Source organism: Gobio gobio (assembly GCF_949357685.1).
Source record: "Gobio gobio genome assembly, chromosome: 14".
In the NCBI taxonomy this organism is placed as follows: Eukaryota; Metazoa; Chordata; class Actinopteri; order Cypriniformes; family Gobionidae; genus Gobio; species Gobio gobio.
Window position 1 is genome coordinate 2,450,096 of NC_137107.1, and position 72,089 is coordinate 2,522,184.

A 72,089-nucleotide genomic window follows, 5' to 3' on the forward strand; every position below is an offset into this window, starting at 1 on the left:
CCCATTGATTGGGTTGTTTTAGCCCATTGATTGGGTTGTTTTAGACCATTGATTAGGTTGTTTTAGCCCAGTGATTGGGTTGTTTTAGCCCAGCGATTGGGTTGTTTTAGCCCAGCGATTGGGATGTTTTAGCCCAGCGATTGGGTTGTTTTAGCCCATTGATTGGGTTGTTTTAGCCCATTGATTGGGTTGTTCTAGCCCATTGATTGGGTTGTTTTAGCCCATTGATTAGGTTGTCTTAGCCCAGTGATTGGATTGTTTTAGCCCATTGATTGGGATGTTTTAGCCCAGCGATTGGGTTGTTTTAGCCCATTGATTGGGTTGTTTTAGCCCATTGATTGGGTTGTTTTAGCCCATTGATTAGGTTGTTTTAGCCCAGTGATTGGGTTGTTTTAGCCCAGTGATTGGGTTGTTTTAGCCCAGCGATTGGGATGTTTTAGCCCAGCGATTGGGTTGTTTTAGCCCATTGATTGGGTTGTTTTAGCCCATTGATTGGGTTGTTCTAGCCCATTGATTGGGTTGTTTTAGCCCATTGATTAGGTTGTCTTAGCCCAGTGATTGGATTGTTTTAGCCCATTGATTGGGATGTTTTAGCCCAGCGATTGGGTTGTTTTAGCCCATTGATTGGGTTGTTTTAGCCCATTGATTGGGTTGTTTTAGCCCATTGATTAGGTTGTTTTAGCCCAGTGATTGGGTTGTTTTAGCCCAGTGATTGGGTTGTTTTAGCCCAGTGATTGGGATGTTTTAGCCCATTGATTAGGTTGTATTAGCCCAGTGATTAGGTTGTTTTAGCCCATTGATTAGGTTGTTTTAGCCCATTGATTGGGTTGTTTTAGCCCAGTGATTGGGTTGTTTTAGCCCATTGATTAGGTTGTTTTAGCCCATTGATTAGGTTGTTTTAGCCCAGTGATTGGGCTGTTTTAGCCCATTGATTAGGTTGTTTTAGCCCATTGATTAGGTTGTTTTAGCCCAGTGATTGGGTTGTTTTAGCCCAGTGATTGGGTTGTTTTAGCCCATTGATTAGGTTGTTTTAGCCCATTGATTAGGTTGTTTTAGCCCATTGATTGGGTTGTTTTAGCCCATTGATTGGGTTGTTTTAGACCATTGATTAGGTTGTTTTAGCCCAGCGATTGGGTTGTTTTAGCCCAGCGATTGGGTTGTTTTAGCCCAGCGATTGGGATGTTTTAGCCCAGCGATTGGGTTGTTTTAGCCCATTGATTGGGTTGTTTTAGCCCATTGATTGGGTTGTTCTAGCCCATTGATTGGGTTGTTTTAGCCCATTGATTAGGTTGTCTTAGCCCAGTGATTGGATTGTTTTAGCCCATTGATTGAGATGTTTTAGCCCAGCGATTGGGTTGTTTTAGCCCATTGATTCGGTTGTTTTAGCCCATTGATTAGGTTGTTTTAGCCCATTGATTGGGTTGTTTTAGCCCATTGATTGGGTTGTTTTAGCCCATTGATTGGGATGTTTTAGCCCAGCGATTGGGTTGTTTTAGCCCAGTGATTGGGATGTTTTAGCCCATTGATTGGGTTGTTTTAGCCCAGTGATTGGGATGTTTTAGCCCATTGATTGGGTTGTTTTAGCCCAGCGATTGGGTTGTTTTAGCCCAGTGATTGGGATGTTTTAGCCCAGTGATTGGGTTGTTTTAGCCCATTGATTGGGTTGTTTTAGCCCATTGATTGGGATGTTTTAGCCCAGCGATTGGGTTGTTTTAGCCCATTGATTGGGTTGTTTTAGCCCATTGATTGGGTTGTTTTAGCCCATTGATTAGGTTGTTTTAGCCCATTGATTGGGTTGTTTTAGCCCATTGATTGGGTTGTTTTAGCCCATTGATTAGGTTGTTTTAGCCCATTGATTGGGTTGTTTTAGCCCATTGATTGGGTTGTTTTAGCCCATTGATTGGGTTGTTTTAGCCCATTGATTGGGTTGTTTTAGCCCATTGATTGGGTTGTTTTAGCCCATTGATTAGGTTGTTTTAGCCCAGTGATTGGGTTGTTTTAGCCCAGCGATTGGGTTGTTTTAACCCACAATTGGGTTGTTTTAGCCCATTGATTGGGATGTTTTAGCCCAGCGATTGGGTTGTTTTAGCCCATTGATTGGGTTGTTTTAGCCCAGTGATTGGGTTGTTTTAGCCCAGCGATTGGGTTGTTTTAACCCACAATTGGGTTGTTTTAGCCCACAATTGGGTTGTTTTAGCCCAGTGATTGGGTTGTTTTAGCCCATTGATTAGGTTGTTTTAGCCCAGTGATTGGGTTGTTTTAGCCCAGCGATTGGGTTGTTTTAACCCACAATTGGGTTGTTTTAGCCCAGTGATTGGGTTGTTTTAGCCCATTGATTGGGTTGTTTTAGCCCATTGATTGGGTTGTTTTAGCCCATTGATTGGGTTGTTTTAGCCCAGCGATTGGGTTGTTTTAACCCACAATTGGGTTGTTTTATCCCAGCGATTGGGTTGTTTTAGCCCATTGATTGGGTTGTTTTAGCCCATTGATTGGGTTGTTTTAGCCCATTGATTGGGTTGTTTTAGCCCATTGATTGGGTTGTTTTAGCCCATTGATTGGGTTGTTTTAACCCACAATTGGGTTGTTTTATCCCAGCGATTGGGTTGTTTTAGCCCATTGATTGGGTTGTTTTAGCCCATTGATTGGGTTGCTTTAGCCCATTGATTGGGTTGTTTTAGCCCAGTGATTGGGTTGTTTTAGCCCAGTGATTGGGTTGCTTTAGCCCATTGATTGGGTTGTTTTAGCCCAGTGATTGGGTTGTTTTAGCCCAGCGATTGGGTTATTTTAGCCCAGTGATTGGGTTGTTTTAGCCCATTGAATGGGTTGTTTTAGCCCAGTGATTGGGTTGTTTTAGCCCAGTGATTGGATTGTTTTAGCCCAGTGATTGGGTTGCTTTAGCCCATTGATTGGGTTGTTTTAGCCCAGTGATTGGGTTGTTTTAGCCCAGCGATTGGGTTATTTTAGCCCAGTGATTGGGTTGTTTTAGCCCAGTGATTGGGTTGTTTTAGCCCAGCGATTGGGTTGTTTTAGCCCATTGATTGGGTTGTTTTAGCTCATTGATTGCCCAGTGATTGGGTTGTTTTAGCCCATTGATTGGGTTGTTTTAGCCCATTGATTAGGTTGTTTTAGCCCATTGATTAGGTTGTTTTAGCCCATTGATTAGGTTGTTTTAGCCCAGTGATTGGGTTGTTTTAGCCCATTGATTAGGTTGTTTTAGCTCATTGATTAGGTTGTTTTAGCCCATTGATTGGGTTGTTTTAGCCCATTGATTGGGTTGTTTTAGCTCATTGATTAGGTTGTTTTAGCCCATTGATTAGGTTGTTTTAGCCCATTGATTAGGTTGTTTTAGCCCAGCGATTAGGTTGTTTTAGCCCAGTGATTGGGTTGTTTTAGCCCATTGATTAGGTTGTTTTAGCCCATCGATTAGGTTGTTTTAGCCCATTGATTAGGTTGTTTTAGCCCAGTGATTGGGTTGTTTTAGCTCATTGATTAGGTTGTTTTAGCCCATTGATTAGGTTGTTTTAGCCCATTGATTGGGTTGTTTTAGCTCATTGATTAGGTTGTTTTAGCCCATTGATTAGGTTGTTTTAGCCCAGTGATTGGGTTGTTTTAGCCCAGTGATTGGGATGTTTTAGCCCATTGATTAGGTTGTATTAGCCCAGTGATTGGGTTGTTTTAGCCCATTGATTAGGTTGTTTTAGCCCATTGATTAGGTTGTTTTAGCCCAGTGATTGGGTTGTTTTAGCCCAGTGATTGGGTTGTTTTAGCCCATTGATTGGGTTGTTTTAGCCCAGTGATTGGGATGTTTTAGCCCATTGATTAGGTTGTATTAGCCCAGTGATTGGGTTGTTTTAGCCCATTGATTAGGTTGTTTTAGCCCATTGATTAGGTTGTTTTAGCCCATTGATTGGGTTGTTTTAGCCCATTGATTGGGTTGTTTTAGACCATTGATTAGGTTGTTTTAGCCCAGTGATTGGGATGTTTTAGCCCATTGATTAGGTTGTATTAGCCCAGTGATTGGGTTGTTTTAGCCCATTGATTAGGTTGTTTTAGCCCATTGATTAGGTTGTTTTAGCCCATTGATTGGGTTGTTTTAGCCCATTGATTGGGTTGTTTTAGACCATTGATTAGGTTGTTTTAGCCCAGTGATTGGGTTGTTTTAGCCCAGCGATTGGGTTGTTTTAGCCCAGCGATTGGGATGTTTTAGCCCAGCGATTGGGTTGTTTTAGCCCATTGATTGGGTTGTTTTAGCCCATTGATTGGGTTGTTCTAGCCCATTGATTGGGATGTTTTAGCCCAGCGATTGGGTTGTTTTAGCCCATTGATTGGGTTGTTTTAGCCCATTGATTGGGTTGTTTTAGCCCATTGATTAGGTTGTTTTAGCCCATTGATTGGGTTGTTTTAGCCCATTGATTGGGTTGTTTTAGCCCATTGATTAGGTTGTTTTAGCCCATTGATTGGGTTGTTTTAGCCCATTGATTGGGTTGTTTTAGCCCATTGATTGGGTTGTTTTAGCCCATTGATTGGGTTGTTTTAGCCCATTGATTGGGTTGTTTTAGCCCATTGATTAGGTTGTTTTAGCCCAGTGATTGGGTTGTTTTAGCCCAGCGATTGGGTTGTTTTAACCCACAATTGGGTTGTTTTAGCCCATTGATTGGGATGTTTTAGCCCAGCGATTGGGTTGTTTTAGCCCATTGATTGGGTTGTTTTAGCCCAGTGATTGGGTTGTTTTAGCCCAGCGATTGGGTTGTTTTAACCCACAATTGGGTTGTTTTAGCCCACAATTGGGTTGTTTTAGCCCAGTGATTGGGTTGTTTTAGCCCATTGATTAGGTTGTTTTAGCCCAGTGATTGGGTTGTTTTAGCCCAGCGATTGGGTTGTTTTAACCCACAATTGGGTTGTTTTAGCCCAGTGATTGGGTTGTTTTAGCCCATTGATTGGGTTGTTTTAGCCCATTGATTGGGTTGTTTTAGCCCATTGATTGGGTTGTTTTAGCCCAGCGATTGGGTTGTTTTAACCCACAATTGGGTTGTTTTATCCCAGCGATTGGGTTGTTTTAGCCCATTGATTGGGTTGTTTTAGCCCATTGATTGGGTTGTTTTAGCCCATTGATTGGGTTGTTTTAGCCCATTGATTGGGTTGTTTTAGCCCATTGATTGGGTTGTTTTAACCCACAATTGGGTTGTTTTATCCCAGCGATTGGGTTGTTTTAGCCCATTGATTGGGTTGTTTTAGCCCATTGATTGGGTTGCTTTAGCCCATTGATTGGGTTGTTTTAGCCCAGTGATTGGGTTGTTTTAGCCCAGTGATTGGGTTGCTTTAGCCCATTGATTGGGTTGTTTTAGCCCAGTGATTGGGTTGTTTTAGCCCAGCGATTGGGTTATTTTAGCCCAGTGATTGGGTTGTTTTAGCCCATTGAATGGGTTGTTTTAGCCCAGTGATTGGGTTGTTTTAGCCCAGTGATTGGATTGTTTTAGCCCAGTGATTGGGTTGCTTTAGCCCATTGATTGGGTTGTTTTAGCCCAGTGATTGGGTTGTTTTAGCCCAGCGATTGGGTTATTTTAGCCCAGTGATTGGGTTGTTTTAGCCCAGTGATTGGGTTGTTTTAGCCCAGCGATTGGGTTGTTTTAGCCCATTGATTGGGTTGTTTTAGCTCATTGATTGCCCAGTGATTGGGTTGTTTTAGCCCATTGATTGGGTTGTTTTAGCCCATTGATTAGGTTGTTTTAGCCCATTGATTAGGTTGTTTTAGCCCATTGATTAGGTTGTTTTAGCCCAGTGATTGGGTTGTTTTAGCCCATTGATTAGGTTGTTTTAGCTCATTGATTAGGTTGTTTTAGCCCATTGATTGGGTTGTTTTAGCCCATTGATTGGGTTGTTTTAGCTCATTGATTAGGTTGTTTTAGCCCATTGATTAGGTTGTTTTAGCCCATTGATTAGGTTGTTTTAGCCCAGCGATTAGGTTGTTTTAGCCCAGTGATTGGGTTGTTTTAGCCCATTGATTAGGTTGTTTTAGCCCATCGATTAGGTTGTTTTAGCCCATTGATTAGGTTGTTTTAGCCCAGTGATTGGGTTGTTTTAGCTCATTGATTAGGTTGTTTTAGCCCATTGATTAGGTTGTTTTAGCCCATTGATTGGGTTGTTTTAGCTCATTGATTAGGTTGTTTTAGCCCATTGATTAGGTTGTTTTAGCCCAGTGATTGGGTTGTTTTAGCCCAGTGATTGGGATGTTTTAGCCCATTGATTAGGTTGTATTAGCCCAGTGATTGGGTTGTTTTAGCCCATTGATTAGGTTGTTTTAGCCCATTGATTAGGTTGTTTTAGCCCAGTGATTGGGTTGTTTTAGCCCAGTGATTGGGTTGTTTTAGCCCATTGATTGGGTTGTTTTAGCCCAGTGATTGGGATGTTTTAGCCCATTGATTAGGTTGTATTAGCCCAGTGATTGGGTTGTTTTAGCCCATTGATTAGGTTGTTTTAGCCCATTGATTAGGTTGTTTTAGCCCATTGATTGGGTTGTTTTAGCCCATTGATTGGGTTGTTTTAGACCATTGATTAGGTTGTTTTAGCCCAGTGATTGGGATGTTTTAGCCCATTGATTAGGTTGTATTAGCCCAGTGATTGGGTTGTTTTAGCCCATTGATTAGGTTGTTTTAGCCCATTGATTAGGTTGTTTTAGCCCATTGATTGGGTTGTTTTAGCCCATTGATTGGGTTGTTTTAGACCATTGATTAGGTTGTTTTAGCCCAGTGATTGGGTTGTTTTAGCCCAGCGATTGGGTTGTTTTAGCCCAGCGATTGGGATGTTTTAGCCCAGCGATTGGGTTGTTTTAGCCCATTGATTGGGTTGTTTTAGCCCATTGATTGGGTTGTTCTAGCCCATTGATTGGGTTGTTTTAGCCCATTGATTAGGTTGTCTTAACCCAGTGATTGGATTGTTTTAGCCAATTGATTGGGATGTTTTAGCCCAGCGATTGGGTTGTTTTAGCCCATTGATTGGGTTGTTTTAGCCCATTGATTGGGTTGTTTTAGCCCATTGATTGGGTTGTTTTAGCCCATTGATTAGGTTGTATTAGCCCAGTGATTAGGTTGTTTTAGCCCAGTGATTGGGTTGTTTTAGCCCAGTGATTGGGTTGTTTTAGCCCAGTGATTGGGTTGTTTAAGCCCATTGATTGGGTTGTTTTAGCCCATTGATTAGGTTGTTTTAGCCCATTGATTGGGTTGTTTTAGCCCATTGATTGGGTTGTTTTAGCCCATTGATTGGGTTGTTTTAGCCCATTGATTGGGTTGTTTTAGCCCAGTGATTGGGTTGTTTTAGCCCAGTGATTGGGTTGTTTTAGCCCAGTGATTGGGTTGTTTAAGCCCATTGATTGGGTTGTTTTAGCCCAGTGATTAGGTTGTTTTAGCCCAGTGATTGGGTTGTTTTAGCCCAGTGATTGGGTTGTTTTAGCCCAGTGATTGGGTTGTTTAAGCCCATTGATTGGGTTGTTTTAGCCCATTGATTAGGTTGTTTTAGCCCATTGATTGGGTTGTTTTAGCCCATTGATTGGGTTGTTTTAGCCCATTGATTGGGTTGTTTTAGCCCAGTGATTGGGTTGTTTTAGCCCAGTGATTGGGTTGTTTTAGCCCAGTGATTGGGTTGTTTAAGCCCATTGATTGGGTTGTTTTAGCCCATTGATTAGGTTGTTTTAGCCCATTGATTGGGTTGTTTTAGCCCATTGATTGGGTTGTTTTAGCCCATTGATTGGGTTGTTTTAGCCCATTGATTAGGTTGTTTTAGCCCATTGATTGGGTTGTTTTAGCCCATTGATTGGGTTGTTTTAGCCCATTGATTGGGTTGTTTTAGCCCATTGATTGGGATGTTTTAGCCCAGCGATTGGGTTGTTTTTGCCCATTGATTGGGTTGTTTTAGCCCAGTGATTGGGTTGTTTTAGCCCAGTGATTGGGATGTTTTAGCCCATTGATTAGGTTGTATTAGCCCAGCGATTAGGTTGTTTTAGCCCATTGATTAGGTTGTTTTAGCCCATTGATTGGGTTGTTTTAGCCCAGTGATTGGGTTGTTTTAGCCCATTGATTGGGTTGTTTTAGCCCATTGATTGGGTTGTTTTAGCCCATTGATTGGGTTATTTTAGCCCATTGATTAGGTTGTTTTAGCCCAGTGATTGGGTTGTTTTAGCCCAGCGATTGGGTTGTTTTAACCCACAATTGGGTTGTTTTAGCCCATTGATTGGGATGTTTTATCCCAGCGATTGGGTTGTTTTAGCCCATTGATTGGGTTGTTTTAGCCCATTGATTGGGATGTTTTAGCCCATTGATTGGGTTGTTTTAGCCCATTGATTAGGTTGTTTTAGCCCAGTGATTGGGTTGTTTTAGCCCAGCGATTGGGTTGTTTTAACCCACAATTGGGTTGTTTTAGCCCACAATTGGGTTGTTTTAGCCCAGTGATTGGGATGTTTTAGCCCATTGATTGGGATGTTTTAGCCCAGCGATTGGGTTGTTTTAGCCCATTGATTGGGTTGTTTTAGCCCATTGATTGGGATGTTTTAGCCCAGCGATTGGGTTGTTTTAGCCCAGCGATTGGGTTGTTTTAGCCCATTGATTAGGTTGTTTTAGCCCATTGATTGGGATGTTTTAGCCCAGCGATTGGGTTGTTTTAGCCCATTGATTGGGTTGTTTTAGCCCATTGATTGGGTTGTTTTAGCCCATTGATTAGGTTGTTTTAGCCCATTGATTGGGTTGTTTTAGCCCATTGATTGGGTTGTTTTAGCCCATTGATTAGGTTGTTTGAGCCCAGTGATTGGGTTGTTTTAGCCCAGCGATTGGGTTGTTTTAACCCACAATTGGGTTGTTTTAGCCCATTGATTGGGATGTTTTAGCCCAGCGATTGGGTTGTTTTAGCCCATTGATTAGGTTGTTTTAGCCCAGTGATTGGGTTGTTTTAGCCCAGCGATTGGGTTGTTTTAACCCACAATTGGGTTGTTTTAGCCCACAATTGGGTTGTTTTAGCCCAGTGATTGGGATGTTTTAGCCCATTGATTGGGATGTTTTAGCCCAGCGATTGGGTTGTTTTAGCCCATTGATTGGGTTGTTTTAGCCCATTGATTAGGTTGTTTTAGCCCATTGATTAGGTTGTTTTAGCCCAGCGATTGGGTTGTTTTAGCCCATTGATTAGGTTGTTTTAGCCCATTGATTAGGTTGTTTTAGCCCATTGATTGGGTTGTTTTAGCCCATTGATTAGGTTGTTTTAGCCCAGCGATTGGATTGTTTTGCCCAGCAATTGAGTTGCTTTAGCCCAGCATTTTTAGAGTGTATAGATGTATAAATTTATGTATGAATAAAGTGATCAAATAATTGAATAGAAATTGAAAAAAAAAATAGCAAAAGTTATCAAGCCGAGAGCATTGAGTGATTTTCAGGGAGTTTAAATTAATCTTTGTGTTATGTTTTCTTGCACCCTAGTAGATCGATGACTCATCGCTGTCTCATTATTATTCATGAGACTGCGTGTCTTTATCCAATGAGAAGATGCCTCGCTTAATTATTCATGACGGCAGGGGTTGATTTCCTCTGACAGTGAGATTGCGCACAGTAAGTGAGAGATGCAGTAATGGGTCAAATGAGTTTCTGTGTTCCATAAGTTCTCTTTAATAGATCCTGAGGCTTCAACACAAATGCGATTCATCCACACTGTGAGTGGAACCAGTTTCTAAATAGAGACCTCAACAGGAAGGCCGTTGTTTCTTTATTTTTGCTTTAATTAGTGGCCAACTGTCTGCAGAGTCAAGAGCTCCAGACCTCCTTCAGATGAGCTCAAGAACAGTGTGTAGAGCTTCATGGAATGGGTTTCCATGGCCGAGCAGCTCATCCAAGCCGCACATCACCAAGTGCAATGCAAAGTGTGGGATGCAGTGGGGTAAAGCGCGCCGCCGCTGGACTCTAGAGCAGTGGAGACGTGTTCTCTGAGTGACCAATCACGCTTCTCTATCTGACAATCCCATGGACGAGTCTGGGTTTGGCTGTTGCCAGGGGAACGGGACTTGCCTGACTGCATTGTGCCAAGTGTAAAGTTTGGTGGAGGGGGGTTATGGGGTGGGGGTTGTTTTTCAGGGGTTAGTTCCAGTGAAAGGAACTCTTAACGCAAGACATTTTGGACAATTTCACGCTCCCTTTTTTGTGGGCCCAGTTTGGGGACGGCCCCTTCCTGTCCCAGCATGCACCAGTGCTCAAAGCGTCTCCATAAAGACATGGATGAGGAGTTTGGTGGAGGAACTGGAGTCCTGACCTCAACCCGATAGAACAGCTTTGGGATGAATTAGAGCGGAGACTGAGAGCCAGGCCTTCTCTCCAACATCACAGATGAAGAATCCCCATAAACACACTCCTAAACCTGGAGGAAAGAAGAGCAGAAGAGCTGGAGCTGCTAGAGCGACTCCATATTAAACCCTACAGATTAACAATAGGATGGCATTAAAGCTCATGTGCATGTTCATATTGCAACACTTTTGTCAATATAGTGTATTTATATCAATGCTCCTCAGGAATCACGGCTGTCGGCCCGCAGGTCTCAATAAACCCTCACTGATTCAAAGAGATGTTGAGGTGATAATAAAGATGTGTTCAGCGAAATTCATAACTTATGTCTAACTTTTATGTGCTTCATAACTGTGCACACTTAACAACTTGACCTTGTAAATGTATAGTTTTAAAGGGAAACTAATAAATATGTTTCAGATACTTACTTATAAGTTCATATAAGTTCGTATAACTTCAGATAAGTTATTCATGCATTTATCAGTTTTTGTGTTGGCACATGTCTTTAACTAATGTGCTGTTGTGTCCTGATGACTGAAACTGCATGTGGTTTAGAGTTTAGGTGTGCGTTTGTTACCTACACAATTTCATTATTTTATCCAAGATTATTAACAGCACTAACAGATTTTAAGTCACCGTCCCGCTGGTGCTCGCCTTTTTTCGTATTATATATTTGAGTAATTATCATAAATTAGGAATCATTCGAAAGCTTACGAACTCAAAATTCATCCTGTGAAAACCGTTTTGAAATTGGACGTTGTGTTACCATGGAAACGGTACTCTAAATTCTTCTAGCGGGCTCCTCCCCCTCATGTTTTGTATTACAACATTTATTTTAACTACTTTATAATCAAAATCTTTTTTAATCTTGACAAACACAAACTCAAGGATCCATATTTGGGGACTGTTTTGTGATGGAAGTGACATTTGGACAGAAATTTACAGAAAAATGCCTCAAAAAGACAATCAATGGAATGTGAATGACACCCGGTGGCTGTTTTTGGTACAGCGCCCTAAACAACATCTCATGGGGACTTTAATTTTTGTGATATATTATATAACTTCACATTTGGAACACAACTTGGTTAGACATGTGGCGTTGATTTGATAGTAATTTTAGATTAAAATTTATTTTGTCAAATATATATTTTATATAAAATAAAAAATATGTAGTACAGTAATTTTTACTTACAGTCAATTTAAACTTCAATAACTTTTTCACACTTTCATATTTTCAATTGCTTTCACTTCAGGAGGGTGACAGTTAAAGGGTTAATAGTCAGCTTATTTTTGGATCATCAGTCATCAAAGCTCAGTAAACGTCATGATGGTCAGATGAAGATTAAGTCCTTTAAGTCATAGAGAACATGAGCAAACTCATAGCGTATCATTCAGCCTCTCCGGGGCGATTTGGGCCTGAGATAGTTGTGGTTGATGGTTCAGGCAGACTGTCCAGGAAAGACTCAACCTCTGTCGGCTGTTTGAAGAACTTTTCGCCGCCGTTCTGCTGTACTCGAAGAGTCGCAGGATATATCATAGCGAAGCGAAATCCTCGTTCATGGAGTCGTTTCTTCACATTTCCAAAGGCTTGTCTTTTTCTCACAATGCCACAGAAAAGTCTTCAAAGATGGAGATGTTATGGCGTTTGTAGATCAGCTGACTCGCGGCTCTCGCTGCTGGCAGAATGCGTACCTTGTCTTGAAAATTATGCAGTTTTAGCATCAACGCCCTCTGTCTTTCTCCTGATGCGGGAGGACGGGAAGGGATGCGATGCGCACGCTCTATCTTTACCTGGTGGTCCTTGAATCCGGTGTTGAGCAGATTAGGCAGCCAGGTCCTGAGGAACGAGACCGGGTTCGTCCCTTCTTCCCCTTCGGGTAGGCCAATAATTCGTGAATTGCATCGCCTGCTCCGATTTTCCAGGTCATCTATCTTTTCATTTCGTACAAGTCTGCGCTATCTCTTGAGACCATTTCTTCCACCGCCGATATACGCGTTTCAGCTTTGGTGACTCGGTTTTCCATCTGCTCGACATGTGTCACTACCGCAGACAATTTCTCAAGCACTGGATCAATCTTGTTATCCAGAGCCTTATCCCGCCAGGGCTTCTGCTGTTATTGTCTTCACAAGTGCGTCCATGTCGCTTGGATTCATTGGAGCATCCGCCATTTTCGCAGAGGAGCACGTGTTAAAGTTCGTTAATTCTCTGTTACGAAGTCTATGACTGGAATTAAGTTGTTTCTTTGGCATGTCTTGTCACTTCTACATTTAATTTCAGCCCCTCAAAGATGATATCAAGTTTAAGGAGGGAGATTTTCGAAGGCTTTGCCGGAGCTTGTCGTCAACACGGCTACTCCATTGAATGCGTCACGTGATCCCCCGAGTTGTTTACTTTTAAATCTTCCCATTAACTAGATCATATTATGGCCCCTTTATTGTGCTTCTGGCTCTACTAGAGCAGGTTTTTCTGCTGTAATGTTGATTATTCCTCATATTCTCCATTGTTGCGGCTCCTCTCTTCCCAGTCTGTCAGTAACGCTCTAGTAGTCTCTATGAAGCCCCTCCTCCTGAAAAGCACACTGTGCTCTGATTGGTCGGCTGGAGCGGTGTGTTGTGATTGGTGTTTGGGAAATGTCCCGCCCCTTACCATAACAGTTTCAACACACGACTAACTAACTCAACCAGACCCCACATCATTATGCTGCCCATTAATTATTATAATGAGGTTTTATTTTTCTATTTTGGATATTATCTGATCCAAGGAGGCACTTGAAGTTTTGTTAACCATAAATATTGTTATTGTATATTCTGTACATTGAAAAGAACATTGTCCCATTGGTTTGGTACCACATTTTTGATCTATAAAACTACATGCCACGGCGAAAGCCGCTTAAAGAGCTTTAAACACACCCCTGGTACGCCTCAAGACCACATTAATCCACGGAAACATTTCGACCCGCTACACCTCTTCAGACGAGCGCTGAGCATTGCTTTAACCCGTCCAGCTCCACTAAAGCTGTGATATGGCAGATCCAGCGGCGTCTTCATCCTCAGGTCTGAACTCCATTGTGCTGCTGAAAGACTCATCAGGTAAGGGAAATGATTCACGTGGAATGGGTTTATTAATGTCTTTCTGTAAAATCACTTTCCAGCCAAACAAAACCAATGTTGTATTATCCAGGAGATGGTGCAGGACCTTTTCAAACATATTAAAGTTCAAACTGTCCCGATAATATCTGATCAAGATCTAACTCTCTGTTCAGGGTGAGATCTGCATGAATTCACTTTTGTTTCAGAATCTGAAGTTTGGTCATATCTGTTGTTTATGATGCTCAATTGTGGTCTTTTTACGTTTGTGCATTTGCTCGTTTCTGACCTTTAAGTCGTCAACACATGACTCTCATTGGCTGATTTGTAAGCAGATTAATGTCTTTGACCCAATAGCAAATCAAGACAACTAGTTCACTGGTATAATGGTCAGGAAAGTAATAAACATAACAAATGGCATGTTATCAGAATTATCGATGTTTTTGCTGATCTAGCTTATGAAATATCTCATCAATGCTCTCATTGTCAGCTTATTGAGCTGTTTTATGCACTCCTTTGAGGCTCATAAGACTCCCTGAGTTTGCCTGGGCTTCTTAGCGTGCGGATTAAATCACATGTCAAGCATGAATGGCTGTTATGTTGAATCAAGTTGTCACACACAGTGCAGAAATGGCGGTTCTTGAAACACATACCCAGTTGGCAGCATTTATCAGTGCATCCGATATCACAAAACCGAGATCGGGACAAATTAATTTATCATCTGAAATGGTATTGAAGTTATTGATACACTTAATTTTTTTTGTGAATTGTGAAGTCTTCAAACCTGTAGGGCGTTTGTCATTTTAGGTTTCAGAATTGTGCAAAAAAAAAATCTTTCACACATGAACAAAGTGTAGACAGTCTTTCCCTGCTTTGTCTGTATTCTCAAACTTTTTATGCTTATTGTCCTTTGCTAACCAAAAATTTGCCCTAAGAAAACAGATATCAAGTAACATTACAAAAATAGAAAAGTTACAAAAATGAAAAAAACTTAGACGTTTGTAAAAAAAGAAACTATAGCCTTGCAATGGCCAATCAGAAGTGTTGAAGTTAGAATCCACTAACTTTTTTGTCCAGTGCCGAGTTCTGAACATGCGCTAATCCTCTCTAAGTGTAGACATACACACTCTGTTCAATTTCTCATTAATGCAATTATCTAATCAACCAATCACATGGCAGTTGCTTCAATGCATTTAGGGGTGTGGTCCTGGTCAAGACAATCTCCTGAACTCCACACTGAATGTCGGAATGGGAAAGAAAGGGGATTTAAGCAATTTTGAGCGTGGCATGGTTGTTGGTGCCAGACGGGCCGGTCTGAGTATTTCACAATCTGCTCAGTTACTGGGATTTTCACACACAACCATTTCTAGGGTTTACAAAGAATGGTGTGAAAAGGGAAAAACATCCAGTATGCGGCAGTCCTGTGGGAGAAAATGCCTTGTTGATGCTAGAGGTCAGAGGAGAATGGGCCGACTGATTCAAGCTGATAGAAGAGCAACTTTGACTGAAATAACCACTCGTTACAACCGAGGTCTGCAGCAAAGCATTTGTGAAGCCACAACACACACAACCTTGAGGCGGATGGGCTACAACAGCAGAAGACCCCACCGGGTACCACTCATCTCCACTACAAAGAGGAAAAAGAGGCGACAATTTGCACAAGCTCACCAAAATTGGACAGTTGAAGACTGGAAAAATGTTGCCTGGTCTGATGAGTCTGGATTTCTGTTGAGACATTCAGATGGTAGAGTCAGAATTTGGTGATAAACAGATGATTAACAGGAAAATCTAATCATGCAGCAGCTCTTCTGCCACTCAGTCCCGGCTAAGGGGGCGTGTTCTGGCGGGAAAGTGTCGGCGATGCATACCCTCTACTGTAAGCTAACATTTGTTTCTGGTAAGGAATCATTCGCATTACCTCAACTTTAAAAAACTTTCCCAAAAAGGCGAAGTAAAAGTCACCTCTTTGTCATTAGCTATGTTTCCATCCACCTATTTTTAAGCGCATTTTGGGATATCGCATCAAAAAATGCCGAATGGAAACGCCAAGATGCGTATAAATTCTTAAAATGCGCATTAAAAACGTATGCGCTCGTTTGAGTCGGATACATTTTCTATCCGATACGCATAAATCACGATGGAAACGCATTACCGAATAAATTCCTTGATGCGCATAAAGAAAATCATGTGACTTTCGCGCTGTAGCAGCATAACTGCACTAACCAGCGACAAATCTAGTTTGCACAGCATCTGAAATGTGTTTTGGTCTTTCAGAAGTCAAAGATGATCGGTATATTTCCCTCTTACACGACTGCGTTCCCAAACCGCACATCTGCCTCTGAAAGCATGACAACACGTTTATTGAGACGCACAAGTTTGACGCAAATCATGTATTATATACGAAAATTATTATATATGGAGGTTTCTCCTGTGTTTTAGTGATTTTTAGCAGTAGTTTATCAGGAAGTGACTATGATTATGTTCTCTTCGACTCACTGGATGGAAATGGTGCTTTATCCGCAAATGTTTTATGCGATATTGCATTTTCGCGCATAAATTACATTCGCAACTTTGGGTGGAAACATAGCTAGTGTCAAAAGTGCTTTTCAGCTTGCACATTAGGCCATGAGGCCATTTGGGACGGGGCGACAGGACCTCTCTGATTTATGGGAATTATTAGCAGATATGGCAGTTTTAAGCCCATATTTTGTAAATATATTTATAATTTTTCAAACACTGCACCGAAGACATTACAACATTTATTTAAATATTTATATTTTATATCAATATTAAAGCAATAAGCGCTATTGTGGATTTATATAAGTGGATTTATAACCGCTAAGGGGCATTGATAGGCACCACGAGGAGCGTTTCAATGCAACTTTCATGAAGTAAATCACTACAAGCCTACCCTGACGTCGCCATAATCAGATTCTGATCTGCTCCACTGGGCTGTGATTATGGGACGAAAATGCCTCTGCACTCAATTGGATAGACCTACGACCAATCGGAGCGAGGCGTAGTTGTCAACTGAACTCAACTGCACACACGCTGGAAGAAGTAGAAGAAGAAGATGAGTGTAAACAATCTTTGCCGGTGTTGTAAAATGTATTTAAGGATACACAGAGTACTTACCAACACCATCATCATTTCTGAGAGGAATAGTAAAGGTGAACGCATATACAAACAAGTTCAACCCAAGCGCTCTCTGGTGACGTTACTGTTGATCATCTGTCCGTCATCGTATAAAGCCCGTCCTGATGATCTGATTGGTCCGAACAGCTCTGGTTCCAGCATAGTTGCTCCACAACAGATCACAGACCGAACTTCCCCACCTCGAATGTTGTGGGCGGGGCTAAGTTCGGCTGGCACCCACATGAAAAAATACTATAGTATATTATAGTAAAATTACTGTAGTAAATACTATAGTGTTTTTAAACCATACTATAGTAAAGATACTACAGTAAATTGTAGTATATTATGGTAAAATTACTCTAGTAAATACTATAGTGTTTTTGAACCATACTATAGTAAAGATACTACAGTAAATTGTAGTATATTATAGTAAAATTACTGTAGTAAATACTATAGTGTTTTTGAACCATACTATAGTAAAGATACTACAGTAAATTGTAGAATATTATAGTAAAATTACTCTAGTAAATACTATAGTGTTTTTGAACCGTACTATAGTAAAGATACTACAGTAAATTGTAGTATATTATAGTACAATTACTGTAGTAAATACTATAGTGTTTTTGAACCATACTATAGTAAAGATACTACAGTAAATTGTAGAATATTATAGTAAAATTACTCTAGTAAATACTATAGTGTTTTTGAACCATACTATAGTAAAGATACTAAAGTAAATTGTAGTATATTATAGTAAAATTACTGTAGTAAATACTATAGTGTTTTTGAACCATACTATAGTAAAGATACTACAGTAAATTGTAGAATATTATAGTAAAATTACTCTAGTAAATACTATAGTGTTTTTGAACCGTACTATAGTAAAGATACTACAGTAAATTGTAGTATATTATAGTACAATTACTGTAGTAAATACTATAGTGTTTTTGAACCATACTATAGTAAAGATACTACAGTAAATTGTAGAATATTATAGTAAAATTACTGTAGTAAATACTATAGTGTTTTTGAACCATACTATAGTAAAGATACTACAGTAAATTGTAGTATATTATAGTAAAATTACTGTAGTAAATACTATAGTGTTTTTGAACCATCCTATAGTAAAGATACTACAGTAAATTGTAGTATATTATAGTAAAATTACTGTAGTAAATACTATAGTGTTTTTGAACCATTCTATAGTAAAGATACTACAGTAAATTGTAGTATATTATAGTACAATTACTGTAGTAAATACTATAGTGTTTTTGAACCATACTATAGTAAAGATACTACAGTAAATTGTAGTATATTAGAGTAAAATTACTCTAGTAAATACTATAGTGTTTTTGAACCATACTATAGTAAAGATACTACAGTAAATTGTAGTATATTATAGTAAAATTACTGTAGTAAATACTATAGTGTTTTTGAACCATACTATAGTAAAGATACTACAGTAAATTGTAGAATATTATAGTAAAATTACTCTAGTAAATACTATAGTGTTTTTGAACCATACTATAGTAAATATACTACAGTAAATTGTAGAATATTATAGTAAAATTACTCTAGTAAATACTATAGTGTGTTTGAACCATACTATAGTAAAGATACTACAGTAAATTGTAGTATATTATAGTAAAATTACTGTAGTAAATACTATAGTGTTTTTGAACCATACTATAGTAAAGATACTACAGTAAATTGTAGAATATTATAGTAAAATTACTCTAGTAAATACTATAGGGTTTTTGAACCATACTATAGTAAAGATACTACAGTAAATTGTAGTATATTATAGTAAAATTACTGTAGTAAATACTAGTGCTGTCAAACGATTAAAATATTTAATCGCGATTAATCGCATTAATGTCATAGTTAACTCACAATTAATCACAATTAATCGCACATTTTTATTTATTCTAAATGTCCCTTGATTTCTTTTTGTCCCATTATTTTTTCTTATTTTAATGCTCTTATCAACATAGAAAAGTGGATCTGTTGAAAACAACATTGGCATACTTTAGTGTTCGATTTCACACCAACATTCTCACTTGGAGCAAATAATCGCTCAGACAATGTAACACTGCCCATCAATAAAAGGGTGAAACAAATACTTTGTTGCACAAACAGCCCCTTCAACAGCCCTTTCTAAGGGATCAAAACAGGGTGATACAAAATAAAATTACAAAGTGCACATGCAAGGTAAACTAGGACTCCGCCTATAGTGCAGTTAAACCAGGGGTCGCCAACTAGCGGACTCCGGTCCGAATCCGGACCGCGAAGCCTTTTGACGTAATGAAACAGTTAACGTTGCAATGCTCAGTTACTAGTTCAGACCCAGACGCGCGGTCAAGCATGCAGTGAAGAAGAGACTGATGGTGCGTTCACACCGGACGCGAATGACGCGACATGCACGCCGCTTAATCCGCGCCGCAGAATGTCTATTTGCGTCTTTGCATTGACTTAAATCACTCGCGCAAAACGCTTCATTCGCGTCTGGTGTGAACGCACCATCAGAGCAGAAAGCAGCGCTCAAGACAAGCACTTTTAGTTGAAGACCCCTGAGTTAAACCATGGCTTAATACGTTTCTCATTTCGGCGTCTCACGCTTGCCATCCACGTCTACTCTTTTAATGGCCCAAACGAGTGCGGGCAGCCGCAGCGTGCCTGATGTTTTGTTTCCGGTCTAGCTACATCCGGAGTGGTGTTGTAGTTTTTCTAACGTTACTAGTTGTTGCAACAGCATGTGAAAAAACTACAAAGTTTGTTAGACCAAAAAGAACGTTAATCTCGCGATAAAAAAATTGACGCCGTTAAAATAGGTTTGCGTTAACGTCGTTAATAACGCGTTTAACTGACAGCACTAGTAAATACTATAGTGTTTTTGAACCATACTATAGTAAAGATACTACAGTAAATTGTAGTATATTATAGTAAAATTACTCTAGTAAATACTATAGTGTTTTTGAACCATACTATAGTAAAGATACTACAGTAAATTGTAGAATATTATAGTAAAATTACTCTAGTAAATACTATAGTGTTTTTGAACCATACTATAGTAAAGATACTACAGTAAATTGTAGAATATTATAGTAAAATTACTGTAGTAAATACTATAGTGTTTTTGAACCATACTATAGTAAAGATACTACAGCAAATTGTAGACTATTATAGTAAAATTACTGTAGTAAATACTATAGTGTTTTTGAACCATACTATAGTAAAGATACTACAGTAAATTGTAGAATATTATAGTAAAATTACTGTAGTAAATACTATAGTGTTTTTGAACCGTACTATAGTAAATATACTACAGTAAATTGTAGGATATTATAGTAAAATTACTGTAGTAAATACTATAGTGTTTTTGAACAGTACTATAGTAAATATACTACAGTAAATTGTAGTATATTATAGTAAAATTACTCTAGTAAATACTATAGTGTTTTTGAACCATTCTATAGTAAATATACTACAGTAAATTGTAGAATATTATAGTAAAATTACTCTAGTAAATACTATAGTGTTTTTGAACCGTACTATAGTAAATATACTACAGTAAATTGTAGAATATTATAGTAAAATTACTCTAGTAAATACTATAGTGTTTTTGAACCATACTATAGTAAATATACTACAGTAAATTGTAGAATATTATAGTAAAATTACTCTAGTAAATACTATAGTGTTTTTGAACCATACTATAGTAAATATACTACAGTAAATTGTAGTATATTATAGTATTTACTACACTTTGTTAATTTACTTTAGTATATTTACTATAGTACGGTTCAAAAACACTATAGTATTTACTAGAGTAATTTTACTATAATATACAATAGTATTTTTTCATGTGGGCATCCAGGATAGTCTAATGCCCCATTGTATGTACTGTAAGTATTCGTATGCTTGGCTTGACTTGTTTGAATGTAAATGGTTGTAGCAGGCATATATGTCGCAATAGATAGACAATAGATTTTTTTTGTTTTGGTGAACCAGCACCTACTCCACAAATGCTGAAAAAATCCTTTGTGCGCTCGTTCAGGCCGGTCCTGAAAAACACGCTCAGGGAGTAATCAGGGAAATTGGTGAGGCATGCCAGTTGTAAAAATTCCAAAGCCTCAAGGGATCATTGTATGGAGAATCATGTGCATGACTTATAAATCGAGGGAACGAATTAGTAAATCGTGTGGACGATTGACGAGCACAAACACTGGAGACACTGCAAGAACAGGCTTTATTAACTACACTTAAGACACTCTAAATACATCGCACAAACATTGAACAGAGGGAACGAAGGGCTTAAATACACAGAACTAGATCATTAACAAAACTAGAAACATGTGAATAATTAAATCAATAACCTTGGAAGCAGAAACTAAACAGATCAGGGAAACAGAATATCAAATTAAGAGTCCACAACACTGACCATGGTATCGAAGTTAACAGTTTTTGGGCAGAAAAAATGAATAATAACACTAGAAAATATTAACAAATATACAGATACAGTATATCACGGATATCTAGTTTACCTGTACTTTCCATCAAAAGGATTCAGAATAGGCCCTGGAATTTGTTTTTCTTCTGTTCAACAAATGGTCAGGGGGTAGGGGAGAGTGGGGTAAGATGACCCAGTGAGTAAGTTGACCCACCGCCTTTATCTTGGCAACTGTACACTTTTAATGTCATGTGACCATATATTTTGGGATTGAGATTCAATCAGATGGTGCAACTTACCCACTGACCCGGATCAATTTACCCCTAACCTTGGGTAAATTGAGCCACATGAACCCTTTTTTATAAGAAGCCATATTTTAAGAACCCTTTGTCATAGATCCATAGATTCTTATAATTTAAAATGATAGCAAACATCCTGAAATTACTTTCGTTGTACTTCTGTCTTATTTTCTCTTATCTCGAGGACCACATAAGTAAACAAATGGCTCATCTTACCCCACTCTCCCCTACTCTTTATTTTGTTTTCAATTTAAATGAGGTGTGAGGTATTTTACAACCCTTTTACATACATTTTGGACAGTTTTTAGCTATTTTATACAAATACAAATTAAATACAAAATGCAAATACAAATACAAATTAAAAAGCCATCCAAATCAAGTAAAAGCAAACACTGATATGGATCCAGTCAGTCTTGGATTAGAGGAAGTGGGCAACTGAGACTTAACCCTCTGGGCTTCTTCATTTATGGGTCACACTCAGGACCTTTGGGTCAAAAATGACCCGGAGGGCGGGATTAAGATTAAAAAAAAATATATATATATTATATAATAAATATATGTATAAAATATTTTTTCTTTTCTTTTTTGGTGTTTTGAGATAATTTTTTGATTTATAATTAATATTCTGTTAAAATAAAAACAGGAAAAAAAAGGGCACTGTAAGTCACTTTGGATAAAAGCGTCTGCCAAATGCATAAATATAAAATATATAATATAAATATATAAATAAATATAAATATAATATAAATATTTATGCAATAATTATGACCCATTTTTCCCCATTGAATATAATAAAAGATATAATATTTTTATTTTTATTAAAGCTGGATTTCATTTTAGAGTCAAGCCTAGGCCTCATGAAAGCAGTTTTTTAAATGAGATCAGTGCCATCCGGTGGACACACTGAGCATTTCTATCATGCAATAGCACATTTTTACCACTATAGTGGATCTAGCGTTTTACAATCTACAAATGAGCCAGGATGCAGAAAAAAAGGACATCAAGAGTGAAGATCTCTAAAACATCAAGAGTGCAAAACAGACAAAAAAACTCACACACACAAACTTATACACACAAAAACACAGGCACACACAAATTAATGCGTGTCATTCCAAAAGCTAATTGTGTTTTTGTGTGTGTGTGAGTGTGAGTGTGTGTGTGTGTGGGCATGTTTTCGTGAAATATCAGGACACAAATGTGTATAATGACATGGGTATTACAAAAAGAGGGAGAAATATAAGGACGTTCCCCATGTCCTCACTTTTCAAAATGCTTATAAATCACAGAATGAGGTTTTTTTCACAGAAAGTGAACTGCACAGTCTCCTGTGAGGGCTAGGTTTAGGGGCAGGGGCAGTGTGTGTGTGTGTGTGTGTGTGTGTGTGTGTGTGTGTGTGTGTGTGTGTGTGTGTGTGTGTGTGTGTGTGTGTGTGTGTGTGTGTGTGTGTGTGTGTGTGTGTGTGATGGGTAGGTTTAGGGGCAGTGTAAGGGGATAGAAAATACGGTTTGTACGGTATAAAAACCATTACGCCTATGGAATGTCCTCACATTTCACAAAAACAAACATGTGTGTGTGTGTGTGTGTGTGTGTGTGTGTGTGTGTGAGTTTTTTGGTCTGTTTTGCACTCTTGATGTTTTAGAGATCTTCACTGTTGAGTCTTTTTTTCTGCATTCTGGCTGATTTGCAGATTGTATGCACAAAAAAACTCTGTATTTTCATATTTTTGCCAATTTCCCATTCATTTCCTATGGGGATCATTTATGACCAGAAGGTCCTGAGTGTGACTATTTGTTTTTTTACGACCACTTAGACTTTTCAAATCCTGTCCCCAATTCGTTTGGGTGTTCATATACCAAGTACCAATAAAGTCACCAAGTTTCGGACCATTCCGATGAAGCTACGATTTTTTAATTTTTTAATTTTAAAAAATGTAGGTCAGAAATGACCGAAGAGCCCCAGAGGGTTAAGCTTAAATCCATGGATGAACTGTGGCTTGAAAGAGCCTGTACATCTATAGTAGAGAAGGAATTCAATATAAACACACTGAAATATTACAGTATTGCTTGATAGTGCTCGGAAACTCGACATCAAATGCAACTGGATATTTTTTGGAAGAGATTAAATTCTCACTTTTCCAAACTCTGTGTTTCTCAGTCCCGGATTGGAGCACTGAAAGGGCCCCTGGGCTCCTGCGGCCCCTCCGCCAGCCGTATCTCTGTGCCCTGCAGGGGCTGGTGTACTGGCAGGAGCCGCAGACGTCAGTGCTGGTGTTCGGTGGCTCGATGCTGGTGCTCGCGTCTCTAGCAACACTCAGTGTCATCAGCCTCATCTCCCACCTGCTCCTGGCCCTGCTGTGTGTCACCATCACCTTCAGAGTCTACAAGTCCGTCATGCAGGCGGTCCAGAAGTCGGACGAAGGACACCCTTTTAAGTATGTATGCCTTTAGTATTTAAAGGGTTAGTTCACCCAAAAATGTAAATAGTGTCATTAATGACTGAGCCTCATGTGGTTGGACACCCGTCAGACCTCCGTTCATCTTCAGACACAAATGAAGATATTTTAGTGTAAATCTGATGCTCTGAAAGGCCTCCATAGAGATCGCTAAGACATGTGACCAACTGGCACGGCAACGTCATCAGAATGCAAAGAATTATGGGTACGTTTGGCCCGTTTACATGGCCTGGCATAGCAGGCTAGTGTTCTGGCATGAAAATAATTAAACATTAGAGAGAAAAGCTGAATATAATCCTACAAAATGCAGCGGGCTAAAGAAAACATTGTCAGACCATATTGCCCAAAACTAAATCCTAATGCAAAGACGAGATCTGATGAGAAAAAGAGAATCAAATGACTGGATCCTTACGAGCTGAGCGACTGGTCAAGGGATGTCAAACTGTTGCCCAACTTCCAGCACCCATATATATACAAATACATGATATTAAGTGTTGTTAGTGCGTACACACACACACGCAAAGTTTTCAGAATTCAAGTCGCTGCAGTCTTTTTTACAGATGGATAGGTCTAGCACCTGGATATTGTAAAAGTGGGGTAGAAAACTGTCGCCCGTTCAAAGTTATGCTAAGTTTTAAGCACCACACTTCTCGCTCTCTCTCATCTATCTGCATGCAGTCAGAATTCAACAAACCTGCGTGCGTGTGTGTGTGTGTGTGTGAGAGTGAGGCCGGCTACACACTGCAAGCGCGGCGTGTCCGTTTTTATTTCGGCTCCCATGTTAACAGGTTAGAGCGTGCACACTGCCTGCGTGAGACGCGGAAAACGCGTGCATGCTAGAAATAGGTCAGACGCCTATCTTTCACGCGACACGCACGCGTGTTGGAAGCGTTTAACATGAAGTATAGGCCTTCCACTTCGTCACCTAGCAGCAGCATCGCCGCGTCAGACACGCTTCTGGTGTGCAAAGACACAGAAAACGCCACGCAGCTGACACACAACAGAAACACCACGCTCACAGTGTGTAGCCGGCCTGAGAGAGGGGGGAGCGGGCGCAATCCAACAGTGGACACATAAAAATATACTCCGTCATTTTGTTCATACAGGACATCATTCAAACTGCAAAGTGTTTACTTATATTTGTATATCCCTTTCTTAAGCTTTATGCCACTTCTATCGTGAGAACGACTATTGCAGTTTATTACACAGCAGGTAGACGGCAACACTGCGTTCTTCCCTCCATGCAAACTAAAGAAGTCTGGCGACCGGCGCCCGTTTGTGCCGCGGATTCCCAAAATGCTTTGCGTTTACCACTGGGAATACGTCATGATGACGACACATTAGCAATCTCTATTGGCTCAACTTTACACTCTCAAGACCCTTAAAAGACACTAAAGACTAAAGTTACAAAGTCCATCTCACTACAGCGGCTCTACAATAACTTTATGAAGACGAGAATAGTTTCTGTGTGCAAAAAACCCTAAATAACAACTTATATAGTGATGACGATTTCAAAACACGGCATCATGAAGCTTTGAAGCGTTATGAATCAGTGAGTCGATTCAGCAGTTTGGAGCGTTATGAATCAGTGAGTTGATTCAGCGGTTTGGAGCGTTATGAATCAGTGAGTCGATTCAGCGGTTTGGAGCGTTATGAATCAGTGAGTCGATTCAGCGGTTTGGAGCGTTATGAATCAGTGAGTCGATTCAGCGGTTCAGAGCGTTATGAATCAGTGAGTCGATTCAGCGGTTTGGAGCGTTATGAATCAGTGAGTCGATTCAGCGGTTTGGAGCGTTATGAATCAGTGAGTCGATTCAGCGGTTTGGAGCGTTATGAATCAGTGAGTCGATTCAGCGGTTTGGCGGTTTGACACGCGATCCAAATCATGATTCGACTCACTGATTCATAACGCTCTGAACCGCTATACATACATATAATGAAAAGGCCTATTGAGGCTATATCTCTGCAATATTGACACTATATTGACACCCTGCTTTGATATATTGACACCAATCTTTGCATGTGTCATTGTTCCCTTATTCTGACCACACCACATACATTTCGTAACTGTGCCACCTATTGGTTGAAAGTGATAAATCATTATTATTGACTGTATTTATCATTTTACAGCTATTTTGCCTTTAATCGCCTTAATGGCTCATTTTTGCAGTTGGTCTGACACTCCCAGCCAAGCTGGCATGTCTTGTCTTTTTCTTTTTGCTTGGCCCCGGTTTTTTTTATACTGTTGTCTGAGTTCTACTTGTGACGTTTGCGTGGTTTTTACATTCAAAAACATCATAATGAATAAGTAATAGGCTATTTTCTGCTCTGGTTTTGAGCCTCTCTCCTGGAACGCTCTGTTTTTATGGGCGTGCCGCACTGAAAACTTGGAAGTAAACGCCCACGGCTATGATTGGATAAGCTTTGCATATTTAATGAGCTTCCCCTATTAGTACGTGTACGTGTACGGCTCCCCTATTAGTACGTGTAAGGGAAATGGCAACCGGAATGATTCGTCCCTCAGGGCTCGCAAAATGTCTTCATCAAACAAACACAATGATTTATCTCTCATCCACCCGCGATTGATATGAATGTTATTTTATATTACTTGGCCCACCCGATCGGTGGATATACGCGCACGATAAGTACATTACAGACTGCATGATCAAAACTTCCGCGATTGTATTTTCCTTCAAACATCAAGTCAAGAGAGTGAACGCACATCAAGAAAGGAATGTTATTTCACTATTTAAGATGATATGTATTGGTAGCCCGTCTGGAAAACACACAGCCCCGGGACATTGGGCTGCCCTGTGACAGTGGTAAGTTATGTTTAGTTAGACACGTACACATAATCAATATGATCTGTAACAATGCAATACTATCACATATAAAAACTTTTTTTACTCACATAAGTGTGGTTAAAGGATTAGTTCACTTTTAAATAAAATTTGCTGATAGTTTCCTCACCCCCATGTCATCCAAGATGTCCATGTCTTTCTTTCTGCAGTCAAAAAGAAATGAAGGTTTTGGATGAAAACAGTCCAGGGTTTCCTCCATATAATGGACTTCAATGGGCTCCAAACGTTCAGGGTCCAACAGTTTCAGTGCAGCTTTAAACGACACCAGATGAGGAATAAGGGTCTGATCTAGACAAACCATCAGTTTCTGAGAGAAACCCAGCAGTATTTATGCTATTATTCTACCTCTTATCAGACGAGCGTGATCATCTCTGAGCTCAGACATAACTTCCGGCGAGTGAGGTCAAATTTGATCGTGGTCATAGATGTATACGTAGATGCCTCATTAGCGACTGCACGGATCAGTAGAATGAGGCATCTACTATCAATATGTCTATAACCATCATAAGTGACCGGACACCTAAAAATTAAACTTCCTCCACCCCAGTAAAACCAATGCAATTTATTTTTCTTCAATAAAATGATTTGATGGTATTTTTTAATATTTATGCAATAATTATGGTCTATTTTTGCCATTATACATTTTTTAATAATTTTTTTTTTTTTTTTTTTATTATTGCAGTATTTCAGGTTAAAATAGAGATTAGGCCTTCAAAATATTTTTTTTGAAGGCAGATTATCTCCCTCTTTTGGAATTATTTCAGAAATCCTGCAACCATGTGTGTGACCACTAGTGGTCTCTATGGAGAGGCTTGAGCATTCACTAGTTCTGTTTTGAACACATTTAATGATTTATTTATTTTTTGATGGATTTTAATATATATTTAAAAAATCTCAAAGACTATTTATTATAAAGTTTTAGATATTTTTTTGTTAGAAATATAGATTTTTTTCTGTGTATTTCTTTATGACCACTTAGCATGCCTGAATCATGCCCTCAATTTTGTGTGTGTTTACATACCTAATGCTACAAAAGTCACCAAGTTTTATATCATTCTGATGAAGCTGTGATTTTTAAAATTTCAAAACAGAAAATGTTCCAGTCAGAAATGACCGAAGAGCACCAGAGGGTTAAGTGGGTGAGAAATGAATTACCTCCCGATCCCCCATGGACGCCCTGTTTCTGCACTCCCATCTAGTTTCCTAGTTAGATTGGTTGACTGTTAGTGTCATCACACCTGTTTCTCTGTATAGTAGCTTATCCTGAAGTCTCTCTTTGCTTAGCGATCTCACAGAGCTTTCTGGTTTCTCGGTGTGACGCTGCTTTCCGCTCGACTGGATGAATGTTCTTGAGATTTTAAAAGAAGTAAAATGAGGTCTTTGTGCATCCACAGAGTTCTGATGGACAGAGACATCTGCATTTCACCGGACACAGCCCGCAGATACATGGACACATGTTTGGTGAAAATAAACACCGCTCTCATACAGACAAGAAGACTTGTGCTGGTAGAGGATGTGGTGGATTCACTGAAGGTATGTCCCTTCATCTACAGCCATTCATGAGTCCAGAATATCACAGAGACTTGAATATGCTTTAGTTTGGACTTGGATCAATAAGCTAAAAAATACTCTCAGCAACTTGGCAGTATTGAGCTGACACTTTTGCTTGGCAGGTACAAATGTTTTTTGATAATATTTGAAGGGCGAAGACAGATGAATATTCTGTCATCTGTGTAATTAATGTAGAAGCTTAAAGTATTAACCAAATTGTTCTACAGTAAAAAGTGACAGACGTGCTGTGTTTGTCTGCAGTTTGCCGTTGTGATGTGGTTCCTGACAGTTGTGGGTGCCGTCTTCAATGGGATCACAGTTTTAATACTCGGTAAGCCTGTCTTCATAATAATAATAATAGTCAAAATAATGATAAAATATAAATATAATGGTGGTTGAAGAAAATTCCCATAAAACACAGTCCAGAAGGCACTGTGCTCATACAATATGATGCATTAACAGACAAAATATATGCATTAAATATAATAGCTGATTTTTTTTATTTCATAACAAAATAAAGACTGTAAAATATTGTTATTTTCCTCGACAGCTGATATCATCTTGTTCTGCACACCTCTGCTGTATGAGAGGAACAAAGTAAGAATGAGTTTCATATTTATAAACTTCTATATTCTCGCTTTAGTGTATTTTCTAAGCTATGTTTGGTTTGTTGTAGACCCAGATTGACGGTTATTTGGTGCATTTGCAGTCCCAGCTTGAAGAGAAACTGGCAAAGTATGTATGATTGATTTTTATTCCTCTTATAAAGCACCTAATTCTAAGTCTAAACTCAAAGTCTAAGCAGATGTACAGTGTGTAACTCAACACAAGCACTAGACAAGGTGTAGAATATGTCACTAATCGAGTAAAACGAGGAACGCTGCACAACCCCAGGCCAGGGCCACAATTATATATAGGCATTCTAGGTATCTCACACGTCCAGAGGACAAATAATATGTTTTAAATAAAATTATTACTTCAGTCTAATGTTAAAATTCTGTAAGACAATTACTTTATGAACTAATGACATTTAAATATCGTCACTAATGGGCAGAAACCTCCATATTTCATCATAGGTTGGTCACGTCTGTCTGTGAAATATTTAACCAATGAAAAGTATTAAAACAAGCTTGTGATTTATGCCGCTATCGGAATTATCGTAAATACCAGTTTCCTAGGTAAAAATTGCACGTGAACGCCCTCTGATGTCGTGTTTACCACTGGGACGTTCGGAAACAATCCCCGAATTCCAGAGATGAGCGTGCCATAAACTTTAAACACAGAACTACTGCTGTGACAGGTATGATTTATCAATGTTTTCCCCAAAACAGCTAGACAATAATGTAGTGCATATTTACATATACATGTAATCATTTGAATAATTTTAAACAGCGAAAATAGCCTGTATTTGACCGGAATTACAGAATCGGCCATATTCCTGCAAAGCACTTGAATGCTCATAATTATAACTTCTGAAGTAGGAATTATGACATTTCTGATAGACTTGGTTTTTATGGGCGTGCCACACTGAAGACTTGGAAGTAAACGCCCACAGCTATGATTGGATAAGCTTTGCATATTTAATGAGCTTTGACTCCCCCATGAGTATGCGTGAGGGAAATGGCAGGGCTCGCAAAATGTCTTTATCAAACAAACACAATGATTTATCTCTCATCCACCCGCGATTGATATGAATGTTATTTTATATTACTTGGCCCGCCCGATCTGTGGATATACGTGCACGATAAGTACATTACAGACTGCAAGATTAAAACTTCAGTGATTGTATTTTCCTTCAAACATCAAGTCAAGAGAGTGAACAACGCACATCAAGAAAGGATGTTATTTCACTATTTAAGATGATACGTATTTGTAGCCCGTCTGAAAAACTCTCTTGTTTACAACCCCAAATCAGAAAAAGTTGGGAAAGTATGGAAAACGCAAAAAAAAAAAAAGAGAAGTTATTTCTAAATTTACTTTGACTTGTATTTCATTGCAGACAATATGAACACAAAATATTTCATGTTTTTTTCTGGTCAACTTCATGTCATTTGTAAATATGCATCCTTTCCTGTCATTCAGACCTGCAACACATTTACAACCTGAACAACCGTGATCTCCGATCCCTCAGGCGGCACTGCATCAAGAATCGTCATCATCTAGAAGCCATATCACCACATGGGCTCAGGACTACTTTGGCAAACCTTTGTCAAGTACCACAATACGTAGTTACATCCACAAATGCCAGTTAAAACTGTCCTGTGCCAAAAGGAAGCCCTATGTTAACAGTGTCCAGAAGCGCCGTCGACTTCTCTGGGCTCGAGGCATCTGGGATGGACCATCACACAGTGGAAACGTGTACTGTGGTCAGATGAAGCAGTATTTCAGGTATTTTTTTGGAGGAATGGACGCCGTGTGCTCCGGACCAAAGAAGAAAAGGATCATCCAGACTGTTACCAGCAACAAGTCCAGAAGCCAGGGTCTGTCATGGTATGGGGTTGTGTCAGTGCCAAAGGTAACTTGCACTTCTGTGAAGGCACCATTAATGCTGAAAAGTACAAAGAGATTTTGGAGCATAATATGCTGCCTTCAAGAAGACATCTTTTCCAGGGACGTCCATGCATATTTCAACAAGACAATGCAAAACCACATTCTGCACACATTACAAAGTCCTGGCTGCGGAGGAAGAGGGTTCGGGTACTTGACTGGCCTGCCTCAGTCCCGACCTGTCTCCAATAGAGAATGTGTGGCGCATTTTGAAGCGCAAAATGCGACAACGAAGACCCCGTACTGTTGCCCACCTTAAGACTTGTTTGCAGGAAGAATGGGACAAAATTACACCTGAAACACTTCATCACTTGGTGTCTTCAGTCCCTAAACGTCTTTTAAGTGTTGTGAAAAGGAATGGCAACATTACAAAGTGGTAAATGCTTTACTGTCCCAACTTTTTTTTGACAGGACAGGATGCATATTTACAAATGACATGAAGTTGACCAGACAAAACATGAAATATGTTGTGTTCATATTGTCTGCAATGAAATACAAGTCAAAGTAAATTTAGAAATCACTTCTTTTTTTTTATTTATTTGCGTTTTCCATACTGTCCCAACTTTTTCTGATTTGGGGTTGTACAAACGAATCCGGTGAAATGAACATATAAGTGCAATGTTTTCCTGTTGATATTCCTGTTCATTCCGGCAACAAAGCACTTGAATGCTCATAATCATAACTTCTGAAGTGGGAATTATGACATTTGCGATAGACTTGGTCGGCATTACTAGGAACGCCCACAAAACGTCATATCCGCCACATGGCGTGGGGGAATACAAGCCATTAAAATGAATGTAGACCTTGTTAGACGCTTTATATTTACTCCTTGTAATGATTACGATTTATTTTTGCTTGGTGCAGTCCCGAAAAGTTTCCCTGTGGCATTCTGCACCTCTAGTGAGTTAATAAACCCTGATCTGAAGTTTTATACTGCCAAATAAACGGACAAGCCATTCGTCAATTCCCAAAGCCTGTGCAATACGTCCATTACAATGAAACATGTGCACTACATGATGCTGGTATTATAGTAAAGATTAAAAAAAGTTAATTAATTAATTACAATGGCAAAACTTTGTTGAACAAAACGCCAATAAAGTCATATTTGTCACATACAGGACTCGTTAAAGCAGTTTTTCACGATGAGCGATTACATATCCACATAAAGCGTGAGGTTATTAATGTACAACACATTCAGAAGTCTTCTTTATTTCATGATGGGAAGGGCTGGGCTCATGCTTGTGCTTCATGTGACACTTGTACATATTCTCGTCAAAATGCAGTTCCTCCCACTAATAATACACGATATAATAGCGGCTACTTCATATATCAGTCTTTTGATGAAGACGGTAGCTATAAATAAGTCAATAAAAAAAACTTTGCTATTGTCAGTAATTCTAATAATATTGTTACACTGACAACATATTGTCAACTCCAAATATCAATTTCATAGCACATGATCATTTTAAAACGTTAAATGTATGTAATTGATACTTTTAATCCATTAAATTCAGGAACACTGAATGAACGTCTTCATGGAAAGACTGGGTGATTTATGAAGATACCTACACTCACCTAAAGGATTATTAGGAGCACCTGTTCAATTTCTCATTAATGCAATTATCTAATCAACCAATCACATGGCAGTGTCTTCAATGCATTTAGGGGTGTGGTCCTGGTCAAGACAATCTCCTGAACTCCACACTGAATGTCGGAATGGGAAAGAAAGGGGATTTAAGCAATTTTGAGCGTGGCATGGTTGTTGGTGCCAGACGGGCCGGTCTGAGTATTTCACAATCTGCTCAGTTACTGGGATTTTCACACACAACCATTTCTAGGGTTTACAAAGAATGGTGTGAAAAGGGAAAAGCATCCAGTATGCGGCAGTCCTGTGGGCGAAAATGCCTTGTTGATGCTAGAGGTCAGAGGAGAATGGGCCGACTGATTCAAGCTGATAGAAGAGCAACTTTGACTGAAATAACCACTCGTTACAACCGAGGTCTGCAGCAAAGCATTTGTGAAGCCACAACACACACAACCATGAGGCGGATGGGCTACAACAGCAGAAGACCCCACCGGGTACCACTCATCTCCACTACAAATAGGAAAAAGAGGCTACAATTTGCACAAGCTCACCAAAATTGGACAGTTGAAGACTGGAAAAATGTTGCCTGGTCTGATGAGTCTGGATTTCTGTTGAGACATTCAGATGGTACAGTCAGAATTTGGCGTAAACAGAATGAGAACATGGATCCATCATGCCTTGTTCCCACTGTGCAGGCTGGTGGTGGTGGTGTAATGGTGTGGAGTAGAGCCCTGCGCGGGACTGTTTTCTTCATCCCGCTCCCGCCCGCACCCGCCGAATTTCTGACCATTACCGCCCGCTCCCGCAACGTATGTGTTACACTCCCGCCCGCTCCCGCAATATGTATGTCCACTCCCGCCCGCACCCGCAAAACTCCGAGAATTTATTCCCGCACAATAATAGAGATGCATTGATTTTGTGTCTTCTCCCGTCCCGCAGGGGGAAAAAAACACGTATTTGTATTGATTTTATTAAAGAGATTCATGGGGTTGTTTGTTTCGTTTCCCTGGCCTGCATGTAAAAAAAAAAAAAAAGACAAATACATTCAAATATAATTTCGTTTTTATCAAAAACTTTGCACATAAAAATAGACTGCTTTGCAAAACAGAAAACAGAAAACCAGATTGAGAAACAAAAAACGATACTCGGTTACTTAACGTAACCTCGGTTCTCTCTAGAAGAGGGAACGAGTATTGCGTAAGTTCCTTACGCTACGGGAAAGTATTCTTTCTTCGAGATTTCTGAAAAACCCAAAATTATCCTTAATTTTGTAACATTGTCAACGCAGTGCGGCAGCCTGGCAGACCATAGCAGGCTATTCCAGCGTGCTATTGGCTGCTCTGCTGGCAACTGCAGCAGCCTATCGGTGAGCCCGCGTGACGTGGCGACCAATGAGGGCGCTTCGCGCCCACCTGGCTTCATTTGCCTACAGGTGGGGCGTGGCCACGTGTATATAAGCAGGGCTCACGGGCTGCATATTCGGTTTTCGTAGTTCTGAAGCGTAAAAGCCCGCGGGGCGCACAGCAAGGAACGCAATACTCGTTCCCTCTTCTAGAGAGAACCGAGGTTACGTTAAGTAACCGAGTATCGTTCTCTTACGAGAGGTTCTCTCGTATTGCGTAAGTTCCTTACGCTACGGGAACATATTGTCAACGCCGTGCGCGCCTCGCATACAGCATATGTATCCCAGGGAACCGGGGAAAAAACACTGCTCGGGCAGGGTGGCCGGTAAAGGAAACGGGCCACCACATATACAGACACTTCATTTGAACTGACGGGTGGTTACAACAGGTGGTTACAACACCCTGTCCCATGAATGAGGGAACGGCACCTGCCGGTCGCCTTCAAATTCACCACACCTTGTCGCATGAATGAGGGAACGGCAACGCCAGTCGCCTTCAAATTCACAATATCTTGTTATATGAGTGAGGTAACGGCACCGCCGGTCACCTTCAAACTCACAACAGCTCGTCTCGTAAATGAGGGAACGGCACCGCCGGTCTCCTTCAAATTCACATGAGCCTAGTACCGAACTTACTACCAGTATGTGAGCTATGTCTGCGCAGAATCACTGGGCAGAACCAACGGCCCTATTGAACTGATAACACTTTCGCCTGTAAGGCAGGAACTTCCAGATTGTAAAATCTCACGAATGTAGACGGGGAGGCCCAGCCTGCCGCCATACAGATATCGTGGATGGAAATCCCTCTGGCCCAAGCCCACGAAGAGGCCATGCCTCTGGTGGAGTGTGCTCTGACACCTAGTGGGCACTGCAGGTGTTTGGAAGCGTATGCAGTTGCAATCGCGTCCACTATCCACCTGGACAGGGTCTGTTTCGAGGAGGCGAGACCTTTAGTGCGCCCACCAAACGAAACAAATAGCTGCTCAGAACGCCTGAAGGCGGCGGAGCGTGTGACATAAACCCTCAATGCCCTGACAGGGCAGAGGAAATTGCCACCATCCCCCTCATCGGATGCTGGCAGAGCCGAGAGGGAGATAATCTGCGCCCTGAAGGGAGTGCCGATCGCTTTGGGGACATAACCATGCCTCGGTCTGAGAATGACCTTAGAGTCATTAGGACCGAACTCCATACACGTCGGGCTCACTGAGAGCGCGTGTAGATCCCCCACGCGTTTCACTGAAGCCAGAGCTATCAGAAACGCGGTTTTTAGCGAAAGGAACCTTGGTTCCACAGTCTCGAGCGGTTCAAAGGGATGAGCCTTCAGGGCCTCTAGGACCAAGGCCAGATCCCATATAGGAACCGACTGGGGCCGCGGGGGATTCATCCGTCTGGCTCCTCTGAGGAAACGGACGATGAGCTCGTTCCTTCCTAGCGTGCTACCTAGCGTCGTCTGAGCGAACGCTGCTATAGCCGCCACATACACTTTGAGCGTGGAAGAGGACCTGCCCAATTCCAAAAGCTCTTGGAGGAAGGAGAGCACCCGCTGGACTCCACATTGCTGTGGGTCCAATCCCTTGGAAACACACCACTCAGTGATCACCGACCACTTAGAACTATATAACCGCCTCGTCGAGGGGGCTCTAGAGTGTGAAATCGTGTTCATAACCCCTTCGGGCAGGTCAACGGGTATCCGTTGGTCACCCATACATGCAGAGACCATCGCTCTGGATGGGGATGCCAAACTGACCCTCCTGCTTGAGAGAGAAGGTCTGCTCTCAGCGGAACTGGCCAGGGGGGTGAGTGCGACAGCTTCACCAGCTCTGGGTACCAAATCTGGTTCTCCCAGCGCGGTGCTATAAGGAGCACCGGACGGCGCGTTTCCCTGATTTTCGCTATGACCTGAGGCAATAGGGAGATCGGCGGGAAAGCATACAGCGGGAGGCTGGGCCAAGTTTGGGACAGCGCATCCTCGCTTTTGGATAGAAACGTCGGGCAGCGGGCGTTCTCTTTTGTTGCAAAGAGGTCGAGCTCCGCTCTGCCGAACAGGCGCCATACCAGCTGGACTGTCTGGGGGTGCAGGGACCATTCTCCTGGGAGAATGAGGCCCCTGGACAGCTTGTCCGGACCCACATTGAGGTGGCCCGGCACGTGCGCAGCTCTCAACGAGCGCAGCGAGCTGTGTGCCCACACGAGCAGGCGTTCTGTCAGTTTGCCCAGACCTCTGGACCTGACACCGCCCTGCCGGTTCACGTAGGACACCACTGTGGTGTTGTCCGACCGGACTAACACATGGTGTCCTCGTATAAGCGGGAGAAACTGCTTGAGCGCGTTCTCTACCGCTATCATCTCCAAACAGTTTATGTGTAGGAGTTTTTCCTCGCTCGACCAAAGGCCCGAGGCTGATCTGCCCTCGAAAACGGCGCCCCAACCCGTGGTGGAGGCGTCCGTCGAGATGACCTTGCGGTGTGAGATGGCTCCCATCGTCACTCCCCTCTGGTACCAGTCGGCTACTAACCAGGGCTCTAGGGCTGACACGCAGCCCTGAGTCACTCTGATCCTGAAGCCACCGGACGCCCAGGCCCTGTGAGGCACTCGGGCGTTTAACCAGCATTGCAGCGGGCGCATGCGCATTAAGCCCAGCTGGAGCACAGCTGCAGCTGAGGCCATACGTCCCAGCATCCTCTGAAAAAGCTTGAGAGGTGCGATTTTGCCCGGCCGAAAGTACGCAGCCATGCGCCGAACTTGGCGCGCGCGATGGGGTGACAGGCGGGCTGACATTGCCACAGTGTCCAGATTCAAACCCAGAAATGAGGTTGATTGCGTGGGCACTAATGAGCTCTTGGTCCAATTGACCGTGAGCCCTAGGCTGTCCAGATGGCTGAGCAGCATTGCCCTGTGGGCGAGGAGCTCGGCCTCCGACTGCGCCAGGATGAGCCAATCGTCCAGATAGTTCAATACTCGCATCCCTCGATTTCTCAGAGGAGCGAGGGCCGCGTCCATGCACTTCGTAAATGTACGGGGTGCTAGTGACAGGCCGAACGGAAGGACGGTGTATTGATAAGCCTGGCCGTCGAAGGCGAATCGTAAGAATGGCCTGTGACGCGGCGTTATCTTGATTTGAAAATATGCATCTTTCAAATCTAGGGAGATTAGCCAGTCTCTCGGGCGAATATGCGCGAGGATCTGCTTGGTCGTGAGCATCTTGAACGATCTTTTCATAAGAGCTTTGTTCAGACGCCTCAGATCCAGAATCGGTCTGAGCGACCCATCCCTTTTTGGCACGAGAAAATACCGGCTGTAAAAACCTGACTCGCTCATAGAGTGGGGAACCGGTTCTATAGCCCCTTTGCACAGCAGCGTGGCTATTTCTGCTCGAAGTAGATGTGCTACTTCCTCGCTCACTCTCGTCTCTGTACGCGCACAGAAGCGCGGAGGGCGGCGAGCAAACTGCAGAGTGTAGCCGTGCTTCACTGTTTTCAGCACCCATTCTGATACACCCGGAATGGCTTCCCACGCTCTCGCGTGCGCCACACGGGATAGAACGGCCTACGGGCTCGAAACGCCGCGCTTCGCGGGTTTGACGGCCTGTATAGGAGGGGCGGGCGCAGTGCCCTACACACTGCATCTCTGCCGCTTCGAGCGGGGAGTGGCTTGTGTGCGGCCCTACACTCATCGCTCCGGCCACCCTGGGCGGAAAACAAATGGTGTGTGGCGCGGCGCGTGGCGCCTGAGGCATAATGTTCGCGAAAATGTGTGAGCGCGTTTGAGCGGGCACAACTCTTACGCGTGGAACATGACCGGTTAAGAGTGGCTGTGTGACAGCGCGTGTGGTGGTTAGTCGTGGACGCAAACAAGCGGACACGTGACCTAACTCTAGCACTCGAGCGGCCGGTGGCCGCTTTATGTGAGTGGGGGACACAGGGTTTATAGTGCTTGTGTGCAGGAGTGAACACAGAAAAGTGGGCACATTTACTGCATTTGAAACACATACGGCGCGAGCCGTGCGACCAGAAATAATGCAACTTTTGTGATTTCTCTGGTTCGCCGTAAAAACGGCGGTTATTGACAGGCGAGAAGGCATTTTTGCCGGCTCGTTGGCTGCGTGAAATCCATCTGCAGCAGCCACAGTGGTGGGGGCTGACAGGAAAAAGAGTTTTGACGGTGGTCCGGCCGCGGCGGGACTTAACCGTCGTTTCTCGCCTCTTGCTAGGAGGACTTTGGAGGCTCGGGCTTCAGCGTGATCCTAGGCCGGGGGCCCCGAGGTGGAGGCGGCTTACCACGGCTGGAAGAGCGCGATCTGGGGCGGCCGCTCGGTCTTCTCTGAGACGAAGGGGGCCGCGCTGGGCGCTGCGCAGAGCTCGTTGCTGGCTGGTCACGAGGACGGCGAGCAGCGGAGCTATTGCTAGCGCCGGGGCGTCGAGGCAGGAAAAGGTTCATGGCCTGCGTCGTTTTCTGCACTTCGGAGAAACGGTCGACGATCCCCTTGACCGCTGGTCCGAAAAGCCCAGACGGAGAGAGCGGGGCGTTTAGGAAGGCCGCGCGCTCTGTTTCTCGCATGTCCGCGAGCGTGAGCCAGAGGTGGCGCTCAGCTACCGTGAGGGAGGCCATAGAGTGTCCGAGGGCCTGTGCTGCGGTCTTGGTGGCGCGAAGGGAGAGATCCGTCGCGCTTCGCAAATCCGTGATTAACTCAGCGTCACAGCATTTCTCGTCCAGGTCGCGGAGGAGATTAGCTTGGAGGATTTGCAGCACGGCCATAGAGTGCAGAGCGGACGCAGCTTGACCGGAGGCAGCGAAAGCGCGGCCGATCAGCGATGACGTCACTCTGCAGGCCTTAGACGGGAGGGCAGCCTTTGAGCGCCAACCAGAAGGCGGGCAAAGGTGCGCTGCGACCGCCTCTTCCACCGGAGGGATAGCGTTGTAGCCTTTCTCAGCCGCGCCGTCAACTTGTGAGAGCGTCGAAGAAGCCTGAGACGAGACCCTCGCGGAGAATGGCGCGTTCCAGGACTTTGCGAGCTCCTCGTGAAGCTCTGGCAGAAAGGGTGCAGTCCTGGAGGTGGGCGCACGGCGGCGACTGTTTAGGAAGCATCCGTCAAGTCGGTTCGGCGCTGCCACCTTGGGCGGGGCCCATTCGAGGCCTAGCTGCTCGACAGCCCGGGTGAGAAGGCGCAAAAGTTCGGCGTCCTCACCCGCTCGAGAGCGTCCGGAGCCCCGGACTGAAGAGGTCGCGGAAGACCAGTCCTCGCTGTCGGAAGCCATGATGGAGCAGCTGTCGGCGCGTTCCGCGGCCGCATCCGCCTCATCCCCGGAGGCGGCAACAGAAATGGCGGCCTGGGGTGGGGGCGGGGAAGGCGAGAGTGAAGCGGGCGGGAAAGGTTCCGGCGAGCTTCTCTCGGCGAACTCCGGAGTCCACTGCGAGCGGCGCTTCTTTCTGCGCGGCGTGGCAGGGACTGGAGGGATATCATCTTCGAACAGGACGAGTCGAGCCCGCAGGGTCGACATCGTCAGTTCTTCGCACTCTTGGCATCCGCCAGCGAGGAGTGCGGCGGCGGCGTGATCACGGCCCAGGCAGAGAGCGCAGATCACATGGCGGTCCCCGGAGCTGAGCTGCGCGTGACACGAGCCGCAGGTGGAACGAGACATTTGTATCAACGCTCGGCTCTTTTTGTGAAAAGTGTGACGCAGCGGCGACAACACTTTGAGCGTAAAAGGATATAATGCTGCCGGATAGCAGAGCAGGCACGGAAGGCTGAAGGTGGCGCGATGCTGCCGGCTTCCTCAGGCGCTGTCCTCTGCTTGCTTGTCTGCGCGTTCACGGCGGCGGGTTCCAGATCCAGCGATGCGAAGGGCTTCGCTGAAGAAAAGAAAATCGAATATGCAGCCCGTGAGCCCTGCTTATATACACGTGGCCACGCCCCACCTGTAGGCAAATGAAGCCAGGTGGGCGCGAAGCGCCCTCATTGGTCGCCACGTCACGCGGGCTCACCGATAGGCTGCTGCAGTTGCCAGCAGAGCAGCCAATAGCACGCTGGAATAGCCTGCTATGGTCTGCCAGGCTGCCGCACTGCGTTGACAATGTTACAAAATTAAGGATAATTTTGGGTTTTTCAGAAATCTCGAAGAAAGAATACTTTCCCGTAGCGTAAGGAACTTACGCAATACGAGAGAACCTCTCGTAAGAGAACAGATCCCAATTCCGTCGAACGTGACCGACTGAAAGGAAACCTGAGAAAACATGCTTCAACAGAACGTAATGTGAACACAAAATAGCAAACGGACATTTAGAAACAATCCATTTCCACTCACTAAACTTCTATGTATTGTTTGTCAAAAACACCAAACAGTCAACTTGACCTGCAGGGAGTGCTGAGCGTTTTTGGTGAGGTATGATCAAGTATCTGTGTATTTGCCAGCTGCGCAATATGTGGATACATATAACGTTATACATACCGCATGATTTTGCCTACCAAAACAATTGAGAAACTTCTCCAAATGTCAGACTTTCCTTGCTTTTGTGCTGTAAATACCTCGTTTGAGGTTCTTTTCTACATCATCTATTGACATCTCCATCATGTCGTTAGGCAACCTCCCTATCCCGCCGATTCCCGCTGTGTTTTTTTTAGCCGCCCATTCCCGCCCGCAGCAAAATTCAAACCCCCCGCTCCCGCGAGATTTACGTTGGGTCCCGCGGGACTCAATCCCAATGCAGCCCTCTAGTGTGGAGGATGTTTTCTTGGCACACTTTAGGCCCCTTAGTGCCAATTGGGCATGGTTTAAATGCCACGGCCTACCTGAGCATTGTTTCTGCCCATGTCCATCCCTTTATGAGCACCATGTCCCCATCCTCTGATGGCTACTTCCAGCAGGATAATGCACCGTCACAAAGCTCCAATCATTTCAAATTGGTTTCTTGAACATGACAATGAGTTCACTGGACTAAAATGGCCCCACAGTCACCAGATCTCAACCCAATAGAGCATCTTTGGGATGTGGTGGAACGGGAGCTTCGTGCCCTGGATGTGCATCCCACAAATCTCCATCAACTGCAAGATGCTCTCCTATCAATATGGGCCAACATTTCTAAAGAATGCTTTCAGCACCTTTTTGAGTCAATGCCACGTAGAATTAAGGCAGTTCTGAAGGCCAAAGGGGGTCAAACACAGTATTAGTGTGTGTTCCTAATAATCCTTTAGGTGAGTTTATATGGGGGTCGGTGGAGCTGCATGTGTTTTGATGAAAAAATGACACCTGGCCATTGATTCCGTTGGGTCGTTTAACAGTCACAGATACTGTACGGACAATCTGACCCAATACGGCTCAGTGTTTCTATAGATCTTGCTCTGTCGAGCGGCAAAAGTGATTCTCCACCGGCTAAACTGGGTTAACCCCATGCATTTACATTGTGGGGGAATGGACTGTTTTCCCCCACGCCGACTCCACCCCCATGCCACGCCCCCAGCTATGACACGACCGCCCCCATGCCACGCCCCCAGGTATGACACGACCCCGCCCCCACGCCACGCCCCCAGCTATGACACGACCCGCCCCCATGCCACGCCCCCAGGTATGACACGACCCCGCCCCCACGCCACGCCCCCAGCTATGACACGACCCGCCCCCATGCCACGCCCCCAGGTATGACACGACCCCGCCCCCACGCCACGCCCCCAGCTATTACACCACTCCGCCCCCACGCCCCCAGCTATGACACCTCTCCGCCCCCACGCCACGCCCCCAGCTATGACACCACTCCGCCCCCACGCCCCCAGTTATGACACCACTCCGCCCCCACGCCCCCAGTTATGACACCACTCCGCCCCCACGCCCCCAGCTATGACACCACTCCGCCCCCAGTTATGACACCACTCCACCCCCACGCCCCCAGTTATGACACCACTCCACCCCCACGCCCCCAGCTATGACACCACTCCGCCCCCAGGTATAACAACCACTCCACCCCCACGCCCCCAGTTATGACACCACTCCGCCCCCACGCCCCAGCTATGACACCACTCCGCCCCCACGCCCCCAGTTATGACACCACTCCGCCCCCATGCCACGCCCCCAGCTATGACACGACCCCGCCCCCAAGCCCCCCAGCTATGACACCACTCCGCCCCCACGCCCCCAGCTATGACACCACTCCGCCCCCACGCCCCCAGTTATGACACCACTCCGCCCCCACGCCCCCAGTTATGACACCACTCCGCCCCCACGCCCCCAGTTATGACACCACTCCTCCCCCACGCCCCCCAGTTATGACACCACTCCTCCCCCACGCCCCCCAGTTATGACACGACCCCGCCCCCAAGCCCCCCAGCTATGACACCACTCCGCCCCCACGCCCCCCAGCTATGACACCACTCCGCCCCCACGCCCCCAGCTATGACACCACTCCGCCCCCACGCCCCCAGTTATGACACCACTCCGCCCCCACGCCCCCAGCTATGACACCACTCCGCCCCCACGCCCCCAGTTATGACACCACTCCGCCCCCACGCCCCCAGTTATGACACCACTCCGCCCCCACGCCCCCAGTTATGACACCACTCCGCCCCCACGCCCCCAGCTATGACACCACTCCGCCCCCACGCCCCCAGTTATGACACCACTCCGCCCCCACGCCCCCAGTTATGACACCACTCCTCCCCCACGCCCCCAGTTATGACACCACTCCGCCCCCACGCCCCCAGCTATGACACCACTCCGCCCCCACGCCCCCAGTTATGACACCACTCCGCCCCCACGCCCCCAGCTATGACACCACTCCGCCCCCACGCCCCCAGTTATGACACCACTCCGCCCCCACGCCCCCAGTTATGACACCACTCCTCCCCCACGCCCCCAGTTATGACACCACTCCGCCCCCACGCCCCCAGTTATGACACCACTCCGCCCCCACGCCCCCAGCTATGACACCACTCCGCCCCCACGCCACGCCCCCTGCTATGACACGACGCCGACCAAGTCTAGAGTGCGTGAAGGCAGCATAAGCCCATTGGCTCCTCAAGCTGTCAATCAAACCTCATAACTCCTCCCACGTCTCGACTCTTGAATGAGGTGCCTCATACGGTTTGGAGCGTTTCTGCTGGCGTGCAGTGTAAAAGGTCAAAAACAGAACAGGTTGTTTGAGTAACAGCGTTTTCTTTACTTAACACAGACTGCATGTCCACACTGAACTCGACAACATGAAAGCATGCGGCTGATGCACAATAAACACATGCTACAACACGACAACACGAATGCCTTGCCAATGAAAACATAAACATGAACGGGCATTAGTGAAAAACACACAAGACAACAGAAGACAAACACACAGAGCATGAATGTCTGAACCCCGACAATGAATCGAAAACAAATTAGACCGGAGTACCGGCGTCCAAACGGCACGCACAACATAGAAAGAGCGTACGGCCCGAGCGAACTGGAAACCGCACACTCACACAAAGACGATAGGAGTGTCCTGTCACCCAACCAAGAATGAACCCGACTGAACAACATGTTCTCACGCCTCAACAAAGTCGTAATAATTCACAAGATTTAACAAGTTCTCATGATCCTGCAGCTTTTACTCCGACTACTGCTATTGGCTATAGCCTCAATTCCTGTCCATATTATCTGTAAATCAGTTGCGCCCCTTCTTGGAAAGTAGTCGGATGTCCCACAGACTGTCAGAATTCCTTAAAATGATTACAAACTGGCCCCAGGCTGTTCATGTTCCAGTGCCCCATGATGTCTCTCCACACCTCATAACCTCTGTTTGAAAGAGTGGATGTGACCAGTCAGATATTCGATTATTTTGTGATAATCAGATCAGGTACACTGCTGATAACATCCCGTTTGCATATAAATCGTGTTATTTTTAAACAAATTCAAATTAATATAGCTTGCTATTAAATATATACTTTTAATAATGGAAATGCCCACATATCAGTGAACTTATTACATGAATGCATTTATCATTTAATTATGCAACACTTTTTACAGAAAGAAACACAGATACGGTATAAACTCACAACTTGCATGGAATGTCATAAAATTACCTTCCTTACGTCAGACGTTTGAGTAGTTTTTGTGTTACACAGATCCTGGGTCAGACGTAACAACCCAGTGTTTGAGTAGTTTTTGTGTTACCCAGATCCTGCTATGACCCCAGCTCCCAGCTTGAGTAGTTTTTGTGTTACCCAGATCCTGGGTCAGACGTAACAACCCAGTGTTTGAGTAGTTTTTGTGTTACCCTGATCCTGGGTCAGACGTAACAACCCAGTGTTTGAGTAGTTTTTGTGTTACTCAGATCCTGGGTCAGACGTAACAACCCAGTGTTTGGGTAGTTTTTGTGTTACCCAGATCCTGGGTCAGACGTAACAACCCAGTGTTTGAGTAGTTTTTGTGTTACTCAGATCCTGGGTCAGACGTAACAACCCAGTGTTTGAGTAGTTTTTTTTGTGTTACCCAGATCCTGGGTCAGACGTAACAACCCAGTGTTTGAGTAGTTTTTGTGTTACCCAGATCCTGGGTCAGACGTAACAACCCAGTGTTTGAGTAGTTTTTGTGTTACCCAGATCCTGCTATGACCCCAGCTCCCAGCTTGAGTAGTTTTTGTGTTACCCAGATCCTGGGTCAGACGTAACAACCCAGTGTTTGAGTAGTTTTTGTGTTACCCTGATCCTGGGTCAGACGTAACAACCCAGTGTTTGAGTAGTTTTTGTGTTACTCAGATCCTGGGTCAGACGTAACAACCCAGTGTTTGGGTAGTTTTTGTGTTACCCAGATCCTGGGTCAGACGTAACAACCCAGTGTTTGAGTAGTTTTTGTGTTACTCAGATCCTGGGTCAGACGTAACAACCCAGTGTTTGAGTAGTTTTTTTTGTGTTACCCAGATCCTGGGTCAGACGTAACAACCCAGTGTTTGAGTAGTTTTTGTGTTACCCAGATCCTGGGTCAGACGTAACAACCCAGTGTTTGAGTAGTTTTTGTGTTACCCTGATCCTGGGTCAGACGTAACAACCCAGTGTTTGAGTAGTTTTTGTGTTACTCAGATCCTGGGTCAGACGTAACAACCCAGTGTTTGGGTAGTTTTTGTGTTACCCAGATCCTGGGTCAGACGTAACAACCCAGTGTTTGAGTAGTTTTTGTGTTACTCAGATCCTGGGTCAGACGTAACAACCCAGTGTTTGAGTAGTTTTTTTTGTGTTACCCAGATCCTGGGTCAGACGTAACAACCCAGTGTTTGAGTAGTTTTTGTGTTACTCAGATCCTGGGTCAGACGTAACAACCCAGTGTTTGGGTTGTTTTTGTGTTACCCAGATCCTGGGTCAGACGTAACAACCCAGTGTTTGAGTAGTTTTTGTGTTACTCAGATCCTGGGTCAGACGTAACAACCCAGTGTTTGGGTAGTTTTTGCGTTACACAGATCCTGGGTCAGGCGTAACAACCCAGTGTTTGGGTAGTTTTTGTGTTACACAGATCCTGGGTCAGACGTAACAACCCAGTGTTTGAGTAGTTTTTGTGTTACTCAGATCCTGGGTCAGACATAACAACCCAGTGTTTGAGTAGTTTTTGTGTTACCCAGATCCTGGGTCAGACATAACAACCCAGTGTTTGAGTAGTTTTTGTGTTACCCAGATCCTGGGTCAGACATAACAACCCAGTGTTTGAGTAGTTTTTGTGTTACCCTGATCCTGGGTCAGACGTAACAACCCAGTGTTTGAGTAGTTTTTGTGTTACTCAGATCCTGGGTCAGACGTAACAACCCAGTGTTTGGGTAGTTTTTGTGTTACCCAGATCCTGGGTCAGACGTAACAACCCAGTGTTTGAGTAGTTTTTGTGTTACTCAGATCCTGGGTCAGACGTAACAACCCAGTGTTTGAGTAGTTTTTTTTGTGTTACCCAGATCCTGGGTCAGACGTAACAACCCAGTGTTTGAGTAGTTTTTGTGTTACTCAGATCCTGGGTCAGACGTAACAACCCAGTGTTTGGGTAGTTTTTGTGTTACCCAGATCCTGGGTCAGACGTAACAACCCAGTGTTTGAGTAGTTTTTGTGTTACTCAGATCCTGGGTCAGACGTAACAACCCAGTGTTTGGGTAGTTTTTGCGTTACACAGATCCTGGGTCAGGCGTAACAACCCAGTGTTTGGGTAGTTTTTGTGTTACACAGATCCTGGGTCAGACGTAACAACCCAGTGTTTGAGTAGTTTTTGTGTTACTCAGATCCTGGGTCAGACATAACAACCCAGTGTTTGAGTAGTTTTTGTGTTACCCAGATCCTGGGTCAGACATAACAACCCAGTGTTTGAGTAGTTTTTGTGTTACCCAGATCCTGGGTCAGACGTAACAACCCAGTGTTTGAGTAGTTTTTTTGTTACCCTGATCCTGGGTCAGACGTAACAACCCAGTGTTTGAGTAGTTTTTGTGTTACACAGATCCTGGGTCAGACGTAACAACCCAGTGTTTGGGTAGTTTTTGTGTTACACAGATCCTGGGTCAGGCGTAACGACCCAGTGTTTGGGTAATTTTTGTGTTACTCAGATCCTGGGTCAGACATAACAACCCAGTGTTTGAGTAGTTTTTGTGTTACTCAGATCCTGGGTCAGGCATAACAACCCAGTGTTTGAGTAGTTTTTGTGTTACTCAGATCCTGGGTCAGGCATAACAACCCAGTGTTTGAGTAGTTTTTGTGTTACTCAGATCCTGGGTCAGGCATAACAACCCAGTGTTTGGGTAGTTTTTGTGTTACTCAGATCCTGGGTCAGGCGTAACAACCCAGTGTTTGGGTAGTTTTTGTGTTACTCAGATCCTGGGTCAGACGTAACAACCCAGTGTTTGAGTAGTTTTTGTGTTACTCAGATCCTGGGTCAGGCGTAACAACCCAGTGTTTGAGTAGTTTTTGTGTTACTCAACTCCTGGGTCAGACGTAACAACCCAGTGTTTGAGTAGTTTTTGTGTTACTCAACTCCTGGGTCAGACGTAACAACCCAGTGTTTGAGTAGTTTATGTGTTACACAGATCCTGGGTCAGCCGTAACAACCCAGTGTTTGAGTAGTTTTTGTGTTACACAGATCCTGGGTCAGACGTAACAACCCAGTGTTTGAGTAGTTTATGTGTTACACAGATCCTGGGTCAGACGTAACAACCCAGTGTTTGAGTAGTTTTTGTGTTACCCAGATCCTGGTTCAGGCGTAACAACCCAGTGTTTGAGTAGTTTTTGTGTTACTCAGATCCTGGGTCAGGCATAACAACCCAGTGTTTGAGTAGTTTTTGTGTTATCCAGATTCTGGGTCAGACGTAACAACCCAGTGTTTGGGTAGTTTTGGTGTAACTCAGATCCTGGGTCAGATGTAACAACCCAGTGTTTGGGTAGTTTTTGTGTTACCCAAATCCTGGGTCAGACGTAACAACCCAGTGTTTGAGTAGTTTTTGTGTTACTCAGATCCTGGGTCAGACGTAACAACCCAGTGTTTGGGTAGTTTTGGTGTAACTCAGATCCTGGGTCAGACGTAACAACCCATTATTTATTTATTTTAAAGTTATTTATTATTAGCAGTGCAGCTCCATCAAATTGCATGTCTTCGGTAAAATACAGGTTTTTGTACATTTTATCTTATCTATAAGTTCATTATTGTGCTGTATATCGTTTAATATTCACATGATGGAAACCCTGGATGCCTTGCATACAATTGCATGATTTTATTCAAAAACATAAACAAACAAAAATCATATTGCTTTGACCAGGGTCCTGTTACATCCAGTCACTTTCCTTTCATCCACTCCAGCTCTTGCCCTGCGTCCGTACTTTATCAAAAACACCTGTAATCTGTAAGTACTGCAGATGTGGCTCATTTACATCAATTGCAGATCCGTAATTTTCAGGGAGCTCAAATCTCGCATCAGTGTGGTTCAATCAGGTCTAATCTGCTGTACTAGACTGAACTGTGCTGTACTGTCCATGAAAATGAATAAAGTGTTTCTTTCTGATGTGGACTCATTGATCTCTCTCTCTCTTTGTGCAGACTGCAAGACAAACTCCCCGGCCCCATAAAACGAAGCAAAGCAGAATGATGGGCTTCACTCGTCAGGAAAAACCTGAGGATCCAGAGAATTACAGTAAAAGAAGCTGCAGGCCTGTCACTGCTCTCACTTTGAGTTTCTGTTAAATCATTAAAGTTTGTTTGCACAGACAGACATGTTCAAACTCACTGGCATGTTACAGAACTGCAATCCAATACGTGCACAATAAAACGAGCCTTGATTGACAGCTTCCCTCCCGTTTCTCCAGTAAACCCATTTAATCCTGCTTCTAAAAGGTTGAAGTAATGCTAACTGTACTAAGGAACACAGTTTGACCCCAAAAAGAGAGACCTAACCACATCTGTAATGTCAGATCTTTCAGCTGGGAGTGTTGTTGGCGGACGGTTCACATCATGTGTAGTCAGAGACACATCGGTTTACTGTTTTATTTTTTGTGAGGTAGAACCTAAAAGTGGCTACTTTGGTTTCTGCATAGAGTTTTCTATCTTCATGACTTCATCTACTACAGACATTTCCCCTCAGAATAAAGGAAACAAGAACTAAGAAACTGGTTGTCATTTGAAAAATTAGTAAAATTAAAATGGGTTTGAATATCATAATAGCCACAGTGAACATGACTGGATAAACTGCCTCAAAACTAAAGGCTGTTCTCATCTCAAAGCTCAGACACTCGTTTCTATTGCATTCCTTCACTGTTCTCAAGCCTTCCTTGCCTTTTCAGTTTGAGTTACATTCATAGAGCAACTATTTCCTTAACTGTTATAGTAACATTTATTTAAAGTGACTAACTAACTAAATAATTAATATAGTTATATTAATTTAACTAAATGTGTTATACGGTTACAGTTATATAATAACAATATTATATATTAATTCTAAAGCACTATTATAGCAAGATAATGTTTAAATTAGGGGTTTTCAAACTGGGGTCCAGGGAAAAGTTCAGAGAATAAAAAGACAAAGCAAAAATGGATAAAGTCTACCAAACATTCTAACTGTTTCACTTCTAAATGTTTCTCTCCTTTCTTGCCAACCTTATACATACTTTCCAGAATTGTGTATGTTTGCTTTTTATCTTTCTAGGGAATTTTTCTCACTATAGTCCCCTTTATTTTGCTCACTGGGGTTGTAAAGCAGTATTCTTAATGCAGTACGTAAGCTGCTTATTTACATTTATTGTGAAAGTTACTTATATTAATTATTTTTAATTGAAAATTTTCTTCTTCAGGTTTATAACATCCAACATTAAGTATAGCCAATTTAAGTTTTAAAACAATATGTTGCATTTATAATGTCACACTTACTATTTATCTAACAGTTTAAAAAAAAATTCATACATAAAAAATATGTAGATTAGGAAAGGGGTCCCTCATAAAAGATTAATCATATTTGGGGGTCCTTGGCATCATAAAGTTTGAAAAACCCCGGTTTAAATGTTAATTCAATTCAAATATATTCATCATCAATTGAATTGTCATCTCACACATGGATCTGCATTCAATCAATTAGCATCAAACAAACATTATAATGATAATTCTCAGTGAATAAAGATTACTTATTAAATTAAGAGATTGAAAAAATTATTGCATAACCACCCAATAGGTGGCGATGTGCACTAAGCAAGTGATGTAACTCGCCATTAAACAAAAGAAGAAGAGGAAGTAGAATGGCGCGCTCTTTCTTAGTGTCTGTCTCCATGGATCGATTTGTCGCTCTGTTGCACCTCGAGTAAGCAATGTTTGCGTTAGTTAACCGAGAGTTCAGTTATGTGACGGTAAGTTAACCTTGCTTTCTGGAATACCCCCAGGAGACAAAGATTCAAACATTCAAGGTGTTTTGATTTCCTCCCTTCTGGTCTCAATCGTTCATCCCTGCTTCTGCTCAGACGAGGTGCATTTCACATTTCCAACAGCAGATGCTGATCGAGTTTTCCTGCTGGCATATTAAAACATGCGTTATGGAACAATAAGTAACTGGATTAATATTATGCTATATTTTTATGTCTAATGTTTATAAATGGCAGGTCAACCGTTTTACTAGCTATTGCAGTCCTGAGACCAAAACAGATATTCATTATATCTTGTGTTATAGATTTCATTGTCAGTGTTGCTTTTTGACAATTTGCCAATGTTGACAATTTTCAAAAGATTACCCCAAGACTCCAGGCCGAACTCAAAGGGATTGTTATTAAAGGGGGGGTGAAATGCTATTTTATGCATAGTGAGCTTTTTACACTGTTAAAGACTTGGATTCCCATGCTCAACATGGACAAAGTTTTTTTTTTTTTAAAGTTGGACGTTTGATGGAGTATTTCTGTGGCAAAAAAGTTTCGGAAAGTTTTTTCCGAGTATGGGCCAAAGTGACGTCAACAAGGGCGGAATGTCTTTGTTGACATCACTTTGGCCCATACTCGAAAACAACTTCAAATCAACATCGTCACCAAAGAAGTGTGTTTGTGGTTGTCAGGGCAAGACAACCCTTCCCAAAGAAACCAGCATTAATGGGACAGTGGATGGAGTTTGTGTTTCCGGAGTTTTTGTTTGTTCCTTGAATTTCGGCGATGATGGTTTATGAACAAACCCCAGTTCAACTCCGGATTTGTAGCTATTTATGTAGCTATTTATGTATTTATGTAGATTTTGTGGCGGTGAGTAAAACTGCTTCAAATGTCTGTGTGTTGTTCGCTATCGACTCGTTCATTCAAATGCGCTACTATTCCATTTTTTTTCTACGTAAACACGCACTAGTCTGACGTGCAAACCCGTTCTGCTTGCTACTGCTAACATTAAATCACATATAATAGTCCATAAACCAAGTCATGTCCTCATAAACCACGATTTAACACACAAATGTTGTAAAACTGTAAAAAAGTTACAGTTACAGTACATACCATAGAGATGTCCTGCTGTAGTCGCTGCTGCTGCTTCTCCTGTTCAAATTCAGCCTCTAGATCTGATTCTGGATCATTTATGTATGGCTAAATCTGCTTGATCTCCATGGTTTATTTAGGATTACATTTATTTATTTTTTCCACGTTTAAGGATCTCACAGCTTCCAGACGTTCTCAACGCAATAGCTGTGCGCTCGTCATTCTTTAGCTCCGCCCACACGACACACCTCCAGCCGCTCTGTTTTTTTCCGGAAAGATTCGGTAAAGCGTATTTTTCTTTTATAAATGTAATAAAACTAAAGACTTTTCGGAGATATGAAGGATGCAATACTACTCTATAGGCTCTCAAGATTGACATGAGATTGACTGAAACTGAGCGTTTCACCCCCTTTTGAAATTAACCAAACTGGATGGTAAAATTGTACTGAACTAACGGAAGATGAGCAGCTCTGTCTTCACTAAACTCTAAAAAATGCTGGGTTAAAAACAACCCAAGTTGGGTTGAAAATGGACAAAAAATTTTGCCCTGCTGGGTAGTTTTATTTAACTCAACTCTATTGTTTAAAAATTATTTGCTTAAAATGAACCCAAAGTATGTTGGAAATTAACATTTATTAATACGTTTAATTAATAATAATTAAGCAAAAAAACATTTATTAAATTGCTTATTAATAAATGTTCACATTTTGATTATTATTGTTGCCTCTAGTCATTACATGTCTGATTTTTTATTTCCAACCTATTTTGGGTTCATTTTAAGCTAGCCATATAGTAAGTTTTAAACAATAGTTGGGTTAAATAAAACTCCCCAGCATGTCGGGCAAACATTTAACCCAACCACTGGGTTAAAACAATCCAATCGCTGGGTTTGTCCATTTTCAACCCAACCTGGGTTCTTTTTAACCCAAGCATAGGTTGAGTTGCAGGGATCAGGGATGCATCTACTGTGGGATCATCTGGTTGAAATAAAAAGTAGAGATGTGTGTCATCATCATAGCAATGGTATAGGAGAAACCATGTGCGTGTATAATGGGTCCCAGCGATGTAGTACACTCTAAAAAAATCTGGGTTAAAAACAACCCAAGTTGGGTTGAAAATGGACTAACCCAGCATTTGGGTTGTTTTAACCCAGTAAATGGGTTGTTTTAACCCAGCGGTTGGGTTAAATGTTTGCATAAAACAACCCAATTGCTGGGTTAAAACAACCCAATCTTTGAATTAAGCAACCCAATTGCTGGGTTAGTAGTCCATTTTCAACCCAACTTGGGTTGTTTTTAACCCAGAGTTTTTTAGAGTGTATGGAGAAGAGGAGCGGTCCCATGACTGAACCCTGAGGTATCCCGGTGACCAGTTGATGTCTTTTGGATACTGAAGGACCTCCCTGTGAGATAGGATTAAAAAAATTCAAAGTGGAGTTCCTGTGATGCCCAGAGACGAGAGGATGTACAGAAGCATCTGGTGGGTTTATGGTGTTGAAAGCTGCAGATTTGAGAAATAAGCTAAACTAGCAGAATGAGAAATAAGCTAAACTCTGCTGGTCGGAAACTCGCCAGGATCATTTATGAATGATTCTACTGCTGCTGAAGATTATATTTCAAACATACGATGACTATAAGAGACAATCTGAGACTTTTGTTCATTTCAATGGATATACATGCTGGTTTGAATGTGTTACCGTGAAAATGAAGAGTAAAAACTATTCTAGAGCCAAAATCCTTATTCGGATATTATTTCTCCTGATATATCTCTGTAACGTTTGTGACGCTAATCATTCATTTGCATTGAATAGTGTTTGCTCACTGTGTTTTCCACAAAAAAACTTGCGTATGTGTTACATTTCACGTTTTTTGTGTGTGTGTTCGTAGTTAAATAAAGACCAAGACAACTTTCAAAATTAATTTTAATAAATTATTTAATAAAGAGAAATGCATGTTGCTGGTTACATGTTTACACACTACAATCCTCAGTGTTAAACAAACATGCTCAGTTTTCTTGTAGCCCCAAGCAGAATAACTGAAGATAAGAGGAACAACAGGAACACAAAAAGAGGAGAACACAACAACTACAACTAAAATCAATATCTCACCAGAGGATGATTTAACAACATTTCTATATTCACTTATTACAAATCAGTTTGGCTTTCTTTCTTTCGTATGGTACATGTACAAAGGTTGTTGAAGTCTGTTTGAAGTCACAATTATGGTGAACAGTGTTCCTTTAGTTGGGCACTTGGCTATTGACTTTGCTTGTCAGAGTTTTTGCCTTGTACTGTTTTATTTTGGCCACTAGAGGTTCCCATAGGACTCTCATGTCTAAACATGTGCCTTTTTGTAATCTGTGCTATTGTTCTCACCTGTGTCTCGTTCTGTGCTGTGTATTTAAGCTGGTCCGTTTCTCTGCATCCTCGCGTGGTTATTGTGTATCCTAAACCTGTGACTGCCGTAAGTTTGCTCTTGTCCCAAGAAGTTTTTTTTGTGCCTTTTTAATTGTTTCCAGAGTTTACTTTTTGCTGTTATTGGAAGCTTTTTCCTGAGTTTCTGTTTTTGACATTGTGGACTCTTTTTTTATTTTTATGTCCTTTTTGGACTGGATATTCTTCTGTTTTTGTGATTGCCTGGAAGAAAGGGCTTTTTGTGCCCTTTTCCTTTTTTTTGTTAATAAACTCTTTTTGATTTTATCTAAGTGAGCGTCTGACAATTGGGTTCAAACCCCTCCTGTGGCTCAGGGGTGGAATCTAATTCTTTCACACTGGAGATCCGAGTACGATTCCTGGCTCTGACAGCTTGAATTAATTCTCTTTCAGCAATTGTCGATTCTCTTTCAGAAAGTGCATGCTAACACTATTGTCAACAATATGTCATTCTCTGGACTGCAATGACACTTTTTCCTGTGTGTACTTTTCGGAATCAGTGACTGACCGCTGGATTTTGATGCTTCAAATGAGTATAAAAGTCTTTAAAAACACCAACTTTCATTATCAAGTTGTTATTAACTGTCCCATTGAAAGAGCTTTTCTCATAACCCTTGTTATTGAACAAACTGCATCTGGTTATGCTTGTTTTAGGCCTTTTTCTTAGTTGTCTCCAAATGTTTTTGTTTTGCAATGTACACAAGCTCTTTTTAACCAAATTTAACTGATATGTGTACAGATCTTTTGAAACATTTGACCAGTTTACCACTGACATTGATTCATAATGTAATCATAACTAAAAAAAAATTCAGCTCTACTTTCTGCAGAGGGAGCAAAAGAAATAACAAAGTTGTGTTTTAACCTTATATTGTTTTTCATTTACATCATTAATGTGTAAAATATAGAAATATATTTGGTCAAGCGCTTCAACCACCTCAATCAAAGATTTTAAAAACTGATCTGCTCGGAGAGGGGATTGTGTAGGCCTTTTCAGGCATAGTTCCTTCAGTCAATTTTTTTCTGTAAGAGCACCTTAATTGCAAAATATCATACCATTTGAAATAGAAAACTGTACTTCCTGCAATGTCTTTAGTCATTTTTTTCTCATGTCCAATGCCTGCTGCCAGTAGGGTTGCCCTTGTCTTTGTTTGTCAAATTTACAGATTGTCTTTCATAAACATACACACATTTTTGTCTGTAACCTTTAACACATTCTCAGAAAGCTTGTGCGTTCGTTGTCTGTAGCCTTGAACGAGTTTCTTGGAAACCTTGTGTGTTCACTCAAGGTGTCGCAGCTGCAGATAACACCTACTAAGGAGTGTTTTTATGCTATTGTGTGAAAAGTCCTCACACAGGAAATGAAGGAGAAGAAGACTTATATTCTCTGTTCTCTGTGTTTTGTCTGATTTACCTTCTTGCAAGAATAAAAGCTTTTAAAGACACTTTGATAATTTGATTTTTTAGTTTCAGCCTCACCATTGTTAAAGTTTATTTTTTCCACAACAATAGATAGATGGTATTTATTAAAGAAACTGAAAATAAATCCATGCAAGGGTGAAACAAAGCAAACACGGACGTGACAACTCTACATACCTTGCAAAGACAACAACTGATAAACACTGACTGAAACATTTGGGTAGGAACACAGACAAAACATGACAAACCCAGCCCTTAAGGAGTGGATTCCAGACACACAAAAAAAAAGTCCAGGAGAGTGGTGGAGTGGAGGCGGAACATGTGAGGGATGGAGGGCGAGGCCGGTGGATTGAGGAGCCAGGGCGGAGCAAGCAGAACAGGGGCCTCTGCCATCTACGGCTTTGTTTGGGATTTTTTTAGGTAAAACAATTGATTCCAATCATTAACAATTTCAAAAGTCATCTGTGTCTCCTCTCATTTTATAAAGTCCTCTATGGATTACTTTTATGATGGGAGGATGCGCTTTTTTTATGCTTTAAAATCTAAGGCTCCATTCACTCTTGGAAGAGCCAAGATATATTTTTTAAATATCTGATTGTGTTTGGCTGAAAGAAGAATGTCATATACACCTAGGATGGCTCGAGGGAGAGTAAATCATGGGGGTCATTTTCATTTTTGTGTGAGCTATCCCTTTAATAATATTAACATCATTCATTTAATTACTATTTTTAGTTTAAGGAGTCCTATTGTGCCCCTTTATACAAGCTGTAAAATAAGTCTCTGATGTCTCCAGAGTGTGTATGTGAAGTTTCAGCTCAAAATACCCCACAGATCATTTTAATAGCATTTTTGAAGGTGAGCAAAAACGTGCCGTTTTTGTGTGAGTCCCTTTACATGCAAATGAGCTACTGCTCCCCGCCCCCTTTCAGGAAGAGGGCGGAGCTTCAAGAGCTTGTGTTAGCAGCTCTGATTACCTCACACACACACTGAAAATATCCGAAACTGTTCAGCCTTTTATGTTCAAACCGGAGTCGGACAATGATGGAGAGAATCAAGAAGAAGAGACAACATGTAGAATGAGACAGGATGTTTCTGAAGGGATAGTTGATGAGTTTATGAGTTAACCATCTTCAGTCATTGATTAGCATATTCTGTCATAATCTATTATCTTGCTTTATGACATGCTATTGCATTTGTGTTCGTACTGTATCAATAAATGTGAAAGACGGACGACAGCTTGAGCGACTCCCAAATGTGCTCGACTACAACAACTCAACATGTTCCCGGGGGCGGGGTTATTTAAATGTTAGGGTTAGTGATGTCACTAACTCGTTGTAGTCCCGACCAGCCGCTTGTTGTAGTCCTTAAAACGCGATTTCTGTAAAAGAAAATATCTCCCTTTGCTTTGAACTTTGAGCGTCGTAACTTTGCAGATGTTGTTTCTGCTCAAACACCGACATTACACACTCACTAAAGTTAAACAAGTCAAATCATAATCAAAGAACACTTTAAAGTATAGTGGCTTGAAATGCTGCCGCGATCACCAGCTGGAGCCACCAGAGGGCGCTCCATCCCAGACTAGTGCCACTCTGTCAAGGACTTCATTCCCCATAATCCTTTGCCCAGATGTAACAGCACTCAATGTTTTCAGCTGTGTCTTATTAACCTTGTTAGCTCACCCTTTATAGCCTGGTCACTTCAGTCATTCATTGCTAAGTCTTGCGTGTGTCTTAACTGCATTTCTGAGCCTTTGTATCCGCGGCTTCCCGTGTCTTGTTTTCTTTTTTTATTATTCTCTGCCTGTTCGTTTGGATTTCTGTGTTGTTTGCTTGTGTATGACCTTTGCCTGGTTTTGGACTTTGATTGTGGATTACCCTTTCAATAAATACTAGACCGATGACACTGACAAATGTATATCTCTTGAATTAACATTTAAAGCTGACCCCGACTGTCACAGAATCTAAACAGATAAACCGTCTTTAATAATAAACACCACCATAACACAAACTACACAGAACAAAGAGCTGAGGAAACTAAGGACTTAAATACACACATTGTGGTAATGAACTGAACAGAAACAGGTGTGAGATTAATCAGAAACTAATTTTTGATAATGACTAATGATTAATAACTAATGCCAGTGAACATGGACAAGTCGGGAGCAGGGAAAAATGAAACCAAAACGTGATGAAGCTAAACAAACATAAACAGAACTGTTACTCTGATGGTACCTAAAACCCAGCTAATCTAATTCCTACCCTAAACCAGCTTTGGTACAGGCTTCAGGTCCCCTTACACTAAACCAGTAAGAAAACAGTTTAATTAACACTAGGTTTATTCCAGAGTCTCCCAGATGGCTACTCTCTCAAAATACTCAGACATACGGCTAAAAAGAACAAGTTCACCACTCCTAAAGTCATCTTCACTTCATCTGAGGTAACATATCCAACCCAAACAAGCCCTAAATAAACCCAAACTTGCTCCAGTTTCATTAATGCTTTCTGTGTTTCCTTCGATTGAGGAAGCAGAAAAGATGAGGGAGAAGAAACACAATATTCTGGCACTTCTAATGAACTGTTTTAACCATCATTATTTGTTCACTTCTGTGGTATGCTGTAATTTTCCACAAATATTGTTTTTTTAATTTATATGTGGTCAAAATCATCTATATTATACACTCTAAAAAATGTTGGGTTAAAAACAACCCAAGTTGGGTTGAAAATGTTGTAAGCAAACATTTAACCCAAACGCTGGGTTAAAACAACCCAGTTGCTGGGTTAGTCCATTTTCAACCCAACTTGTTGAAAATTGATTATTTAGAGTGTAATATATTAGATATATATATATATATATATATATATATATATATATATATATATATATATATATATATATATATATATATATATATATATATATATATATATATATTTGTGTATGATTTTTTGTTTATAGATATTACATTTGCTTAACGATTGAAATAGGTTAAAACATTATTAAGCTTTAGTTGACTGTTACAAAAATATTAAACGTATATATTAAATATTTGCACATTGTGTAAAAAAAAAACACATTTTGTAAAAAAACGGCCAAAAGATGTCTATATAATCAACTTTATGTTTTCTCTAATATCTCCACAACCATGTGTGACAATCAAAATTCTTGTTTCTTTTCTTCCAAACTTGAACACATGTAAATACTGCAACAAAAAATAAATAAATGAAATGCGCATATGCAACCTGGGAGTAAAAAGTACGCGCGGTTACAAAAATCCAGCAGTGCGTGTACAGTACTACTCATGTATAGTCTTCTGATGACGAAATTGTACGCTGACCCTTGCATAAGCGTAAAAAGTGAAGTACACTTTGGGCTTTAAGGATCCAAATGCAGCTTTATTAGGGCAATACAGAATCATAATCCATAAAACAATATGTAAAAATAAAGGGCTGGTAATCCGAAAAAGCACAGGAAAAATCTGGGAAACCAGGCAGAAACCAGAGGGAGAGCGCTCTGTGGTGTGACACTTACAAGACTTTGCAAAGAATGAGCAAAAACCCAGGGCTTAAACAGGATGATGAGACACAGGTGTAATCAAACATAAGGCCATGGGTTATGGGAAATGCAGTTCATGATAAGATGGAGTGCCCTCTGGTGGAGATTGTGGGCACTCCAGCTGGCGGATGTGACATATGGACATTCTGAAGTAAAATGCTATGTTTCATGAATTTATTTTTCATGCAATTTTTTTTATGTTTTATAAAACAATTATATCACCTGATCATCTGCATGGGCCACAGATGCTATATAAATACTATATATATATATTTGTCATTCCATCATTTGTATTAATTATTATTTTTATTCTGTAAAGGTAACTACAATCGAAACATTCCTTATATTGTCATTGGAGGCCTAGCAGTGTTTTCTGGCTTAATTACTTTACAGTTACCAGAAACTAAAGAAAAAGGTTCTCCCTGAGGCCATAAAAGGCAAATAAAAGGGTTAGGGCATTATTCTCCCATATTCAAATTCAATGCAGTCTTAAAAATGCTGAAATATGAAATATTCTAATTTCAGTTCAGAGTTTGGGGTTCTTAAAAAGAATAGATGTGCTTAGATACCTTTAGTCAAAATATAACATTTCATTGCTTTTATCTCAGGCTGAGGAGCTCTAAAAAACAGGCTTCAATGATGAGGACAGCAGACAAAAGTCTTCAAAGAAGTGAAATTATAACAACTGCAGAGTAAAAATTAACAAAATGTTGTCCCGTTAACCTAAATCCTTAATCATGAAGTATGCTGTTGAGTTGATGTTATGACATAAATTTGGCTTGACAACTGAAGTTCAAAATCCACCCTCATGTGACTTCATAATGATAAACCCATAAACCCTTTTGATCTGTTAATACGGGCCAAGCACCGAATGGTATTCTTCTTCTCCCGCTCTGTAAGTCTATGGCCGCCCATAGAACCGTATGGTAAAAAGATGTGAAATTTGGCACACTGATAGAGGACAGTCCAAACATTCACCACGGCAAATTTGGAGTCTCTAACTCATTCCCTCTAGCGCCACTACCTGTACAAAGTTTAATTTTCCATCATTTTGAATTTTTTTGAAAAACCTACTTTTTTGAACTCCTTCTAGGTGTTTGTCCAATTTTCACCAAAATCAAATCAGACCATCTTCAGACTGTGCAGCCAAAAAGTTATCAAAAGCTTTTTCATAAACCCAATATTTCTCGAATAACGCGAAGAGCACGCCAAACTGAACGCAAAGCAATATCTCTGTAACGCTTTAGCACTACATGCACTGTTTCGACACAGCGCCACCTACTGGTCAGGAGATATGAAAAATAGCTTTTTTTGCTTATAACTTCTGAATGGTTTGCCCAAAAATTTTAACTGGGATCTTTTGATTTAGCGCCTCATGCCGAGTCGAATGATACCGAATTCTCACATATTGGCTATTGTAGGAGTCGGCCATTTTGAAATTTTTCCTAAAAAGCTTTATTTCATGAACGCATAAGTGTATCATTACGAAACTCTGTATGAAATAATTCTGTATAAAGTTTTGAGACAGTGCCACCTCGTGGTAAAAAAAAAAAGCAATTTAATTTGGCCTCTTTTAATAAACTAGTCTTGATAGATTCCTTGGGTCATGCCGAGAATATATACCAATTATGGTATAACCTACTTTTTTGAACTCCTCCTAGACCATTGGTCTGATTTTCACCAAAATTGGCTCAGATCATCTTTAGACCATGTTGGCAAAAAATCATCAAAAGCTTTTTGATAGACCAAACCGTTCTTGAGTAACAGATCAACGAAATTGTTAGCTGATTCTGAGCCTGTAAGTCTGCAAACTTTGTCACTTCACACTGACCACACTATAATAATTTGATAACAGTGCCACCAATTGGTTGAAAGGGATAAGCAAGTTAATCAGATTACAAGTGATTGTATTTGTGGTATTTCAGCCATTTTGACAAAAATAACTGAAAAATGTGTTTACATTGTTGCGGTTTCTCTGAAGCTAAGTCATGTTTGCATGTCTCATTGGCCCTTTTTGTGCTTAGCCCTGATAATTGCAGCTTGCAGCTATATTTATAATATCTGCCATAATGGCATCTTTACTCAACAACTAGACAACTATTATCTGGACTGCCATCCCAGGACCAGCTAGGATTGCAACGCAATGGAGTTTGGGTTCCTTGCCACTGTCGCCTCTGGCTTGATAAGTTGGGGACACTTAATATTCAGCAATATTACTGATGTGACTGCTCTGAAACTATTGGATGAGAACAAAACTAAACTAAATTGACCTGAATAACGACACTGAATCGTCTCAGAGGGAACGTTCTGGCGAAATTTTCCCAAAGTTATGAAGAAACGTTCTTCCAGTACACTCAAAAAAAATTATTTATGATGCTGTTCACTTTATTTAAGCAATTCATCTTGATTTAACACAATTATATTAGGTTTCTGGTTCAAATGTAATTGATTCATGTTAAACTGACTTAAAACCGTTACTCTTTGACATAACTTGATGTTTTCATTTTGAAATAACATGTTTCAATCAAGTAACCCAAAGAAATAAGACTTTCACTTCCCATCATGCTTTGCAAAGGGGCTGAATTCGGAGAGTAAATGTTTAAATAAAGTGCAATTTGATGCATTTTTAACCAGATGAGAAAATTGAGATACTTTTTGATGCTTAATGTTTTGTTATGTTGGTATTTAAAGGTTTGTGTTATGTTAGTGTTTTTGGAGGTCTTCATTGTGGTGAAGTGTAGAGCATGTGCTTGTGGTGAGGACCTGCTAATAACTATTAAAGTAATTTTAATAATACAAATCTACTCTGTGCATGCCATGGATGTAATAAAACCATCTTCTGGCTAGCCAATAAAATCTTGTAAAAGGTTATGTAAGTGCCCTCAAAAGCTATTCTTTGAATTAATGTAATTACATCATGGAAATGATTTCTATGTGATGAAAAGCACTTTTGTTGACTAACTTAAATAAATTAGTTGGTCCAAAACATTGCAAATTAGTTGGGCTGACACTATTAAATTAAGCTGTGCCTAACTATAGTAAATAAGTTGAATCAGCCTTAATAAATTAAGTTGACCCAACGTAAGTACATTAAATTGGAATAACATAATTGCATAATGCTGAAATAAAGCAAGTTAATCATGTGGAAATACTTTCCATGATTTTTTTTCCCAGTTATTTTTTTGAGTGTAACGTTAATAGAAGGTTTGTTCAATGTTATCTGGGCTTTAATAATGTTCTAAAAACGTTAGCACAAAAACATTATTTATACATTGTTCATGGAGCAATTTAGTTGGACTTCTGTCAAATGATTTTTAAGTTCAGAGAACATTCAAAAGTAAAGTTTCCATAATATTTGCAAAATGATCAAATGTAATGCCTAAAGTATTACACAGAGAACAAACAAGTTCATTTACATATAGTACCGACATTGTAACAATACAAAACAGGTTGAAAATTGGCAAAGTTAAGCAGAACAAAGTTTCTCTGCTTCCGCCAAACTCCCAAAGGAAGGGGGCAGAGCAAAGCATCTGCTATCCCGACCGTCCAAACCCTGAGCCGTAGCTTTTGGCAGAGTATTGAGCCAAAGGGAGCATAAAATAAGCCTTTCAGAATTGGAAGAGGCCTCGGGAGAGCGTCATGAGAGCTCTCTCAGCTGCTCGCTCAATCTGAGGAAAACCCCAAAGTTATTTCAAGCAATTTAGTGAAAGCATATAAAGAATAAAGCACCTCAGACAGCTTCCACATCCTCATGCCCTCCACAACCATCCAGAAGGGGTCGACCCTGTCTGACCCCCCACCCTCCACACCTTTACAACCAGAGTGTTGAATAGCCATAAGGATCATCACACCAGTATATATATTATGTCCATCGATACATGTATACAGGTTAATTTTAGTTGTCATGGGCTGTATGTATTCGACAAATGATAAAAACTAATAAAAGTGTCTGGTTTAAAGGTTTCCACACATGCCAGACTGACAAAACTTAGTGTGGTTGCCACATCAACACAATATAGAGACAGAAATTGTGCCAAAATTTAAAAATCTTTGGATATCACTGAACATTTGTTTAACCAAAAGTAAATTTCGCCCTGAAGTTTTTAAGTGTTTATATAAAATTAGACAAATCTGTTATTTAGCAGTTTTGATTCTTTAATGCTGAGAAGACACAAGCCTGCTTTAAATCCCAGATGGCAAACGTGAATATGCTCTTCTGTGATGTTAGAGATATAATTCACATTAACATCTTTTATGAATTCTATTGAGAAACCGTGAGAAAGAGTTGAGTCAAAGACTGAGAGTCAATGCTCCCAAATTATGAATTATTATTATGTTTTGAACGTATATGCTGTATAGTGTTTGTTGTCAAATTCAAATATTGGTTTGTTTTTAATGAAAAAAAAAAGTATTATTAATATTTTAGTTTGTCTTGTATGTTTTCTATTAGATCAGATAACATAAGCTGTGATATGCTCATGTTATGGCTATGTTGTCACGTTTCACTTCTTTCGGGGTAAATGAAGAAAAAAGTAAACACTGTATTAAAGAAACAAAACCACATTAAAACCATATAATTAGATATTTATTAATCAATATAAGTGATTTAAGTATAATATAGCCATTTGTGGGAATGTTATTCTTATATACTATATGTTGGAGATGTGAATGATAAGCTGTGTCTGCCGTTAAAGGATGAGCCGGGACTCTAATGTAAATAGCTTGGTTTTCAAAACACACTTGATTCACAACCAACAAATGGAAGAATTGATAAAGAATTGGTGCAGAGTTTGAACATGTATAAGATTGACTCCACCTCGGTGGAGAGCTATAGGAAAACTGTGTACAAATAATCTTTGTAATAAAATCTGGCATCAAAACGCCAAGAGTGATGTTTCACTCAAGGCGAGAGAAGAAACCCATTCATCTGAACACCAAACGGATTTACACAAACTGAGAAAGTCAAAAATGCTGCCCTATAATCCTCGCACGGAAACTCATGAATATTCATGAGAGCTGAAACTGAAGATCTGATAAACCGAGAATCTCGTAACACCGGATTTTTTTACACACTGATGGGAGGAGGCAAATTACTAATTACAGCCCTAAACCTCAACAGGGGTAAAATATGTGTAGTGTCTTAGATCCTTCCTCTCTCACTTTCCTCTGAAGTTCTGCGACTATCATGAACTCTCCAGACTACGATGACAGCACCGCGTTCCTGGGGGACTGGGGGCCTTTCCAAAGGACCGTGTTCGCTCTTCTGTGTTTGAGCATTGTTCCCAATGGCTTCACGGGGTTATCCATGGTCTTCATGGGCGATACACCCGCTCATCACTGCCTCATCCCCGCGGCTCTGAACATCACGGATGAATGGAGAAACGCGTCTCTCCCTCTGGAGGAGGAGGAGGACTCTCGCGTCAGGAAATGCTCCAGACTCCGACTGGACATCGTGAAGAACTATTCGGACACTGGTTTGCTCCCGTGGGTGGATGTGAATGTCTCGGATATTCCTCGAGAAGCCTGTATGGACGGCTGGGTGTATGATAAAGGAACGTACATCTCCACGATTGTCACAGAGGTTCGTTTTCTCCTTACTTCTGCAAAACCAGAGCCAGACTAGTGTGTTTATGTAGTATGCACAGATGTGTGGTAAGAGCAGGGCCGTAGCTGTGCCCCGGGGCATGGGCTGTTGCTGTGGGCTCTCTTGAAGCCGCGCACCGGTTCGTCTCCACCTGTCGTCCCGCTAGCGACGGGCCGGAGTAGGGCAGAAGTCACGCTGTTAGTTTTTCAAAGTTAGTTCAGTATAGACGCATCGCATGCCATTAGGTATTGAGTACAAAACGATTCAACATTTGCAGGGTTGCCAACTTTTAAGATCAGGTTGGAGTGAGATTTTCTTTTTGAGGGGCTGACGGTATACGACGGTATATCGTTTTCGATTTCAGTATCAATTCATAGCCTACTGTACATATAAGGAAATAAGGATATGTACGTTATTAACATTTTAAAATTTCACATTTAAAGAAATCTAGTGTTTGTTCATATCTAAATATTTATTAAAATGCAAAACTGCAATACTTTTTTGAGCAACTAGATTAGATACATGTATATTGATTAAAGAGCCATAAAGGCACCTATAGTGGGTAATGGCATTACAAATGGAAATTATTATTTTTCGAGCCACAAAATGACTCTAATTTGCCTCTTTGAATAAGAATTCTCTAATTTAACCTTAATTACTATACTAATTGTAATATAAATAAAAATATTAGAAGAAAAATATTTTAAGTGGTCATTAATGGACCATAATTATTGCACAAATAGTGTTTAGTACCAAAATATCTCAAAAGAACTAAAAATTTACAACATTTATTCAATTGAAAAATAGTTTAGGTGTATGGTCACATTTGACCATCAATGACTATGATTGTGACCAATTAGTAAGAAATACCTGAGGGCTAAATACAATAAAAAACATTAACATTAATGTTAACAATGTTGCATCTCCATCACTCTCCATTGTAAAACGATCCTGTATGGTTGACGTAATAATCAATAAACTTGCTGCAAACACCTGTAAAGTGGAGCTGTTGTGTCTCAAGCCATTAAAATGTAATGACACAGCACTAGAAGTATTGAGAGCTCCGTGAAGCACGTGACCGCGCGCGCCACCGGGAGACGAGAGAGCATGTCGCAACTCCGTTTTTCAACACTCTTGCTTTAACTGTTATGCCATATTAGCGCCAAAACGCTATTTATTGTTTGAATTTCGCATTAAAACTTAAAAAAAAATGTAAAAGCTTAGACTTTGTTTAATATCAAAAGCAGGTTTGGCAATTTGGCGTGAGGTTCAGTTGGGCAGCGTGAGAGCGTGAGACTGAGCCTGAAAGCGTGAGTATCACGCCAAATGCGTGAGAGTTGGCAACCCTGCATTTGCACATGTTTGTCACCGCTGTAAGAGTTTATGGAAACCGCGCAAACCCCTCGGTAAGTCCGCTAGTCGGAGTGTGAAAAGAAGAAATATGCAGACCGCTGGAATACAAAATCACTTGTTTTAGTTTGAGTCTGATTTGTGAAACTATCAATATCAGAAACAATCACATGCTATCATGTTTCAGTGTTTCTCATTGCTCTGTCCCATTTGTGTGTGTGTAATAATGTCATATGGTGATGTTCCAGTGAATAGCGGTCCAAGCCATGAGCTTATGTGTTTAAAGAATGGTCATCTAGCCAGGTCAGACAAGGTCTAGCCTTAAGGCTCAAATAGACTATTGTGATTTGTGAAAGGTTTCACAGTGCAGTTTGGGTCAGTTTACCCTTTCCTTAGCGCTTAAAGGGTTAGTTCACCCAAAAATGAAAATTCTGTCATTAATTACTCACCCTCATGTGGTTGGACACCCGTCAGACCTCCGTTCATCTTCAGAACACAAATTAAGATATTTTAGTGTAAAGCTGATGCTGAGAAAGGCTTCAGATAGGCCTCCATTGGCATTCAGTACATTTACACTCACAAGACCCATAAAAGGCACTAAAAACGTCGTTACAAAGTCCATCTCACCACAGTGACTCTACAATAACTTTACGATGCGACGACAATAGTTTTTGTGCGCAAAAAAAATTCAAAATAACACCTTTATCCAGCTTGTTCTTGTCTTCCGTGTGTGTCTCCACGACGCATGCGTGAGAATATGAGCAGATCCGGCGTTCGGACACATGACCCAGAAGAGATTTGTTTACAAGCAGAGGAAGACGTGCGTCTCTCAGCTGTTGAATTCTACATTGATCGTGCTTTAGGTCTCGCCGTAGTTCTCAAAATGGGGCTAAAGTGGCATTTCATGGATTCCCGAACGCCGGCGCTGCGTCATATTCTCACGCATGCGTCGTGGAGGCACACACGGAAGACAAGAACAAGTTGGATAAAGCTGTTATTTTGATTTTTTTTGCGCACAAAAAACTATTGTCGTCGCATCGTAAAATAGAGTCGACGCATCGTAAAAAAAGAGTCACTGTGGTGAGATGGACTTTGTAACAATGTTTTAAGTGCCTTTTATGGGTCTTGTGAGTGTAAATGTACTGAATGCCAATGGAGGCCTATCTGAAGCCTTTCTCAGCATCAGCTTTACACTAAAATATCTTCATTTGTGTCTGAAGATGAACGGAGGTCTGACGGGTGTCGAACGACATGAGGGTGAGTAATTAATGACAGAATTTTCATTTTTGGGTGAACTAACCCTTTAACTTCACTATTCTGATTTGTGAAAGGTTTCACAGTGCAGTTTGGGTCAGTTAACCCTTTCCTGAGCGCTTGACTTCACTATTCTGATTTGTGAAAGGTTTCACAGTGCAGTTTGGGTTAGTTAACCCTTTCCTGAACGCTTAACTTCCCTATTTTGATTTGTGAAAAGTTTCATAGTGCAGTTTGGGTCAGTTAACCCTTTCCTGAGCGCTTGACTTCACTATTCTGATTTGTGAAAGGTTTCACAGTGCAGTTTGGGTCAGTTAACCCTTTCCTGAGCGCTTGACTTCACTATTCTGATTTGTGAAAGGTTTCACAGTGCAGTTTGGGTCAGTTAACCCTTTCCTGAACGCTTAACTTCCCTATTTTGATTTGTGAAAAGTTTCATAGTGCAGTTTGGGTTAGTTAACGCTTTCCTGAGCACTTGACTTAACTATTCTGATTTGTGAAAGGTTTCACAGTGCAGTTTGGTCAGTTAACCCTTCCAGGGTCATGCACAGGGGTGTGGTCCGGTGGCTAGAGACTAGACATGTGCCGGTAAACGGTAATATGATATACCGCAATAATGAACATGCACAATATTGTTATCATGGGCACTTAAAAATACTGTGAATAATTATTTATTATGAATTTGTGGCGGGCAGCGAGGCCGAGGGACCGTGAGGGCGGGACGAGGCGGCGCTCATCAGGGAGGATGAGCGCCAGCTGCGCGCCGCAGCGATCTCGGCCCTTGCGGAGGAGTGAGGGACTATCAGGGCTTAATTTGAGCCGGAACACGCCGGAACATGTTCCGGCACCTCCGATGTTGGATCCGGAACCTTTTTTATTGAATCCGGCACCTCAAATGTCACTATTCAAATTAATCGTCTTAAAAAAAAAAAAAATACTATTTGTGTAGTGTTCAATGTTATTGTTTGTGTTCGTATTTATTCCCTATGAAAGTTCCATACATTTTTTTGTTTGAAGGGAAGGGGAGAGGGACGACGAAAGGTGAAGCACTTAAAGTGACACATGCTATTCGCGCTTGTTGTCGAGCCTTGAGATCGATGTTAGAAAAATGCACTGGACACGAGGTGTAGAGAAAGAAGCAGAATCGAGGCCGATCGAGGGCACTATCGATGCTGTATGGGCCGTTCTGGATAAATAGGATAACGACCTGATGTGTTTGTGTTGATTATTTGTGCATCATTAAAATAGCCTACTATATAGTTTTATATGAAATGTAGTAATATATATATATATATATATATATATATATATATATATATATATATATATATATATATATATATATATATATATATATATATATATATATATATATATATATATATATATATATATATATATATATTCTATATATACTATACTATATTCTACTTTTTTTTTCTTGGTTAATTTAATATTCCGAAAAATAACTGCTTGTGAAAACAATTCATGCAGTGTATTTTTTTACATTTCGCACCCGTGCAGTGCATGTTCTGAAATAAAAATAAAAATTGCCTTGAATAGGCTACATAGGCGGCCTTGTTTGTTTTGCGGTCTATTGACGCAATGCTCTTCTGATGCGAGCCGCGAGAAATCCCTGGTCTGTTGTAGAAAGGATACCATCCAATGCAACAAATATATTTAATGGCTAATGTATGCATAGGCCTATGCTGAGTTTAATTTATTTATGATTAGATGCGCTGCAGTTCACGCGCAATGCAACTGAACGCGGCGCACCGGTGCCTCCATTTCACGGTTATTATATTGTCTGTTATATTTGCTTTTTATTTATTAAATACAAGCAATTAGTTAATGCAACATTTACTAAAATTAATATACAATTTATACAAAACGAAATTCGTTTCAAAGAAAGGCTTTTTCTACAAAGCAAAATTTAATGAAAGTGATAAAAAAATAATGTCACCCGAATACATATATATATGCTATAGGCAGTGTAAAAAATGTTTTGTTCCGTTACCTCCAACCTGCGTTTTGAGTCGCCGGATCCACCCCCCCTCTGCGCTCCGGGATCTCCCACTTTACAAATTAAGCACTGGGGACTATAAAGGAGGAGCGACAACAGTGAGGGACGAGAGAGGACCAGGCCTGGACGTTTTTGTTATGTGCACGCTGCAGTCGTCCGCGAGGGGCTGCAGCCTTTTTGTTTTCATTTTGTGTTTGTGTGTGTGTAGGCGGCAGTCGACCGTGAGGGGCTGCCGCCGCCATTTTATTTTGATTAAATGTTTTGATTGTTCGCCGGTTCCCGCCTCCTTCTTCCCGTACAAACAACATTTACTACAGTGGTGCCGAAACCCGGGAGGAAGGAGGGACGCGCTGTCGAAGAGCCCTCGCAGCTGAGGGGGATCGCGGTGCCGCGGAGTTCGGGCAGCGCGGAGGAGAGAAGTCCGCGAGCGGCTGCCCGAAGCGGTGGTGCTGGAGCGGATGAAGGTCGGTGGGACGGAGAGCTCGCTGCCGTGCCCCTGGGTCGAGGTGGGGTGGCTGCCGTCCTAGAGGGAGCGCGGAGGAGTCACCGGCGTTCGCCGTGGGCCGAAGCCTGTATCCCTCCGCCGTGTAGGGGAGGGGCAGGGAGCGCGCGGGACTCGCTGCCGGCTGCCCTCGACAGGAGGAGCCACCGCCGGCCGCCAGGGGGCGGAGGAGCGTCGAGCCGTCCACCGGCCGTCCAGTACCACCGCATGGCACCGCGAAGAAGAACCTCTTGGCTGGCTGAGGACCGAGCGGCAGTGTGTCTGGGAACCGGACCAGAATTTTTTTTTTTTTCTTTCTCTCTTTTCTCCTCTCTCCACTCTCTCGTCCCTGTCGCTCCTCAGGTTCCTCTCTCCGTTCTCTCACCTCGCTGTTCTTACCCCCAGGTCCCGCGGCCGCCGTGATCGGCCCCCCCGGGGAGGGGGGGGGGGGGGGGAGTAGAGCGCAGACTCGGGAGTACCCCCCGGCCTGCGAAGGGCGTTGGGGGTATGTGGCGGGCAGCGAGGCCGAGGGACCGTGAGGGCGGGACGAGGCGGCGCTCATCAGGGAGGATGAGCGCCAGCTGCGCGCCGCAGCGATCTCGGCCCTTGCGGAGGAGTGAGGGACTATAAAGGAGGAGCGACAACAGTGAGGGACGAGAGAGGACCAGGCCTGGATTTTATGTTGAGTTTTATTTATATTTTGTTATGTGTTGCTGCAGTCGACCGTGAGGGGCTGCAGCTTTTTATTTTCATTGTGTTTGTTTGTATGTAGGCGGCAGTCGACCGTGAGGGGCTGTCGCCGCCATTTTATTTTGATTAAAAGTTTGTTTAATGTTCGCCGGTTCCCGCCTCCTTCTTCCCGTACAAACAACATTTACTACAGAATTATTCAAATTTTTAGAATGAATTTTAAGAATACTTTACCCATCAACCGTTTAAAATGAACAACACGTCAAAGAGGAATGAGCCGAGCACATGGCGGAATGAGTGAAGGAGGCGCTGAAGTGCACATTCACTCTCTGACAGCAGAGGGCGCTGACGGAACAGCAGAAATGCAGCCGTTTCCCCGCTCATCACATAACCTAATAACTAAAGACTTTAGGCTATTCATTTTCAAACTACATTTTACATTTTAATCTGGAATAAATTACATGCCCTAGATATTGTTTGAATATGTTCTGACTGTTGTTCAATCACACACTTTACAATAAGGCTCCATTATTTAACATTAGTTCATTAATTAACAATCTGACAATGAAAAATACTTCTAAAGCATGTATTAATCTGAGTTAAATGTACATTTCAGCATTTAATAACACATTATTAAAATCAAAAGTTGTAACTGTATTATTTAATGGAGCTGAACTAACACTAACAGTTGCTTTTTTTAACTAACATTATCAAAGAATAATAACTTCTGTAAAAATGTAGCTATTCGCTCTTTGTTAAAGCATTAACTGGTGAGACTTTATTGTAAATTGTTACGTGTCGTTCTTTATAATTCTTTAGCACTTTAATCTGTTTTAAATATTTGTTTACTTTATACATTTTTGTGTATTGTTTTATTGTATTTAAATGTTTGGTTCTTTTGTTATAAGAAAGTTATTAAACCTGTTATAATATGACAACACTTTTTTTGAAACTTATTTCAATATCGTGATAATACCGTATACCGTGATAAAAGCTTCAGTAATTAATCGCAACATGAAAATGCCTACTAGAGACACTGCCCCTCTGCCCTCATTGGCTGAGGTATTCCTCTCGCCCCCTCCCCTCTCCTCTCCTCCTTTCCCCCAACCTCCAGAGGATGCCCATAAAAGCTTTCTTTTTTTCACTGTGCTAAAGATCCACATATTCTGATAACCCGCTCTGTTTTCCAGCTCGCTCCCCAGAATTCTTATCAGAATTCCTTAGAATTCTTGTGTAATCAAATTATTGTACCTGTTTTTGTTCTATTTGGGCAGCAAAAATAGTTCCAAATAAAGATCAGAACAGAAACATAGCACATCTCACAGCAACACTCAACCTTGTTTCATTATTGAATGATTCAGAGTTCTGAAAAAATCGGTTGACTCAAAGATTCAATAACCCATTCATGAACAACTGCCTCATTTCTGAATGAATCAGTTTGAATGAATCATTTGAATGAATGACTCCATGACTCACTTGCTATGTCAGTCACCTGCCGCCACCTACTGGCAGGTTAGTTTCATGTATAAAAGTCTTTCGCCAACATTTCTTATTTGTCTATTAAAAGTTGTAATTTTTCAGTGTAAATGATTTAATTTGATTGGTAACAGCCCTATAGTGTCTTATTTTTACTGAATTTATTGATCAAATACAAAAAAACTAAAAAGAAAGATGAAACAACTTTAATAAGATTAGGAAAAAAACACCCTTTATAAAGGTTAAATATGTAAAAGCTAATTAGAACTCTGATTAGAATATCAGAGAGTCAGAATAAACAAAATCCATTTATTTTTGAGACAAGCACTTTTTTACTCAGACAAAAAAATCCATAAAGTTACTGTTATAGCCCTTGTGACAACTAGCCCCGGTCCTTTTCCTGTATTCTATCAGTGTCAGAATAATGTAAATCACTCCATTCAGTGGCTTTCATGGGTCAGACCTTAACTTATAACAACTTAACTTTGAAAATGTTTTTTGTTTTCCTTCTACAAATGGATATAATCACTTTAACATGCGTTTTTTGTTCAGTGGGATTTGGTGTGTTCTGATGACTGGAGAGTTCCATTGACCACCTCGCTCTTCTTCTCTGGTGTTCTGACCGGTTCTTTCATCTCTGGACAGATTGCTGACAGGTTAGAAAGCATCAAACCTTTTTTTCCCCCCACAAATCATATGTGAACATTATAATTGTTTGATGAAAAGCACAAAAATTGCATTTGGCAAAGAATTAGAATCCTGATTGATTGGGATTTCAGGATTGCAGTACGATTGCAAGTGTGATATTGTTTATGAACTGCTGTATTAAAGCAAGTCATTAGTGTTTGAAACTAAAACTGGCCATTTAGTTTGTATTTTTTTTCTCTGCCAAATGAAAATAGTTTCAAAAGAAGCAGAATCATCTGAAGGCCGGGCTGGGATTGGGTTTATTCAGGATAATTGGGACATTTCCCCGAGTCCCAATGGCAAAGATTTTACCTGAATTCACAGAATTAAGTAAATAATACATAAACAACATGTAGCCTTTAAATATTTCTCAATTAAAATGAAGAACAATGAAACATGTTAAACATTACATAGTTTACATTACATTACAAACAAAACATATAATTTTTTTTTTTTTTTTTTTTTTTTGGGATACCATTACTATCTTCATCATCATTATTTTTGTCATTTAAAATTAGTATTATTTATTGTATTTTGTTAATTTTCTTTTCTTTTTCTGGTTATGTCTGTTGTA

At 41.6% G+C, this 72,089-nt stretch overlaps 2 protein-coding genes across 2 annotated transcripts in view; both read left to right on the forward strand.

Annotated features, from left to right (window-relative positions):
- Nucleotides 1–13,278: 13,278 nt before the first annotated feature.
- LOC307136891 (reticulon-3-B-like) lies at nt 13,279–48,242 on the forward strand. The gene is made up of 7 exons (XM_079834232.1): nt 13,279–13,397; nt 23,433–23,709; nt 27,986–28,124; nt 28,404–28,473; nt 28,693–28,739; nt 28,819–28,877; nt 47,684–48,242. Exons 1-7 carry the CDS (start codon nt 13,331–13,333, stop codon nt 47,730–47,732), a joined length of 708 nt encoding a protein of 235 aa, XP_079690358.1. The 5' UTR covers nt 13,279–13,330; the 3' UTR covers nt 47,733–48,242.
- A 14,805-nt stretch (nt 48,243–63,047) lies between these two features.
- LOC307136881 (solute carrier family 22 member 4-like) overlaps nt 63,048–72,089 on the forward strand; it is a 42,424-nt gene continuing 33,382 nt past the window's right edge. The window contains exons 1-2 of the mRNA XM_079834214.1: nt 63,048–63,551; nt 71,381–71,484. Of these exons, the coding sequence (XP_079690340.1) occupies nt 63,156–63,551; nt 71,381–71,484 (500 nt within the window). The 5' untranslated portion in view covers nt 63,048–63,155. The remainder of the gene's footprint in view (nt 63,552–71,380; nt 71,485–72,089) is intronic.

Excerpts from the sequence above, each read along its gene's own strand:
- LOC307136891 (XM_079834232.1), top strand. The coding sequence starts at position 13,331 with ATGGCAGATCCAGCGGCGTCTTCATCCTCAGGTCTGAACTCCATTGTG. Across the intron at positions 23,710-27,985 it reads GACGAAGGACACCCTTTTAA|AGTTCTGATGGACAGAGACA; the intron begins GTATGTATGCCT and ends GTGCATCCACAG. Across the intron at positions 28,878-47,683 it reads CTTGAAGAGAAACTGGCAAA|ACTGCAAGACAAACTCCCCG; the intron begins GTATGTATGATT and ends CTCTTTGTGCAG.